This window comes from Lepidochelys kempii, chromosome 6, assembly GCF_965140285.1.
Source record: "Lepidochelys kempii isolate rLepKem1 chromosome 6, rLepKem1.hap1, whole genome shotgun sequence".
NCBI classification, from domain to species: domain Eukaryota; kingdom Metazoa; phylum Chordata; order Testudines; family Cheloniidae; genus Lepidochelys; species Lepidochelys kempii.
In genome coordinates, this window is record NC_136385.1 from 4,910,024 (window position 1) to 4,970,971 (window position 60,948).

At 51.7% G+C, this 60,948-nt stretch overlaps 3 protein-coding genes across 10 annotated transcripts; all 3 read left to right on the plus strand.

The window, feature by feature from the left end:
* The first annotated feature begins 2,558 nt into the window (after positions 1-2,558).
* Positions 2,559-9,543, plus strand: LOC140912350 (sulfotransferase 1C2). The gene is made up of 8 exons (XM_073346602.2): positions 2,559-2,786; positions 4,083-4,352; positions 5,640-5,765; positions 5,835-5,932; positions 6,169-6,295; positions 6,747-6,841; positions 7,213-7,393; positions 8,024-9,543. The coding sequence occupies exons 2-8, from the start codon at positions 4,184-4,186 to the stop codon at positions 8,134-8,136; spliced, it is 909 nt and encodes a 302-aa protein (XP_073202703.1). The 5' UTR covers positions 2,559-2,786; positions 4,083-4,183; the 3' UTR covers positions 8,137-9,543.
* Positions 9,544-22,456: 12,913 nt separating this feature from the next.
* On the plus strand, positions 22,457-36,863 carry FUS (FUS RNA binding protein). 4 transcript variants are annotated; one of them, XM_073346573.2, is made up of 15 exons: positions 22,458-22,554; positions 23,869-23,893; positions 24,903-25,057; positions 26,007-26,148; positions 26,575-26,774; positions 27,232-27,430; positions 29,044-29,078; positions 30,561-30,593; positions 30,920-31,029; positions 32,006-32,135; positions 33,497-33,598; positions 34,212-34,350; positions 34,445-34,586; positions 34,677-34,827; positions 35,470-36,863. In XM_073346573.2, the coding sequence occupies exons 1-15, from the start codon at positions 22,542-22,544 to the stop codon at positions 35,604-35,606; spliced, it is 1,713 nt and encodes a 570-aa protein (XP_073202674.2). In that variant the 5' UTR covers positions 22,458-22,541; the 3' UTR covers positions 35,607-36,863. The 4 variants fall into 4 exon arrangements, with proteins under 4 accessions (XP_073202677.2, XP_073202678.2, XP_073202674.2 ...); XM_073346574.2 differs by having other exon boundaries at positions 22,459-22,554; positions 34,445-34,533; positions 35,470-35,699; XM_073346576.2 differs by lacking the exons at positions 30,920-31,029; positions 32,006-32,135 and having other exon boundaries at positions 22,457-22,554.
* A 13,501-nt stretch (positions 36,864-50,364) lies between these two features.
* LOC140912348 (prostasin) lies at positions 50,365-60,415 on the plus strand. 5 transcript variants are annotated; one of them, XM_073346596.2, is made up of 7 exons: positions 50,365-50,499; positions 55,808-55,834; positions 56,831-56,993; positions 57,478-57,749; positions 58,136-58,302; positions 58,588-58,981; positions 59,486-59,574. In XM_073346596.2, the coding sequence occupies exons 1-6, from the start codon at positions 50,451-50,453 to the stop codon at positions 58,963-58,965; spliced, it is 1,056 nt and encodes a 351-aa protein (XP_073202697.1). In that variant the 5' UTR covers positions 50,365-50,450; the 3' UTR covers positions 58,966-58,981; positions 59,486-59,574. The 5 variants fall into 5 exon arrangements, with proteins under 5 accessions (XP_073202697.1, XP_073202695.1, XP_073202699.1 ...); XM_073346594.2 differs by having other exon boundaries at positions 50,366-50,499; positions 58,588-59,576; XM_073346598.2 differs by lacking the exon at positions 58,588-58,981 and having other exon boundaries at positions 50,369-50,499; positions 59,486-60,415.
* The last annotated feature ends 533 nt before the right edge of the window (positions 60,416-60,948 follow it).

Genomic DNA, 60,948 nt, shown 5'->3' on the forward strand with positions numbered 1-60,948 from the left:
GGACTGGCTGGTTTAGGGGATCAGGGAATGGGATGCGGGCCTTTGCTTTCTCAGAACAACAGCTCTGATCCAGTCCCAGGGCAGGGGGACTGGCTGGCTCACGGGGCAGGGAATGGGACACAGGAGCTTTCTTCTCAGCCAAAGTGGAAAGAAGATCCAGGACCCCTGGATCGCAATCTTCCACTGTAACCATTAAACCACAGTCCCCCCGAGAGCTTGGAATAGAACCCAGGAGTCCTGTATTCTAGCCCTCCCCCCCGCCCCCTCTCTAACCCACTAGACTCCACCTCCCTCCCAGAGCCAGGGATAGAACCAGGAGTCCTAGCTCCCAGCCCCAACCCAATGGGCCCCACTACCCTCCCAGAGCCAGGGATAGAACCCACAAGTCTTGACTCTCATCCCCCCCGATGTAACCCCCTAGACGCCGCTCTCCTCCCAGAGCCAGGGCTAGAACCAGGAGTCTAATGTCCATTCCCCTGTCTTCTAACCACTAGCTCACCCAACTAGCTCAGCCTCCTGTGTGCTGTTACCACGGGGCTACCAAGACGTCAGGCACCTTATAAATATCACAGGGACACCTACATGTCAGGTTTTCATCAGACGGTAGCACTCAGAGGATGTATCTACACCAGCTTTTCCCTGCAAACTAGACCCGGCGCTAGCAATCCTCAGCGCTTTCCCTGTCCCGTCCTCTAGAACGGCTGCTGTGAGCCTTGCCTGTTTTAGAGCTCCCTCCATGGCTACCGGCAAGGCCACGGGGTCTTCCTCCAGCACAGCACAAAGATGTTACTAACCACTGGAACAAACTTCCAAAGGAAGTGGTGGATTCTTCAGTTCCAGAGCAGTTGCCTTTCTGGAAGAAGTTCTAGTCAAACACAAGTTATTGGGCTCACTCCAGAGGGAACTGGATTACATTCTCTGGCCTGTGCCACACAGAAGATCAGAATAGATGGACAGGTGCGGAGAAGGGCTACTAGCAGGGCGCATCCACTAGGCAAACGAGGCGGCCGCCTGGGCCACCAAGTGGTTGGGGGCGGCCAAAAGCGCGCTCCGGGGAGGCGGTGGAGCGGAGGTGAGCTGGGGCAGGAGGGCCCGGGGAGGGCCGCCTGCAGCAAGTAATAGGCTGGGGATGGCGCGCAGGGGAACCGCTCCCCGCCCCAGCTCACCTCTGCTCTGCCTCCTCCCCTGAGCATCGCCCATTCTGCTTCTCTCCCTCCCAGCTTGCGGTGCCAATCAGGAGGCGGGAGGCGGGAGAAGCGGAACTGCGGCGGCGTGCTCGGGGAGGAGGCGGCGCAGAGGTGAGCTGGGGTGGGGAGCTGCCGCATGGCTCCCCAGGCCGAGGGAGGGGGAGCGAGGAGCTGCCGCACAGCTCCCCAGGCCGAGGGGAGAGAGGGAGGGCCAGGAAGCTGCTGCACGGCTCCCAGGTCCGAGGAGGGCGGGCGCAAGCTGGAAGTTTCACCTAGAGTGCGAAACATCCTTGCACCGGCCCTGGCTACTAGGATGGTCAGGAGAATGGAGATGAAGGCTGGAGGAGCTTGGCTTGTTTAGCCCAGGTAAATGAAGGCCAAGAGGGGATCTGTTTGCTCTCTATAAATACCTCCAGGGGCAAGCCGGCAGAGAGAGAAAAGAGCTCCTGAAGCAAAGAGCAGTGTTGGAAATCCCAGGAGAATTGGGCTGCAAGCAGCGCCACCTCTTGCTTCCATCAGGATCCTCCCACCCTTACTTCAGTAAGCATTTGCTTATTGTGCGAGAAAGGGCTGATAGCAATAGCTGGGCTAAGTTGGAACGAAGAAGCATCTGGCAAAGATGTAGGAAGGGGAAACTACCCCCTAACCTTGCTCTAGCAGAAGCCTAGCTTCTCTAGCTAGCCAGGAGAAAAGCTGGCCCTGGCTCTTTCATCTCACTCATTTCTCTTTGGTTTCGGTGTCACCATAAAACAAGCACTGGTGTCCTGTGTCCCATCAGGAACTTCCTGAATTCCTTTAGGAAATGCCATCTAGGGTTCAGAGCAGGGGGGCTGGGAACAACCAGGACTCCTGGGTTCTATCCCCAGCTCTGGGAGGGGAATGGGGTCTAGTGGGTTAGAGCTGGAGGGTGGGGGTTAGCCAGGACTCCTGGGTTCTATCCCCAGCTCTGGGAAGGGAGCAGGGTTTAGTGGGTTAGCGCTGGGGGAATGGGAGCCAGGACTCCTGGGTTCTATCCCCAGCTCTTGGAGGGGAGTGGGGTCTAGTGGGTTAAAGCTGTGTGGGGAGGCTGGGCATTCAGAATATCTGGAGACTAGTCCTAGCTCACAGAGGAATTGGAGTCACAGTTCCTCCCAGAGTTGAGAACAGACCACAGGAGTCTTGATTTCCAAACCCCACTCTGATCCACTAGACCCCTCTCCCCTGCTTTAGCTAAATAAACCACCCTGCCTCTGTACGTCTGATCTGGGCTCTTTGACTCTTCCCGGCTTCGAGAAGGCCCATTCCATTCACACTAGCGCTTCCTGCGGGTGGAGGGACCACACCAGGGTTTCAAAGAACAGCGGCAGGACACTGCAGCAAATGGGGTGAGGAACAGAAACTGCTGAGTCATGGGAAACTGACCAACTTGGATTAAAAATGCCTCCTGCTAAGAGCCGCGCCCTGGCTTTGCCTAGCTGATCTAGAAGGAAACTTTGCTCCCCAGCAGGAGAAAGTTCAGTGTTCAGATTAAGCAGCTTTATAGACCCCGTGTGACCATTTCGGTCACCCATCGGGGGTGTGAAGGAGGCTGGATCAGCTTGTCAAGACAACAGGCGGAAGGTAAAAAGCTGGGGAGGTGTAGGAGGGAATCTTGTCTCAGAGCCACTAAAAAGCCAACAGCAAAATCCATACTTAAGGTTCTAACTTTTATGGCATAACAGGGGCCTTAGTTTTAAAGGTGTTATTGCAAGAGATGAACTGATCGCTCCCAGAGTTTGGTGATAATTGCGTACAGATTGGGATTCTCTGGTTACTACAGTTCAGCTGGGATCAATCAAATGAGCAAAATAAAAGACAGTTTAAGGCATGAGTGTAACCTGAGAAATGAGTGAGTCTGTTGAAGTCAGGACACCTGGGGTCTCTCTTTGCCACTGACTTGCTGGGCAAATTCTCTTTGTGAATTTCTCCCCTGGCTGGGCTGGATCGAATGGAGTTGGACGTCTCTGGGCCTTTACGCCCACATCTGCAAAACAGAGGCTTATTAATGAAATTATACACCGTATCTATGCTGTTTATATGCTCCGATTATCCTAGTAGCTGAGCACCTCACAATCTTTAATGTATTCACACTCAAACACCTCTGTGGGGCAGGGCAGGGCTATTATACCCATTTTACGGATGGGAAACTGAGGCACCAAGGGTACAGCTACACTGCAAAATAAACCCACAGGAGCAAGTCTCCAAGTCTGGATCTATATACACAGGCTCAAGCTACAGGGCTAAAAACAGCCATACACGCATTCCTTCTCTGGCTCTCAGTTGCACCCCCTTTGCTAGGCTCCAGAACCCTGGTGGGAATGTCTACATGGCTCTTTTTAGCCCCGTAGCACAGGCCCAAGTCTGTAGGCCCATGCTCTGAGACTCCCTGCTCTGTGTGTTTTTCTGCTGGGTAGGCATACCCAGACAGACTAAGTGATTTGCCCAAGGTGACACAGGAAATCTGGCAGTTGAACAAGGTCTGCTGAGGCAAAGGCTGCTGCCCTACCCACAGATCCACCTGTCCTCAACACTTCCTTGAAATGTACAAATGAAATAACTGTTTATTTTCAAACGCCAGCTTTCGGCTCAATTGTTTTGCTCTCTGATTGTGCGTATCAGTGTCCTGTCTTGATGCTTTAACGGCGGTTTTACTCAGTTAGCTTGGTGGAGTCAAGATCTGAGCCAGACTCGAATCCGACGCCTGCATCGCACACAGGTTGTTCTTTTTTCTTAACTCAGTTCAGACTGAAGGCCTGTTACTGCTGATGGGAGAAGGGGAGACCCCTTCTTATCTCTCTGATCCCCGGCTCGCTTTACAGGGTTGGTATCTAGGCACAGATTAAATGGAAGACAAATACTCTCTTGTTACTTTTTCAGCATCTCAGCCGGGACACTGGTGGGTGTTTAACAGTTGCTGTGCCTCACCCCAGAGGTGGCTGCATTTCAGTGCTGGGTGATCATCCAGTCTGCGATACACTATGTCCAAAGAACAGACTAAAGCGCTCACACCGGAAAAAGAGGGACGTCCAGAACTGGGCCAAGTGGAGGGGATTCTGCTCTCCCAAGCCACCTGTAATGAATGGCAGCGGATCCAGGGTTTCCAAGCCAGGCCCGACGATCTGCTCATCTGCACCTACCCCAAAGCAGGTGGGTGTTTGCTGAGGGGAAGGCTATAGAGAAAGTTAGGAGCCCTGAGACGGCAATGTACGCCCATTCCTGTGGCCGGGAGCATCATTAAAGGGCTTCTTCCGCTGTGGTGGGGAAGATTCAACAGGCTGCTCAAAGAAGAGCCTTGGAGGTGGTAGACGGCTGGTCAGGTATCATGCAGAGGAGTTTCCGGGTGGGCTACCTCTTAGATGGGAGATGCAGGGAAAATCCCCGGGTGCTGCAGGAAATAGCATTGGTGACTCAGTAGCAACCTAATACCCTAGTGTGGCACTAGGGGGCACCATGTGGCAGGGGATGGGGGGCTCAGTAGGGGACGCTCTCCCCTCACGCTGGCCCCAGCGTGGCATTAGGGGGCGCTGGGCTGCAGGAAGCGGGATGGCTGGGGTACTCTGGTCTTTAAATCAGTACGAAAACAACCTGACCAACATGGCACCTGGGGGCTGTGGGAGATGATGTCTTGGAGAAGATACACGGAGAATAATACATCCTTACCCCTTTTGGACCTGAGGGAACAGGGAATATTTAGGGTCCTGAGGGTTCTTTTGGTTAGAAAGAGAAACTGAGATTGGAATTGGTATTTCTTTGATGCAATTCTGTTTATTTACAAGGAATATAGAGAGTCCTCTGACCTGAACACAGCAGGGATCAAACCACAGGGGACTGGTTCTTTGCTTACAGTTCCAAGACTCTTTTCCAGCCAACCCTCCACCCAAAAGCTCTCGCTTGCTTAGCTTTGTTTCAGGGTCATGTTACCAGGGCTTTTTTGGCTGTCTCTGGGGCTTGATTGCTGCTGGCTTCTCTTAGACACACAGCTGCAACCAAGTGAGTCGCTCCCCAGCCTCCTGGATTTCCATTCAATCCAGTCTTTGAGCAGTGGCTTTCATTATCCGTCCCCTGGGTGGCTTTTTCCTTTGTTTTGGCTATCACTTAGCAAAAGAGCATTTAGTTGCTCCCTCATACAGGCTGAATGGAATATCCCTAGTTCTTATATAGCATTTTCTGTCATCACATCTCAAAGCACTTTGCACAGGAGGTTGGCATCAGTATCCTAATTTAAAGAGGGGGAAACTGAGGCACGGAGTGGGAACGTGACTTCTCCAAGCTCCCCCAGCTGGCGAGAGCCGGGACTAGAACCCAGGTCTCCCAACTCTGGTGTTTTATCCACTAGGCCTTGGTGTCTCAAGGCAGCCAGTAACCCCAATCTCCATAACAATATGGGCACAGCGGGTTTGGCTGGAAAAAACACTCCACTCACCTCCTTTCTAGGCACAACCTGGATCCAGGAGATAGTAGACATGATCCAGCAGGACGGGGACTTGGAGAAGTGCAAGCGCGCCCCTGTCCACAGCCGGCACCCCTTCATCGAGTGGGCTCGTCCGCCCCAACCCTCAGGTAGGTGCTGCTGGGGTGGGTGGGGTTGGTTCTTCATGCACAACATCTGAACCTCACTCCCACTTGCAGGTGTGGAACAAGCCGAAGCCATGCCCCAGCCACGGACCCTGAAAACCCACCTCCCCACCAAACTCTTGCCTCCATCTTTCTGGGAACAGCAGTGTAAGGTAATCCTTCCTCTAAGTGCCATGGCAGCCACTGCGCCCCACCCCAGAGGTGGCTGCACTTCAGTGCTAGGTGAGTGATCCCTGTGCAGGGCTGCTGTGTGGGTATTTCACAGCTGGGAACAGAGGTGTAAGGTAACCCCCGCCTCCCAAGCTTGAGCTTAGAGACCCCCCTTGCCCTGCAGCAATGACCCATAGCAAACCCCTCTCCCTCTGTCGTTCTTGCCCCGTCTACCCAGTTCCTGTATGTGGCTCGTAATGCCAAGGACTGCATGGTCTCCTACTACCATTTCCAGAGAATGAGCAAGGTGGTGCCTGACCCAGGCCCCTGGCACGAGTATTTTGAGAGGTTCATGGCGGGCAAAGGTGAGTTCAGCCCAGCTCCTTGGCTTGACATCCAGAACTTCCTCTTCCTGTTGTCCACCCTGGGGGGAGCGCCCCTGCTGGGAGTCACCCCACCCCCTCAGCCCTGGGGTCCCCCCTAGAGTATCCCACCCTGGGGAGAGCACTCCCTGCTGGCGAGAGCCCATGTACCCTTAGCTATGGGGTCCCCACTTAAGCTCCCAGCCTGGGCAAAGCACCTCCTGCTGGGGAGACACCCCACCCACACGGTCCCAACCCTGGGGTCCCCTCCCAGTGACTCCAATCCTGGGGAGATTGTCCCCTGCTGGGGAGACCCCATCTCTACGCTCTCATCTCTGGGATCCCCCTAGTGCCCCTGTGGTCTCGGAGAGCAGCCCCTGCTGGGGAGCCCCCCGCATTGCTCCACAGCCCCACCTGTGCTCACAGGGCCATCTCCCTGCTCTCTCCACTGCAGTGGGCTGGGGTCCGTGGCATGAGCACGTGAAGGGCTGGTGGAAAGCGAAGGACAAGCACCATGTGCTCTTCCTCTTCTACGAGGACATGAAGAAGGTGAGCGGCTCTGTGGGGAGGCTTCGGGGGGGCTGACCTGCAAGCCCCATAGGAGCTTTGAAACTGCAGCATCGGGGACTCTGCATGGGAAGGGAGGAGAAATGAACCCTTCCCAGCTTGTGTCTTTCAGGGGAACAGCAGATGGGATTCCAGTGCTATGAACTTCTCTGCAGCAGTGCCCTGCTCTAAATTCTAGGGCTGTGAGCTTCCCCACAGCTGTGTCCTGATTCAAGCTCAATTAACTTCCAGACAGTAGTGCCATCGACTGGCAGGGCCTCTAGTGCTGTGAGCTTCCTCGCAGCAGTGTCCTGTCAGTGCCTAGCAGGGACCCTAGTGCTGTGAGCTTCCTCAGAGCAATGCCTTCCCCACAGGACCCAAAGCGTGAGATCCAGAAGGTGGCCCGGTTTCTGGGGAAGAACCTGGACCAGGCGCTTCTGGAGAAGATCGTCTATCACACGTCATTTGACGTCATGAAGGACAATCCCATGGCTAACCGCTCTGGCGTCCCTCTGTCCATCATGGACCAGTCCATCTCCCCGTTCATGCGTAAAGGTAACCCGGTCCTTAGACCTGCCCCTGGGATGGGTTCCAGGGCACCCCCTGCTGGTGATGGATGTGTGACACCCCCTCCCCCGAAAGTAACACACTTCCGAGACAGGCGGTACACACCCTGTTCTTGCCTGGACCTGGGTTGGCTGTTAAGCTTCAGAAGGGCATTTAAAAAGGGGATTTGTGGTTTGGGTACCTCATGCTCCCATTCTCCTATATGAGTCACACTTCCTGGCTGGACAACAACTCCCATGAGACACCACAGTCTGCCCCTCCTCTTGAATGCATCCTGGGACTCTGGGCCATGGTGCATCATGGGATATGTAGTCTGGTTAGGAAGCCTGGGAGTCCAGCGTCCAAAGTTCTAGCCCTAGGTCTAGTCAGGACTCCTGGGTTCTCGCCTCAGCTCTTCCACCAACTCACTTCAGAAGGGCATTGAAATGTCGATAGAGGTTTGGGGCCTTGCCCTGCTTGGCTCACAGCCGTGCTCAGCAAGGCCTTGAGAGCTGTGAGCTTCCCCAGAACAGTGCCTTGGCAGCTGTGTTAGGCCTGGGGCAGATGCTGGCTGTGTCTAAAGTCCAAGCCCTTCCCCTCACACGGCGACTCCTGTCTCTGCATCTCTGTTGTCTGCAGGGTCTGTCGGGGACTGGAAGAACCACTTCACCGTGGCGCAGAATGAGCGCTTTGATGAGGACTATGAGGAGAAGATGACTGGGACCAATCTGACCTTCTGCATGGAGCTCTGAGGACCCTGCCTCTGAGCCTGGCAGGATCCACCCAGCCTGCTGCAGCCACCCCTGCAGGCCCCTGCATCTCTACCAGTCTCTTCCAAGGTGATGGACTTTCTGTCACGGACCATTCCCAGGCTCAGCCAAGCCCCAGGGCTTTTCTGTGGGGCAGCGGTGAGGGTTCTTCCATTGTATAACCCTGCCCTCTCTGTCCCATTTTCATCTCTTCTTCCCTTCCCATTCCCACCTACTGCTCCTTCCCTCCTCCTCACCCACCATGGCCCATCTTTACAACTGGCTGGAAAATGGGAGCTATTTCCTCCCATCACAAATGCTAATTTTTTTTGGCAAAAACCTGAATCCACACAATTTTAATTTCGAAATGCTGCCTCATGGGAGTTGTGGTTTGGGTACCTCATGCTCCCGTTCTCCTATATGGGTCACACTTCCTGGCTGGACTACATCTCCCATGAGAGACCACAGTCCTCCCCTCTTCTTGACTGCATCATGGGAATTCTGGGCCATGGTGCATCATGGGATGTGTAGTCTGGTTAGGTAATCTGGGAGTCCAGATTCCTAGGCTCTATCCATAGGTCTGGGAGGGGAGTGGGGTCTAGTGGGTTAGTGCACTGGTGGGCTGGGAGTCAGGATGCCTGGGTTCTATCCTCAGATCTTCCAACAACTCCAGAATTCTTTTTGATGATCAGGTGTTGAGATTAATTTGTTGATCTGACTTTGATTTGGCAATTGTCATTAATGCTGGTTCCCCGCCCCCCCCAAAAAAAAATCTTGACTGAAGACTTTTCCATCAATGGTGTATGGATCCAAATTGAAAGGTTTTGTTATCAGCTAAGCTTTTGACAGAAAAAAATCTCAACACAATTCTGAATCAAAATGGAGTATTTTGTTTTGACTTGCTTGTTTTGAATCAACTTATATTGTGAAAGATTAATTGTTGTGCTAACTTGATCATTTATCACTGAGTTATCAAAACATTCTGATCAGGTGGTGGGCAGGCTTCTGAATCAAAAATTTTCTTTTGAAATTTCCTTTCCATGAAAGCTGCAACTGCTCATCTGGATTGGCAACAAAATTCAGTAATAATAATTTAACTTTGGTCGGGCGGGGGTGCGGTTTGAAGTGGCTTTAATAAAATTCATAAAAAGGTACCGAGACACGCCCCATCCAGTAAGCAATCTGGGTCTGGGTGAATATCCTTGAAGGTCAGGGTGAATATCAGCTGATCAACCTAAAAACCTGACCTTCCCCTCTCAGTTAGTCTCTGTGTCTTACATAAGACAAATAATGGACAATGAGTGGACTGCAAAGCTTAGCCTATGGGTGACAATAAGTGATCTGAGTACACGTGATTTATTTTTTGCTATCAAGTGTGAAATTAATAAAATATGAATGGTCTTAGTTTAATCTCATTCTAGTTCTGTTTATGCTCACAATCTGCTGTTGGACAAATCCTAGGTAAAAACAGATGGTTTTCAGATTAACACCACCTCCCTTCTCCCTACAAGGTATTCTTGGACTCCTTCAGGTTCATCTTCACAGGCGGCCTACTAATGGCTCACTCATTTGGGGCTGAGGCACAGCTGACAGCGGAGTGGGGAACGTCGGTAGATAAAAGCCTCACAAAAACACGGCACAGGGATGGCTTGCGCCGGGCTGAGATGCAGCCACCTCTGGTGTGGGGCATCTCAGTTCTTTGGGGATAAAATCTAGAAGTCCTGGCTCCCAGCCCCCTGCTGTAACCAGCTAGACCCTGCTCCCCTGCTAGAGCTGGGAATGGAGGCCAGGAGTCTTGGCTTCCAGCCTCCTCTTCCTTTAGCTACAGGACCACAATGCTGCTCTGTACGTCTCATTATACTGCCAGCATTTTCATTGCTAAGGACATTTGCATTCTTAGCATGTCCCCATACCCCTCCTCGTGGCCCATGCCATCTCTTTCTGTGTGTGCAGTGGTGGATTAACCACTGGGCCAACGGGGCTTGTGCCCAGGAGCCCTGGCTAATTTGGGGAACCCCTGGAAAAATGGGCACCCCCATGCCCCAACCCCACTTCCCAGCAGGAGCGCCGAGCAGGCAGGGGAAGCCCCCACACCAGCTCCCCAGGAGTGCTGTGCATGGGGGCAGGATAGGGCAAGTCCCTGCACCCTGACTCCATTTCCCCCTGCAGAAGTGCTGGCGAGGGGGCTGGGGGCACTTGCTCTGGCCCAATGCCCCACAAACTCCTAATCCACCTCTGCTATGTGCCACACTGTCAGCATCATCTCTGTGTTTGGAATAGAACCCAGGAGTCCTGACTCTCAGCAGCCCCCACCCCTAATCACTAGACTCCACTGCCCTTCCAGAGGCAGGGATAGAACCCAGAAGTCCTGAGGCCCAGTCCCTGCTCTAACCATCACTCCCCTCCCAGTGCTGGTAATAAAACCCAGGAGTCCTGGCTCCCATGCTAAACAGGCTCGAGGTGTGAGATCTTTAAGTCTGGCTTTGCTGTTCAAGGGCCTTCTTAGAGTCTACTTTAAGGAGACAGGGCCCTGCTTGTGAATTTGCCTGGGGGTGTGTTTTATGCATCTTCAAATACAAAGTCTTGCTCGAAATCCTTTCATTAAAGAAAGGAGGCTAGGAAAGGACCAGCTGACCTGGTGCTGCGGCATTCAGAAACCTGGCTCTTAAGTAACCAGGATAGAAACACAGGGCCAAATTCATAGAGTTTCTTGCCAGAAGGGACCAGTAGATTAGATCATATTCCAGTGTAATACGGTTTCACACACAAGGCACTCCTGTCTTGAGCCCAATAACTTGTGTTAGACCAAAGCATCTTTCAAAAAGACATCCAGGCTGATTTTGAAAATTTCTAAAGATGGAGAATCCACTGCTGACCTGGGGAGTTTGTTCCTGGGGTTAATCACCTTCACTGTTAAAAATTGGTGCCTTCTTTCTGACTGGAACTTCGTCTGGCTCTAACTTCCAGCCCTTGGTTCTCCTTCCACCTTTCTCCACTAGTTTAAAAGGGCCGTGGATACTTGGGATATTTGCCCCACAAAGGTCCTTGTACACCAGCCTCAAGTCACCTCTCGAACTTTTTGATCAACTAAACAAACCGAGTCTCTCACTCTCAGACATTTTCTCCAGCCTGCCAATCTTTTTTTTTTTTTATCTCTTCTCTGCACAGTCTCCAGTTTCTCAACCTCCTTCATAAAAATGTGTGCGCCAGAACTGGACCCAGCATCTGTGTCACCAATGTGGTGCAGAGAGGTTAAATGGCCCCTCTACAGATTCCCAGCTGGTGGATATCAGCAGAACTCCCTTGCCTTCAGTGGCACGACAATGATTAACGCCGGCAGACAGTCTGTCCACTCTGTGATAACCAAGTTACCCCGGCCCTGATTCTCTGCCGCCTTGCACCTTGTGCATTGGGTTTACAATGGCTCCAGTGGCTCCATGGAGCCAGGCCCATGCTCAGAAGTGCCCCAGGCTGCTCTGCTTGCACTGTGCCCCGAGACTCGGCTGGCTCCCCCTGCCCACCACTTGCTCCTCTCTGCCCCCTAGCCAGATCCCAGTGCACTTCCAGCTCTGGGCAGTCTTTGCTTCCCACCACCTGTGGGGCCCCCCGTCTCCCTGGAGCTGAGCTGCCTGTGACTGGTGCAGAAGCCTGGCCGGTTTCAGCCAGGTGTGGGGGAAGAAGAGGACAGCGCGGGGAGCTTGGCTGGGCCTGTCCAGGCAAGTGCGTCTTGAGGGAGCCCGGCCGGGGCAGGCCCTGACCTGGCTGATCACACCACTCCCAAGGGACCGGAGCGATTCCTGGCCCCGGGACCAGCCCTGGCTGCGCTGCTGGCTCAGCCTGGCAGATACAGTAGGATTACCATATCTGAACATTCAGAAAAGAGGACACTCCATGGAGGGGCATTTGCTCGCACCCCCCCCAGCCCTGCCCCAACTCCACCCCTTCCCCCACCCTCATTCCAACCCCTTCCCCAAAGTCCCCACCCCAACTCCGCCCTGTCACGGAGTCCCTGGGCGATGCTCTGGAACTGCTCCCCATGAAGCCAGTCAGGACTCTGGGGTAGTCGCCTTTCTGTGAGCAGCCTGTCTTCAGGACACACAGCTCACACAGCTTCCACCTTCCTGGGTCTGACCTCGGAGCATTCAGCATCCTCTGCCCCTCCGTGCGCTTCCCCCCAGTGAGTCCACTCAGGTGGGGCTCCTGGGGAAGCCAGAGGGTCCTGCACCCCAACTTCGCAGTCAGACGGGACTCTCAGCCAGCCAGTAAAACAGAAGGTTTATTAGACGACAGGAACATGGTCTAAAACAGAGCTTGCAGGTGCAGAGAACGGGACCCCTCAGCTGGGTCCATTCTGGGGGGCAGTGAGCCAGACAACCACGTCTGCACTTCACTCCATGTCCCAGCCAGCCCCAAACTGAAACTCCCTCCAGCCCCTCCTCCTCTGGGCTTTGTTCCTTTCCCGGGCCAGGTGGTCACCTGATTCCTTTGTTCTCCAACCCTTTAGCTCTCACCTTGCAGGGGGGAAGGGCCCAGGCCATCAGTTGCCAGGAAACAGGGTGTTGGCCGCTCTCTGTGTCCAGACTCCTGCACACACTGGCCCTCTAGGGCTCTGCAATGATCATACACCCTTACCCCACCACCTAGATACTTAAGAACTGCCTAGGGGAAACTGAGGCACCCCCACACTATTCAGAGGAAACATTAAGAAGAGTCCCACTTCGTCACACGCCCCCTCCCTGCCCCATTGGACCCTTTCCCCAAATCCCCGCCCTGGCCCCGCCTCCTCCCCTGAGCACGCTGCATTCCCCCCCACCCCCCTCTGTCCCAGCCATGCGAAACAGCTAGGGGGAAAAGCGGGCACTCTCGAGTGATCAACATTCACTCTCTTTCTTAAATGATCAACTCTTCTTTGGGGAAAAATAATAAATGGCAAAATCCCGGACATTTTTAGATATTTAAAAATTCCTCCTGGATGGCAATTTAAGAACCAAAAAGCCAGACATGTCTGGGAAAATATGGATGTATGAAGAAAAGGAGTACTTGTGGCACCTTAGAGACTAACCAATTTATTTGAGCATGAGCTTTGCATCTGATGAAGTGAGCTGTAGCTCACGAAAGCTCATGCTCAAATAAATTGGTTAGTCTCTAAGGTGCCACAAGTCCTCCTTTTCTTTTTGCGAATACAGACTAACACGGCTGTTACTCTAAAACCTATGGACGTATGGTAACCCTAACATACAGTCTCCTCTCAGCAGGGCCAGTGAGTGCAGCTGGGAGGCAGGGTGTAGGGGAGTGGGTCTCTTGGGGATCTGGGGTGGGGGGTGCTGGGCTGTGAGGGGGCACTAGGGAGTGGGGGGGGGTTCTGTGGGGGGTGCTGGGCAGTTGTGGTGGGGCTGTGGGCCGGGGGGCGCTGGGCAGGAGTGGTGTTGTGCAGGGTGCTGTGTATTTGTGTGAAAGGGGCTGGGGGGACGCTGGGCATAGTGGGTCCAGGGTGGCTCTGGCCATAGGGAGTTAGGAGGGTCTTGGGTGAGGGGGCTGTGTGGCACGGCATGGGCCCACCCCCCGAGGGGAAGGGTCACGCTGTCAGTACAGGGCCCAGCAGACCACTGTGTGGCTGGCAACTGCCGGCTTGTAAATAGTGCCCTTGCACTGGGCTGGGCGGAGCGGGGCCGCCCCTGCTATGCCATGCCCCATTGCCCCTGGCTGGCCCCTTGCTCTGGGGACTGACTTTCCTACGCCATGGTCCACTGCCTGCATGGGGGCCCACAAAAGGTTAATCCGGCCCTGACCTTGTGTTGCCATTTAAATCATATACTTGGTAGTGTGGCCCTAGTGGATGCTGGCATCCCGTTTTCTGCCTGGGGCACACAACAGTTAATCGTCTGATGATTGGAATGCTAGGCCTTGTCTACATGGCCACTTTACACTGCTGAAACTTTCTCGCTCAGGAGTGTGAAAAAACACACACACCCCCACGGCGATGCAAGTTTCAGCGCTCTAAAGTGGCCATGTAAATAGGGCACCAGCGCTGGTAGCTACACCCCTCGGGGGAGTGGGTTTTTTACAGCCCTGACCACACAGCCACGTTAACATGCTGCCACAGCAATGCTTTAACGTTGGTAGCGAAGACATACCCTAAGTCTCACTAAAGTTGTTGGGCTCAATATAGGGGTATTTATTTGGGTGTAATTGAATGGCCTGTGAAATACATATTAGCTGATCTAATGGACTCTTCTAGGCTTAAACTTTGGGCAACTGGGGCTTAAAGAGAAACACCATATACTGAAAAAAGAAAAGGAGGACTTGTGTCACCGTAGAGACTAACCAATTTATTTGAGCATAAGCTTTTGTGAGCTACAGCTCACTTCATCGGATGCACGAAAGCTTCTGCTCAAATAAATTGGTTAGTCTCTAAGGTGCCACAAGTCCTCCTTTTCTTTTTGCAAATACAGACTAACACGGCTGCTACTCGGAAACCATACACTGAGAGAGATGTATGCAGTGTTTGGATCTGAAACGGCTTTTCATTGATGAAATATAAAAGTGAGGCTGTCCCTTTAAAAAAATAGAGAGTGAAATGCAATTGATTCCTGTAATAAAAAAAGGTAGCACTAAAACCAAGATTGCCCTAGGTGACAGCTCAGAGGAAAACAACAAGGTTTTCAATTTCCCATTCTATGGGTGTGTACAGGTGATCCGTATCTGGCTCTGTGTGTTGGCTTGGTGATCTGTCTTTGGGCTGGAGGTTTTTCATTATATGTGTGTATGCATGTGATGTGGGTGTATCTATACGACCATGGGTGAGGGGGAATATTTAGGGTTGGCCGTTTTTGCTGGGCTAATAGACAGGGCACTGGAGTGAGACTCAGGACTCCTGGGTTCTGTTTCTATCTCAGCTGCTGGGTGCCCCAGGTAAGTCATTTCCCCTCCCCGTGCCTCAGTTTCCCCATCTGTACAATGCTACTTATCTCCTTTGCAAAGCTCTTTTGGGACAAATGGATATAAACTGGCCACCAGGAAATTTAGACTAGAAATTAGACAAAGGTTTCTAACTATCAAAGGAGTGAAGTTTTGGAACAGCCTTCCAAGGGAAGCAGTGGGGGCAAAAGATCTATCTGGCTTTAAGATTAAACTTGATACGTTTATGGAGGAGATGGTATGATGGGATAACATGGTTTTGGTAATTAAATATTCATGGTTAATAGGGCCAATGGCCTGTGATGGGATATTAGATGGGGTGGGATCTGAGTTACCCAGGAAAGAATTTTCTGTAGTATCTGGTGATGAATCTTGCCCATATGCTCAAGGTTTAGCTCATCGCCATATTTGGGGTCAGGAAGGAATTTTCCTCCAGGGCATATTGGAAGAGGCCCTGGAGGTTTTTCGCCTTCCTCTGTAGCATGGGGCACGGGTCACTTGCTGGAGGATTCTCTGCACCTTGAAGTCTTTAAACTACGATTTGAGGACTTCAATAGCACAGATATAGGTGTGAGGTTTTTTCAGGAGTGGTGGGTGAAATTCTGTGGCCTGCGTTGTGCAGGAGGTCAGACTAGATGATCATAATGGTCCCTTCTGACCTAAATATCTATGAATCAACTGATGAGAAGCTCTACAGAAGCTCTTGTGTGTGGGCCTGTGTGAATTTGTGTGGGATTGGATGTGGGTCTGTGTGTATTTGTGCGGGGCTGGATGTTTCTGATGACGCATATGTGGGTCTGTGCAGATCTCTCTGTGTGTGGATCACTGTTCCCTCTAAGCTGTGCACGTGTGCATGTGCACACAGATCCTAAACCCCGCGCACCTGGCGAAACACCGCACGCACAAAAATTTGCACAGAAGCACGACAATTTGCACAGAAGAAATTTTTTTGCGCACACGGCCTGTCAAAAATTAGAGGGAACACTGGTGTGGACCTTTAGAGCTCTGCGCACGCCTGCACTCTGTGGTAGGGATCCGTGTGAACCCGTCCTGCACTGAGCCAGTGACCTACTTTCCACGGTTGCCTTGCCAACGCCCAGCAAGGCCATTCATAAATGGGGTATGGGCCTCTGAGCCGGATTGAACCGGTTTCAGTGACACAGACAGGAAAGCCTTGTATTCGGGAAGAAACCATTCTGCAGAGACGAGGGGGATGGCAGAGAGGAGAATCGAGTTTCTTCCTGAATCCTGATCCAAGACACCGACCAAACCTTTCCTATTCTATATAGGTTCTTATACCCCGCTCATCACTGCAGTATCTGACCCTCTGACACAGACCATCCAAGACACAGAATCCAGCCCTACATTTTGTTAATGGGCTTTTTTTCATTTGCAAATTCAGCTCACCTCCCCACGCTCCTTTTTTTAATCAGTCGACTTGCATTCATGTTTTGTCCTGAGGAGGAGAAACTCTGCACCTGGCAATAATTCCATGCCACTGAATGGCCTGTGATCCTGAGGGGTTTTAAAAGAAAGGCTGCTTTAAAAAAAACAAAAACCTACAGTAACAGTTGTGAATCAGATACTCTGGTGATGGGTACAACAGAATTATTATTATTTGTTTCAGAGTAACAGCCGTGTTAGTCTGTATTCGCAAAAAGAAAAGGAGTATTATTTGTGTTATCACAGCATCTAGGGGCTCTACACCCAAATGTTGCCCCAGGCAAGGAGTGTCTCTGCCCCCCTTCCCCATCTGTGAAACTTTTTAATATCTTATTTTTTATTTCATATGTAGCCCATTTCACGACTTCGATGCACAATTTGCACGCATGATTTATCCCTGTCATATAAGATGATACATTTGCACGCTATAGGATCTGTGTTTATTCATGCCATATATAAGCAAATAAAGAAAAGTGTTCCCTCTAAGCTTATAGAAACTTTTTAATTTTAAGAATAACTGAAATGTACTAACATCCAGAAATTGAACGGTCATCAAACATGATGTGTTAAGCATGGCAAAAGACGTAACAGTACTTCTTTTATATTAGTGCATAGATAAGGGTTCAATAGATATCTCTGGCATCTTTTTAAATATGTCCTCTATTAGTTGCTATTTACTCTTCAAGTCTTAAAACACACTTACACAATAAAACAAAAAGAAAAGGAGTACTTGTGGCACCTTAGAGACTAACCAATTTATTAGAGCATAAGCTTTCGTGAGCTACAGCTCACTTCATCAGATGCATATAAACAAGGTTCACAATATAGCAGCCGGGCTCTCACTTTAATTCGTTCTTCTATCTCACTGACTGCCTGGTGACGCCCTGCCCCGTATATACCCGTGAGGGCATGGCTGACAGCACTCTAGGAGGTTTAAGGAAAATGTAGTTCTCAGAAAGTCTGGAAGGTTCCACGAGGTTCTACAAAGGTCCAGAACATTCTAGGAGGTCTGTGGAAAATGAATCCACGTACGGACCACCTGAAACCTGTTACTTCAAACATTCTACCTTCCCTTTTGTCACTAACAACAAAAACAGCACCCCGAGCCTGGCACTCCCCAAACCCGGCACCTCAGGCGGTTGCCTGGGATGCCTGCCCCTAAATCCAGCCCTGGGCCATAGTCATGAACTGTATTGGGCCTAAGGTCCTTGGCATGGCCAGGCGCTGTATAAACACAGAACAAAACATAAGAATGGCCATACTGGATCAGACCAAAGGTTCAGCTAGCCCAGTATCCTGTCTTCTGACAGTGGCCAATGCTAGCTGCCCCAGAGGGAATGAACAGAACAAGGAATCATCAAATGATCCATCCCCTGTCGCTCATTCCCAGCTTCTGGCAAACAGAGGCTAGGGATACCATCTCTGTCCATCCTGGCTAATAGCCATTGATGAACCTATCCTCCATGAACTTATCTAGTTCTTTTTTGAACCCTGTTATAGTCTTGGCTTTCACAACATCCTCTGACAAGGAGTTCCACAGGTTCACTGTGCACTGTGTGAAAAAATACTTCCTTTTGTTTGTTTTAAACGGTGGTCCCTACCCCAAAACATTTACAATCTAAGTATAAGATGAGAGACAACAAATGGATCTAGGTAGAAGAAGGAGTACAAAGAAACAATGAAACAGTTGTGGTCAGCACTCCAGCAGCGTAGTCCTGTTTAAAATAGAATGGAGCGAAAATCTAGTTTAGATGGTTGACAGTCAGACTGGGCTAGATTCCCCTGCTCACACCAGTTTTATCCTGGTGCAACACCAGGGGTGTTGCTCCTGATTTACACTGACATAAATGGGCTCAGAATTAGGCCTTTACTCTGATTAAGCTCCTACTCAGTTCCAGTTCTGTGTTTTTAAAACCCGACATTTTATTGTTACTGAAAAGACGATTTGAATGAGAGAGAGGTTTGTTCAGAGACTGTAAGAATATAAGAACGGACAGACTGGGTCAGCCCAATGGTCCATCTAGCCCAGTGTTCTGTCTTCTGACGGTGGATGGTGCCAGCTGCTTCAAAGGGAATGAACAGAACAGGTAAATGTCTTGCACTGCATTAAAAGAAGGACATGCTTTAAAAACTGCCTTCACATCAATGCAGAAAAGCACATCTCTGTCCAGCCTTGGCTTGTCCAAATTCTTGTTTCCCCAAGGATCCGGAGGCTTTGCATACAGAAAGGGGCTTTTTGAGCTATCATGGCGTTCATGAGCTTCTTTAAACCCAATGACTGATGTCTCACCACACTGTGCAAATGATTGATCATGCTGATTAATTAGCCTAGTAACCGATTAATTAATTAGAGAGACAAGGTGAGTGAGGACCAACTTCTGTTGGTGAGAGAGACAAGCTCCTGATCCTAACAAAGTTCTTCTTCAGGTCTGGGAGAATGAGTTAATTGTCTAAATAACTGCTTTGAACCAGTAAAGGGTCTGGTACTAGCTCCTCTAGGTCAGGCCCTCAGGGTATTTAGGTACCTAATTCCTGCTGAGTTCTGGGCCAAAGTCCCCACTGCCGCCCAATCTGTGCAAATGGGGGTGACAGATATTGCAACCACATGCAGTGTCTTTGGGGGCCATGTTGTATTAAGTTCATGGTTTATGTCTCACTGTGGGTCAGGGACTGTATGTGACTCCAGTAGGACACAGCTCCTTCAGGAACAGTGGGATGTGATGCAGGTGAGTTATTTAGGCTGTAAATACCTAAGAATACCCTAAGAATAAAGGTGTGTTGCCTTGGGAGTCTGGTTGATGACCATCACATACTGTTGTAGCCCCTGGAGAAAAGCTAATCTCAAGTGTTAGACCCCAGTCCTGGCCGAGGACTCAGTCACGCTAAGGGTTGTACAAACACAGAAGAGATGACTCCTAACAGCTTTCGTTCCTATATACCAATCCCTGCTGAGCCAGCCAGATGGGGAACCAGGGTCCTAAGAGGGAAAGACTCTTCATCTTCCTTCAACAACGTGCTCTGGGGCCAGATCAGAACAGGAGAGGAAAGGCTGTTTTTTAGGATGTGTTATGTTATGGTTCTCTTAAAATAGGGAAAAATCTGACTCCGTTCTCCCCCACCCAAGGACTGATGTCCTTCCTGCAGCAAATGGAATTACATTCTAAGGCCGCACTAAACTGGGATGATCCTAAAAAAGGAGGATTCTGCCACCCTGCAAGCCACCCAATCTGTTGCCCTGTAGGACATTGGAGTTAACTGGACCTAAATCACATGGGCAATAATGTGCAAAGTCTTGGGTGACTTCTTAAGACTCATAGCTGCGGGTAACCTTATGCTCTCAGATTCTCCTTGGGACAAGAATTGCTTATGAGAGTTCAGGACCTGCCCCTCTCCCAGGGATGGCTTAGTGGAAGAGCTATCAGATTTGAAATACCCAGAAATCCTGCAAACAGCTCTTTATTTTACCAAGATCTTGTCTCCTCCAGCAAAGGTCCCATGATGCTTTTTTCAGAAGAGCAGGGGTTTGCCCTTAGCTCAGCAGGCCAACAGTGGTGGTGGTGTATGTGGCTTGACCACCAGGCTCCACCCCAGAGATGGCTGCACTTTGGCGGAGAAAAGCATAACAAGAACCAAGTGGGTGGAACTGAAGCCAGACAAATTCCAATGAGAAATAACAAGGTGCTAACTTTTAACAATGAGGGTAATTAATCACTGGAACAAACTCCACAAGGGAAGCGTTGGATTCTCCATCTTTTCATGGCTTCAGATCAAGACTAGATGCCTTTCTGGACAAAAAGAAAAGGAGTACTTGTGGCACCTTAGAGACTAACCAATTTATTTGAGCATAAGCTTTCGTGAGCTATAGCTCACTTCATCGGATGCATCGGTGATGTGGAAGGTCAGGCGATTGTTACACCAGGGGAGAAGAGGGAACAAGGGCAAGTCATGGGTCTTGAAAAGGGATCAGGGAGTCAGATGCAGAGAAGAAACTTCTGTATATTATCCTTTCTATTGCAGTAGCACTTAAGCTCATTGTACTAGAAAAAAGTGACTAGAAAAGTGCTATTTACCCTTTCACACAATACAAAAACCAGGGGTCACCCAAAGAACTTAACAGGCAGCAGACGTCGTTCAAAGATGAGGAAGTACTTTTTCAAAAAAGTGCTGGATAAATGGAGGATAGGTCCAAATAGCTATTAGCCAAGATGGTCAGGGACACAACTCCATGCTCAGGGCGACCCTAGAACTCTGACTGCCAGAGGCTGGGAGTGGAAGAAAGAGGTGAATCACTCTAAAATTAACCTGTTTTGTACACTTCCTCTGAAGCTCTGGGTACAGGCCATTGTCGGGAGACAGGATACTGGGCAAGACGGACCATGGTCTGATCCAGTATGGAAGCTCTTATGTTCTTATATTAGGCACCAGACAAGCCCAGAACAAAGACAGTTCCTGCTCCAAAGAGCTTGCAATCTAATTTATGACGCACTCTTCAGAGATCTTTTTAATCCTTTTAAACACCCCTCCCCCCAATCAGTGCTGAAATCCAGCTGTTCTAAATTCTGGGCAATCTCTATATTGAGCAATCTGAAGTGGTTAAAATCTCCCTGTCTTTGGAATTGCTCTGGCCTGATTCCACCATTAAAATCAACTCTTACTTTTATTAGCATTAATTCTTTCCTGGTTTGTTATCGGAGGGTGGCTCATTAATAAACGTCCCCACAGAACATCATAGCATGGAAGTACTTCTAGGATTTGAGAAGAAGGTGCAGTAAACAACTGAACTGTTGTTATAAATATTTAGATATGTGGAACTTTGCAAGCCAGGGAATAAAGGTCAGCCTGGGTTCCCACTAAGCTTTATTAAGCAATTGAACTGGCTTGCCATCTGAAATCAAGAGCAAGACTGGAAATGTGAACGCACTGTATGCCAACACATGATTAATCCAGATTAAAACAGCTTTTGGAAATACCATAAACAAAAATGCACAGGATGATTCAGATCCTGGAGAAACAAACACAGATCCACACATAGATTTAGACACAAACATGTACCTATCCATCTATATAAACCCATGTACTCAGTCCTGCATATACACACACATACCGTAGCTCTTATCTAGTGCTTTTTGTCTGTCGATCTATAAGCGCTTTACAGAGAAGTTAATTCCTGGTTTAATTAGGGAAACTGAGGCACGCCAAGGGGCAGTGACTTGCCCAAGATCACGCAGCAGTCCAGTGGCCTAGAACCCAGGAGTCCTGAGTATTGGTCCAGTGCTTTAGCCACTACTCCACACTGCCCTAAAAGCAACACAACTGGACAAATCCACCGTCTTCAACCGACTCAATGAGCTCTTATTGGTATAACAAGTGTTGCCTGCACACAGACCCACAAACCTCTCTCTCTCTGTCACACACACACCCCCCTGCACACAGACCCACAATGCTCTCTCCCCCCCACGCCGCACAAAGAGCTCTCTCCCCCTCTCTCTCACACAGACCCCCATCTCACCCCACAGGCCCACACTGCCCCAAGCACAGACCCTGCACACAGACCTCTCCCTCGCACGCGTCCCGCCACACACAAAGAGACCCCCCAAAAGCCCATCCCCCACGCCCAGAAAACACACACACACGAAAACTGCTTCCCCCCCCCCCACCCGCCACTTTGGTTCCTTCCACCCTGCCCCATGACCTCATTCCTCCTCCCCCGGGTGGCCTGTGCCATTCCCTCCCGAGGGGGGGGGAATGCAGAACAGGGGCTTTTTGTGCACAGCGAAAAGCCCCCCCCCTCCCCCCATGGACAACAACGCGCCCGGCTGCGGGGCGGCCCCGGAGGGGGGGGGGGAGATCCCGCAGCCGCAGCCCCGCGCTGGGGCCGCGCCATCCTCCCCCGGCTGCCGGGGAGTTGGTTCAGGCCGGCGGCAGGGGGTGGGGGAGGGGAGAGTATATGAGGCGCCGGGTGGGGGCGGGACGCTCAGTCCGGCGGCGGCGGCGGCGGCAGCGCGTGGAGGGGACTCGGGGCAGCGGCAGCAGCAGCAGCAGCAGCGATGGCGTCCAACGGTGAGGCGCGGAAGGCTCCGCGGAGCGGGGGGCGGCGGGTTATAGGCTGGGCAAGGGCCGCGCCAGACCCCCCCCCCCCGCGCACCTTGGGGGGCTCGGGGCGGGAGCCACCCCCCCCCCCCGTGCGGCGGCGGCGGCCGGGGGGCAAAAGGGGCTGAGGGTGCAGCGCAGTCGGCCCCCCCGGGGGGCGGGGTAAATTACCCCGCGGTAACGGCTCCCGGGCGGGGCGAACGCCGCGTGTCCGTCCGTCCGTCCCCTGCCGAGGGGCTGGGAAGGGGCGTGGGTCGCTCTCGCCATGAGAGCAACCCCCCCCCCTCCCCCCGATGCTGGCGCGGTGGGAGGCCCAGTGCATTATGGGAAAGGGGTGGGTCCCCAGCTCCTCTCCTTGTGGCTGCCGTTTCGTACCTTCTCCGTCCTCGACGCTTTGGGGGCCCGGCCAGCGCCGCCGGTTCTCTTCCCCCCCCCCCAGTTTTTTTTTTAAACTGCGCCACCAAAGCCCTTGGCCGCCATTTTGTGCGGGGGGGGGGGGGTAACCGCTTCCCTTCTGCGCGCGTGAGGCCACGGCGCCTGCGCGCCGGAGGCGGGAGGAGGCGCGCGCGTCGGGTGGCCGGTCAGGGCGCGCGTGGTGGCGGAGAAGAGGAAGGGCGTCGCGCGGAGTAACGCATGCTCGGTTGTGACGATCCGGTGTCTGCGCGCGTCTCTAGGAAAGTGAGGGTGCGCATGCGCGGCAGAGGGGGAGGGTGTCCCTGGGCACGCGTGCCCGAGTTGGCGCATGCGTGCTCCCTCTTTTTTTTTTGCCGCAGTCTTTCATCCGGGGACTTTCTCGCTCCGCCTCTCTTGATCGCGTTTGGCGCGCGGCGCGGGTTCATTGGACCTTAACTGCCCAATCAACCGTCTCTTCCCCCTCCTTGGCCTTTAAAGGGGCCGCCCAGCGCAGTGTGTGAGCCCCAACTAACCCCCAGTGCCCCCCCCCGGGGTAAATGCTCCCTGATAGCTCCCCTACGGGGTAAAGGCCCCCCCCCTGCCACCCACAGCTGGCTGGGGTGTAAATACACCACCCCCGTCATTTCTGCCTCAGTGCTGTGCTACCCACATCAGGGTGAATCCTGGTGATCCATTCCCACTGCACTTGGGGGGGTTGGGTCGGGGCAGTCCTGCACACACGCAAGGACTGGGGGCTGTAGCAGCCCCCCCTTCCCATCCATGTCAATCTCCCACTCTCCCCTCCTCCCCCCCCCTTATGTCCTCACGGGAGCTGGGCGTTGGTTTGGGATCAGGGCTTTGGTGTCTAATTTGTTCCTTTTCCTCTTGCAGATTACAGCCAGCCGGCCACCCAAAGGTAAACGTCCCCGCTTTTCTATTAAAGTGGGGCAGTATAGATTGGTGTTAGTATCTGGTGCGAAGGACGGGAGAGTTAGATACCCCTGCCCAGCTGTCAGTCTGGGCTCTGCAAAAGGGGGATAATGCTGGCTCATATCACTGGAACACTGGGAGGATTCATCCCAGGAATCTTTTCCCTTCATCCCGCTTTCATTGGTGTCTTACATCAGTGGTACCATCAAGCCCTGGATCAGAGCCATGGGCCTGCATAGCCCAATAACCCAACCCCTCCCTTATGCCCCGGATTAGACCCAGGGGCCTATCTAGCCTGGTATCCATTCTCGTTCCCTGTGGCCTGGATCGGATCAGTACACCTATCGACCCCAGTTCCTGTTTTTCAACGGTGGCTGGCATTAGCTGGTTTAGAGAAGTCCCCCCAATAACGCCCCACTACAGCGGAGTTAAGTAATAACCTGACCATAAAGGGAGCTTCCCTAGACCCCCTTGATTTATAAGCTCTTTGGGGCGGGGACTCTGTATCTAGCACAATATTGCAAAGGGTCATGACTGAGACTGCTAGTTGCCCCATTAGGACTTGAAGCTTTTATATCCCTGCAGGGTACTCTTAAACTCTGGATATTTTTATTGTCCTTAGGAATGTCCAGTTCAGTCACATGCTTTAGGCCCTAACCTGTCATTTTGGATTTTGAGGGTTAATCACTTAATATTTCAAACATGGCAAAAAGCTCTTCTCTACCTGTTGCCCTGTAGGTCAATTGACAAACCCCATCAGTCCCTGCTGTTAAATTCATTGATTTGTGGCTGCTCAGGGCATTCAGGGCTCCTGACTTGTTGTGATTGCTCCCAAATTGCACCACATACGGTGCCATGATGTGTCATGGCAATTTCCCTAGGTATATGGGACCTTTGAAAAACTCTCTAAACTGTTGCAGCCTTAACTGTGGAGCCTTGCTCCCTCTTATCTGGAATATTTAATCTGAAGGGTGTGTCTGATCATTCTCCCTCAGCTATGGGGCCTACCCAGCACCACCGGGACAGGGATACTCTCAGCAAACCAGCCAGCCCTACAGCCAGCAAAGCTACAGCGGTTATGGCCAGTCTGCAGACACCTCAGCATATGGACAAAACAGTTACAGTTCTTCCTATGGCCAGAGCCAAAGCTGTAAGTGCCAGAGTCTCTTGATCCAGCTGCATGGTGCATTCTGGGAGATTTTCTCAACTCAGACTAAAGTGAAGCAGGTTTTCACTGCCAGCAAGTCCAATCACTTTGAGTGCTAAGCATTATTTATCGTGTGACACAAAACCAAGTATTTGCCCTTCAGTCTGCTCTCCAGATGGCCAGTCCATCAAGTAATCAGTTTGTTAATGCAGCTATATTGCTGGTTCAGTCCCTACCCCAGCAACTGTTATAAACCCAGTATAACCTTTCTCTGGTAATTGCCTCGAGGATGTGTACGCTCTTTAGCCCCGGATATCCAGGGTAGTTACTCTGTTGCCAGCTTCCTGAACAGGTCATAGTAGCGCCTTTGTAACACTTTTCACCCCAGCTGCATAGTACAAAATCTGGCTCTTCTGTATCACCTTCCATCCAGCATGGGGGAGACAGTGAGTCTCTGCATCACCTGGTGTATGTACAGGTTAGGAATTGCCTAAAATTTGCTGCACTACTTGGCTTCCTCCCCTAAGCTGTGAATTGTGCATCTGTTAACCAGCTGCTGTATCGCATCCCCAGAGGTACCTGCATTTCAGGGCTGATGGAGGGATTCCCCATACATAGTGGTTTAGGGTGTTAATGCTTATTTCTTACCTAGTGCTTTAGATCAGTAAATCTTGTGTCATTGTCCTGGTCTTACAAATGGGGAAACTGAGGCACAGGGCAGCAAAGAGGCTGCCCAAGGGCACCCAGCAGGCTGGTGGCAGAGCTGGGAATAGAACTTCTCTCCTCAGTCATGATCCAGTACTTGATGCACTAAGCAACACTGCCTTCCCAAAGCAGCTGTGGAGACATGAAGTGTTGATATGTTGGTGCCTCTCAGTTGTTTCAGTGCAGCTCAGGTATAAAAGGGACCCAGCTTCACCATGTTTTAAGGAGCTCTTAACTTTTTTACTAGCTGGCTACAGCACTCAGTCAACACCCCCAGCTTACGGAACAACAGGATATGGCAGCAGCCAGACCTCTCAGACATCTTATGGGCAACCCTCATCCTATCCTAGCTACTCCCAGCCACCGGCAGCCAGCTCAACAACGGGAAGGTACGGCTAAAGAGTCTTAGTCTTCCCATAGATCTCCCTACATGTGTCCCTTCTCCCCTTTCTAGCACCCTGTGTCTGGATCTTAAAGCACTTTGCAGATGCTTCTACATTTAACATCACAACACCTACTGTGAAGTTTTAATCTCATTTTACAGATTGTGGGGGAGGGGACTTGGGCAGAGTCGCAGTCAGTGGCAGAACACCCAGGAGTCTCAGCTCCCCCTTCCCCCTGCTCTAACCCACTAGACCCCACCCCCCTGCTGTAACCTATGAGACTCCCCTCCCAGAGCTGGGGAGAGAACCCAAGACTCAGTCTGGTGCTCTATATGTTGGACCTGGCTATCTCCCTGATCAAGCCAAATACCTGGTGGGTTGAAAAGAGGCTTGATGTGTACGTAAAGGGCAGTGATCTTTTCTAATCCGTAGTTATGGAAGCAGCTCCCAAAGCACAAGCTATGGCCAGCCCCCAAGTGGAGGCTACAGCCAGCAATCCAGCTACAGCAGCCAACCGCAGAGCTCCTATGGGCAGCAGCCTTCTTACAACCCTCCACAAAGCTACGGTCAGCAGAGCCAGTACAGCAGCAGTAGCAGCAGCGGAGGAGGCGGTGGCGGGGGCAGCAGTGGATGTGAGTTGATCTTAATTGTGCTCTGTGTGTCAGGGTTGAAAGCTGGGGAAACTTGGTGTAAGGGGAATCCAAATTTGTGCAGCCTGATAGTGAGCAGTAGTCACTACAGTCCTCAAAGGAGGATTACATGTGTCTGTCTTAAAGCTGATACGTTACCCTTTTTTAAGGGCTATTCATGCAGGCATCTTACTTTTAACCCCATGAGTTTATTTCCTCTCCTCCCCAGCCTGCAGGCTTGGATATTGAGAGACTGTTGCAAGGTTATGCAGCAAGTTGGTGGCAGCTCTGGAGATGCAACCTAGGAATATGAACTCCCAATGCTGCTCTAACCCATTAGACCCTACTTCCCTTCCAGAGCTGTGGATAAACCCAGGAGTCCTGATTCCAGTGCCCCTGCTCTGACCACTGAAATTGTCCTCCTTGTGTAACTTTGAGCCCATGTTCTTCTTCTCCCCAGCCAGCAGCTATGGCCAGGACCAGTCATCCATGAGTGGTGGTGGTGGTGGTGGCGGCGGCAGTGGTGGCTACGGTAGCCAGGATCAGAGCAGCTACGGAGGTGGCCAGCAAGACCGTGGTGGCAGGGGCAGAGGAGGATATGGTCGGGGTGGCTTTGACCGTGGTGGAAGAGGCAGCCGTGGCGGTCGTGGAGGCATGGGGTAGGTGTCTAGATGCTTGTGGTGGGAGAGGGAGTGGGTTGAAATGTTACTGTCTCTAGCACTGTCTGAAATTAACATGTTGGGGAGGGTGTGTTGCCTTATGTAGAAGTTCTTCCTGGATGCATGGGTGGAATGCCATGTCCTCATACTGCATGTGTTAAGGGAGTTGCAATGTTTTATGGGGGGTGGAGATTGAATGGCTATAAAAGCTTTTCTTGTATGTATGGGGCAGAGTCCCACTACTGTCTACCTTAAGAACCAGTGTAGGTTCATATCTACAGTAGACAATTTATGCATGGGGGTAAAATACCCCACTGGTGGTTACTATCAGAGTTGTGTGTCTGACATCAAACATGTGTCTTAACATATGAAATGCACAATGAAAGTTCAGCAAGCACTTGGAATTCATATGCTACCCTGTCTAGGTATATACTGAAGGTTTATAAATATCGCTATTCAAAGGGCGTATAAATCTCTCTACATCAAGGGTTTATTTGCAATTTATCTGGTGCTATAATCTGTTCACCAAAGCACCTGGGTCATCTTGGTAAGAAACAAGGGATGTAAGTCTCCTCAGTCAGAGGAGAAGTTGTGTCTTCTTCCCAACCTGGTTGCTTACAACCTGTGTTGCAAACTTGGTTAACTCTGTGGTCCATCCACACACTGGAGATTTTCCATGGGTTAAAGGATGTATTTGGGCACCCAATTAGCAGCTTCAGCAGCTGTGATCACATTTATATATGACTTGCTTTTGGTTTATCTCACTATATAAACACAGAAAAGCAGTGTCTTAAACTGCCCTGGTGTAACAATCCTCCCTCAGCAGAGGGTTGCTCAGTGGTCTATTAAAAAGAAACGACAGGTTGAGAAACAGTTGTTAAATAATACTGATTGTGAACTCTGTTGATCTGAAGTTTAAATTGTGTTTTTTAGAAAGGTGAGTATTAGGTTGGGGGGGAAATCAAAGTATTGATGTTACTTGTTATCTGCTGTTAACACTACATGTTATCTGTTAACAAACTCTGCGTTTTATGTGCTACAGGTATGAAAGTCAATGAACTTTATCAATTCTCCACCTTCCACATGTTAGCTAAGGGTGAGGAAGGGAGAGAGCTTATGTTAGGTCCAGGCTTAGTGGTCAATCAGTTTATTATGCTATGCTAGGGAACTTGGGTTAGCTTTCAAAGCAAATATTCTACGTATCAATGTTTAGGTGGTATCAACACCAGGGCGGGGGGAATACACTGTACAAATAAGTTGTAACATGCGGTTCGTGGATTCGTACGCACGCTAGGACTGCATCGAGGAGTCAGCATTGTCTCGAGTGTACATCACGACGGCTGAAGTAATAGGAGAAGGTTGGAAGCCAAAGTTGCACTTGTGTTAGATTTGTCCATTCCAATTTTACAAGACAAAAAGGGTGTATTTAAATAAATAAATAAATAAAAAGCCTAAATATGCTGAGGGACAGAACAAGGTTGAAAGGAGCATTCTTTAGGCTTTCAGGAAGAACTGGAAAAAACAAGTGTTGGTCAGGATTTTAAGATCTGGTAGTTTTAGTGAACCTTTTAGCCATGGAAAAAGCTTCATTATCTTCTAACTTATCTCCTCAGCGGTGGTGAGCGTGGTGGCTTCAATAAGTTTGGTGGTAAGTCCAAAGAGTTCAAAACTTGAACCAAAAAAAGTATATATATATTTTCCAGAGACTTGTCTTTCATATGCAGAACCTTTATGCGTTAGGAAAAGCCACCATTTATCAGATATAACCTATGGGAGCACCCTCTGCAGCCCTCTATACCAAATGAGTTCTTGAGATACATATGGTGTCACTTATTTCTACATCCACTGGGCTTCTGCTTTGACCAAAGTTCTTGGTGCCAATACATCTTGGTTGAATGTTTTGCAACAAGACACACACAAAAAAGTGTGCTTTGGGGAATGAAAACAAAAGTGCTACTTCCTAGAAGTGTCTGGTCTGTGTGTGGTTCCTTTTTTAAAAAAACAAAACACACAAGAAGCTTTAAGTGCTGGTGATTTTTTTGGAGTTAAAATGTGGTGATGGAATTGCATGCAATCCTGAGGATAATGATGCAAAGAGTTTACGTACCTTTTTATGGTTACTGGTAAAGAAAATGGGGGACGTCCCCAAAAACTGGAATGAATTTTTGGTCTTGTGTAAACTTCCCTTTGACTACATCACATGGTTTTGTAAGCTTATACCTTAAGAAAGATGGTTTATATTTAAGCTTATATCTTAAGAAGAAAAAAGGTATTTTTGCACTCAAACATACCAAACAAAATGTATCTGAACACTTCCAGGAGAGTTCCCATGGGTTTGCTGAAAAGGGTTTGGCATGAATGATCTCTTGACCAGGTCAATTTAGTTTTAAGAGACCAGTGTTGGGCATATGCTTTTAGGTTCATTAAGATAATTATTGATCTGATCTGGGTGTGATTAAAGGTATAATGGGTGAAATGTCTAAATATAGCAAAAATACTAATATATAAATGGTTTGTATAGGTAAATAATGGTTTAAGTGAAACAAAGCTATATTTATGCAAGGTTAGTTCACTGTAAATGTGTGGCATGGGCTAAAGCCACTATATCGCTGCATAAATCTTAAAGCTTTTAAGTGTGTGGTTATATACTGTGACGCTAACCAGGGTAGCAAGTGGTATGATGCTACAACCTGATGTTACGGAAGGATGTGAATGACAAAGGTGTATAAAAACATGTGGACAAAGATCTCCTTGGGTAGCAGCTCCTTAAATTGTATACGCAAAGGTCTCAATTTAAACAGACCTCAGAAGGTGATGCTAAGCAGAATTAAACATGTGTTAGGAGGGCTTTTGTAGTTGACCTTCCACGTAGAGTTGGAAAGAGGCGTTTTCTGTGTGCAGTATGACATCTGAAAAAGGAGTTGTCACTGGTTTTGCAGCACTGTCTTCGAAGTACCTTAAGTTCTCTGACTTCACAGAATTTTTGCCTTTGGCTAAAGTAAATGTAGGCTCAACATTCAGAGCACATGTACCAACACTGGCCTGCTGTCTTTAATATGTTTAGTATGTGTGGGAGAGGAGTCTGTTTCCACCAACTAACTAGATCTCTCCTTATTTTCATGTGCAAAAGGGCCCCGGGACCAAGGACCGCGCCATGATCCTGGTAGGTGACTGTTCCCAAATAAGTGTGGGTTCACAGTATCAATTACCTCTTGTGTTGTGGGAGTATTTTGTGTTAAATTAGATCAACTTCAGATCATCTCCCTAAGACATAAGCATCATACCCATTTCACAAAAAGAAAAGCTAATTTAGAGCAGCTTAAACTGAAAGTATGCATGAAATTCTCGTGTAGCCGGAGTACCTACTAAGGTGTGGTCTTGTTAAAGAAGCTGTTACACAGCTATTGCTGTAGCATCTACAGCAGGATAATTTTTTCTCAATCTTTGATCCTTGGGTATGAAACTGAGTGACACTCGCTTACTTTGCAGCTTCTGAACAGGATAACTCTGACAACAACACCATTTTCGTCCAGGGACTCGGTGAAAATGTCACCATCGAGTCGGTCGCTGACTACTTCAAGCAAATAGGAATCATTAAGGTACCAGCACAGGGAACTCAATAGTCTGGGTTAGCAAGAACAGCATGGCAAAACAGCACTTCTCTTGTCCCTCTGCGTCTTGCCCTTAACGTACAATCCAAGCACTCTTACTGTGGAGGGAGTTTGGTCTACTAGCTGAGAATGAGTCAGGACTCCTGTATTTCTGGTTCAGGGAAGGGGGATATTGTGGGATAGGGCAGGTGAGATGAGGGCTCAGCACTCCTGCATTAGACTCCCGGTTTTATCACTATAGAACTGGGATATATGCTTCTAATGAGCAAGGTTTAGTTTGTTAAAAAGCTTTGAACGATGGAAGGTACTCAATAAGCAGTATACAGATATTACTAGTACCCTAGACTTGTGCTGTGCCAGTGTGGATCTGACTGATAAAAAGGCAGTCCCTGCTGTGACCATCTTGCAATCCTTGTGACTAAGGCTATGTTTGTCATGGAAGTCAGGAATCCGTGACTTCCCGAGACCTCCCTATTCCATTCTCTACTGCAGCCCCAGGGGCCGAGGGACTGGAGCTGGCAGCCAGCGGGGCCTTAGGAGGGTTCCAGCAACAGCCTCATGTGGCTCCCTACAAGGTCCAGTGACAGGTCACAGCCTCCTGAGGGGACCCTCCTCAGGGTTCTAGCGAGGGCAACTGCCTCATGTGGAGGGAGGGGAACAGGGATGCCTAGGGCGAGCGGGTGTCCTGTTTTCTCTTCGGAAATTGTTTATTGCTTGTGACCTATCCATGACTTTTTTACTAAAAATAACCATGACACAATTTTAGCCTTACTCATGACTTATTGTTGATGGTTTTCAGAGATCCTTTATATGCCAATTTCTCAAATAGTCCCTAGTCTAAAGCAATAGAATATTTCCTTCCATTTTTCAGTCCACCCAATAAGGGAGGTGAACAGGGTGGCCTTCAGCTGTAGGTTACTCCAGAAGCTAAGATCATGAGATGTACCCCTTGTTTGTGTTTCAGACAAACAAGAAAACTGGGCAGCCCATGATTAACCTGTACACAGACCGTGAGACCGGGAAGCTAAAGGGGGAAGCCACAGTGTCTTTTGATGATCCCCCATCTGCCAAGGCAGCTATCGATTGGTTTGATGGTAAGTTGCTTCCATCCAGCTGGGCCAAGGAGCTCCTGAAGAAGCAGCATAAATGGTGGAGCTGGGAGCCAGGACTCCTGGGTTCTGTCCCTGGTTCTGGGATGAGAGTGAGATCTACTCTACTGGATTAGAACAGGGAAGGAGGAGTTCTAATTTTAGTAGTGATCTGTTGCTCAGTCACTTCCCTTCTGAACCTTAGATTTTTCTCTTTGTGAAATGGGGATGATACTTATGTCTTGCATAATACTTGGCTACTGTAGCATCTGATGCTGCAGTCATTTGAGTCAAGGGCAGGGCTTCAGTTAACTTCAGCATGAGTAGGATTCATTCTTCATGCCATGTCTTAAGGCTTGTCTACATTTGGAAATTAATTCAAATTTAAAAGTGGGAAGTGAATTTTAAATGCAGTAGTGGTTCTGGAATAGCTCCATGTGTGGAAAAGCCCTTGGCTGTAGTGCCCTGCTTTGATTCAGAGACACAGGGGTTAAAGCGCTGCTGGTCAGGAATCCTGCTGGTTTGTTTCTCTAGTGGGAAAACAAGTTGCCTTGAAATGAGGTTTTGTTTTTTTTTCCTGTGGGAAGATTTCAGTTCTGCTGGAATTTCGTTTTCCATTGGGGAAAATCCATTTTTAGTTGGGAGGACATTCACCTGCATCAATATGGCAATCACAGTCCTGGGAGTTGCAGTTCAGGTCCTCCTCAGCCCATTCTTGGGCTAGGCTTCCTGGCTGGACGACATCTCCCACAATGCACTGTGGTCTCAAACTAACAAAACACAGCCACAAGAGTTGTGCATTGGAGATGTATCTTTAGCAATTCTAAGCCCAGAAGAGGGACCACTGTGATCTAGTCTGACACCAGGCTAGAGAGCTTCCCCCAAAATAATTCCTGGAGCATGTAGGAAAAACATCCAATCTTGATTTAAAAATGGTCAGTTATGGAAAATCCACCGCAACTCTGGGTAAAGTGTTCCAACCGTTAATTACTCTCACTGTTAAATGTACACCTTATTTCCACGAGGCATCTGAACTGCAGCTCCCTAAAGCGTGCCTGCTGGGACAGATAGTCAAGCCAAGCAGAAACTTCATATTCCTATCTAGCAACATCAAACTGGTTATTTGACTGGTTATTTGAATCAGAACTTCCCAAACTTAAAAAATTGATCCTAAGTTTTCATCCCAAAATGGGACAAATCAAATCCAAATTTCCATCCCAGGATAGGAATTACTTCAAAAAAAAAAAAAAAAAAAAAAAAATTCAACCAGCTGTGGGTTAAAGTGGGGTGGGAACATTCCTCCAAAGCCAATCATAAAGCTCTGTATGAGGTGAAATTGACATGTCTGGTTTCTTTCCTCCAATTAGGAAAGGAATTTTCTGGCAACCCCATCAAAGTCTCCTTCGCTACCCGGAGGGCGGACTTCAACCGTGGCGGTGGAAATGGACGGGGTGGCAGAGGCCGTGGAGGTATTTAGAAATGTTTGCTCCTGATGGGGATGGGTGCTCCACCCCAACAGGAGAGTGATCTGTTTTTCAGGATCTGGATACTACCAACCAAGTCTAACAGCCATTATAGAGACTGAGCTAAGGCCTAGCCATATAGACTTGTGTTAAGAGCCTCCTTCCCTATCACATGAGCTTGTCTGTGGGTTATAGGTACACAATACACCTATGGGTCAGCCATGATTTTTGTATCCATTTTTCATCTGTGGCATAATCTTATCTGTGTCAGTGCACGCTGGGAAAATCTGCCTCAGCATGTGAGTGACCAGATGTAACAAAACATTTGTGGCAGTGCATTCTGGGATACCCACTGTCCAGGCAGCTCTGCAGCAAGGGAAGCACAGTTAAGGTGTGTGGCTGAGAGTGAAATAAGTCGTGATCTGGTTATAGGAAGTTAACCAGAGGCTGCTAGCAAGAGACGACTGCTGAATCCAACTCTCAGGTGCTGTTGTGGTTGAGCTTGGGGAGTGGCCCGCACAAAGGATCAGCGCTCTGCGGGTTGTGGATGCAGATAAACATGTCCCTTTCAGTGAGGCGGACCCCTTTGATACCTCTCTCTTTCCCCCTCCTTATGTAGGGCCCATGGGTCGTGGTGGATTTGGTGGCGGAGGTGGAGGAGGCAGTGGTAACAGTGGCTCCAGTGGAGGTAACAGAGGTGGCTTCCCCAGTGGAGGCGGTGGCCAGCAGCGCGCAGGGGACTGGAAGTGCCCTAACCCGTAAGTAGAGGCTCTGGCAAGTGGGGGAACCAAGGGTTAAAACTCTTGGGTTTACCTGACACTAATGCCTCTCCTCAAATACTGCATCTTCCAGGACCTGTGAGAACATGAATTTCTCATGGCGTAATGAGTGCAACCAGTGCAAGGCACCAAAGCCCGATGGGCCCGGAGGACCACACATGGGTAACTTACACCATTCTTTCTCCTGCCCACCAGCAGGGGGCAGGCCTCCATGGGTGGGTGCGATTGTGTATGCTCCGAATGATATTGCCTCGGCGGTATTCTTGGCACCAGTCTCACTCCTGTGCGTGTTTTTCCCTCTGCAGGAGGAGGATTTGGGGAAGAGCGCCGCGGAGGCAGAGGTGGTTATGACCGTGGCGGCTTCCGAGGAGGCCGAGGTGGTGATCGGGGTGGCTTCCGAGGAGGCAGAGGCGGAGATCGGGGCGGTGGATTTGGGCCAGGAAAGATGGATAACAGGTAAGCAGATTGGCACAGAAAGGGCATGATGTGATCATCTGTCATGGGTTTTACTCCTGGTTCTGTACAGCTGCAAGTGTGACTCACGGTCTGCAAAAACCTGCCTACTGGTGACGATCTCAACCCAGTCAGCTAATCCAAAAGATAGTTGGGGGCGTGGCTTGATCAGTCTACAGGCACACAATTCTGTGGTTGGCAGCTGAAGCCAGACAAGTTCAGACCCGGGGTTATTTGTTTAAATTGTGAAAGTAACTAACCATTGGCTCAACTTACAAGGGTGGTTCTGATGGATTCTCTGTCACTTGGGTCTTTAAATCAAGCCTGGTGCCTCTCAAATGTCATCTGTAGCTCTGCCACACATCATGGGCTGGATGCCAGCATCGCTGGGTGAGATTCTGGCCTGTGTTGTACTGGATGGTCAGATGAGAGGATCATAATGCCCAATTCATCTTATGTTAAGGTCAGAAGGGATCAAGTCACTTCTCCTCTTGTAAAATGTGGATAATGCCACAACATCTAAAACAGTTATTGACTTGTTTCTGTTTAGAAGCATCACTCAGCTGCTTGTGGGTGAAGCTTAAAATACTTCCTTTATTCTGGCCCACGCCAGTCAGTCCTAATCCTTCCCCTTTCTCTCCACAGGGGTGACCACAGACAAGACCGCCGTGAGAGACCCTATTAAGACTGTGTACAAATTCCCAGACCATGTGACTTACACTTTTTTATTTTGTATGTCAGACTTTGTGCTGCAGACTGTAAAGCTCGTTCCATTTGTGTAAAACTTTGTATTGCCCTCTCAATTTTACCTTTTTTTTTTCTTCCCCCTGTATCTGGAAGAATCCCCTACATTAAAAAAAAAACCCATTGTTTTAGTTGCCGTGTGTAGCTTTCTTGGGGCCAGGGCTTCAATAAAGGCAACTTCAGTTTATACCAGAAAGCTGGGGTCACTGTACTGGAATGCCCCAATGCTAGCCATGGGTGTTTTAATATACATAAATACATTATGCTATGAACAGTATTACCATGTAATTGAGCAGACGTATGCAGAGAGAGGCATCATGAGCTGTGGTTTAAATGCCAAATTCTTGATTTACCCTTGTGCATTAACATTTGAGTTTTCATCTTTACCTGAAGCACCATCCTCCAGCATAGGAGTGTTCAGCTTAGTAGGGACATTGTCAATGTGTGAGCCCTCTGATCAGTGTCTACATGGAAAGTTTGCTTGCTGAGGTTTTTGGGGGGGCGCAGGGAATGGATGGTAAACAACTTGTTTCTGGGTTTTTGTGCTACCCCATGGAAAGTGTGGTAGCTGCAGAATTAGAGAGCTATATTCTCTAAAGATCTGATACAAATAAGATGTGTATATACATCTTCATGCAAACTACAGGGATATCCATTGACGCACAACCTTGAATGTGTTAGACACAGATATGTAAAAGTACCACCTCATGCACCAAATGTCTATTTTGTTCATGCATAATTAGTAGAACTATTAAATTCCAATAGATACTCAAATTATGTACACATCTATGCAATCCTATTGCAGACTAGAGAGTTGCACAGGTGAAACTGACCAAAGTTGTTAGTTTGCAAAATGTTACTCCTTGGCCTAAGGGACAAGAGAATTTTTTTTTTTTCCTTGTTAGGGTGAATTTGGAGCTAGTCTGTGGTGATGAGCCACACAACTAGGTGAACAAAAAGCATCCCTGTTTTTCTAGAATCGGAGTTTGTAAGCTAAACCCACCCAAGCAAGGATGTGACCAGCAGTAGTTAAAGCTTATCCAGGGTGTTGCTCATACAATCACAGACAGCATTGTTGTCCACCTGCACAAAAATGGGAGCATGGGTAAAAAGGTGGACACACATCTGTGTCTGGGACTGGTAAACTTCTCCCGGGGAAGTGCTGTTGTAGAAAACTTCAAGGGAGCAAATTTTCTAGGTCAATATTTCTTATGGTTGGAGCTGCAGTGTGTATGAATGTAATAAACTTTAACTTAAACATGCTGAATAAAAAACAACCACAGGTTATAAATGTGTATCACTGTTCATATGTTTCTTGATTTCAGTTAGGAGCTGCATGGCTTTTTAAGCAAGGCAATAGTTCCTTGTGCTCAGCTGTAAGAAACCGCAAAATGAAACGTGTCGGATGTAGGGAGATGTTGCATGATTTTTAAAATCACAGCTCTGGGCTGTGAAATAACTGCAAAGGGATGGTGTAAAGGAAGAGCTTTACTTCATGAACATGTAAAAAAATTTCAATGAACTTTAGGGGTTGTAGGAAGTAAGGAGACCATGAAACTTGAGGCAGGAGGTCTCTTTCCAAACTTCATTATACTAACATCTGCCTGTATGGAACCACTGCGGCTGTTCTCACAGGAACAGGATGGATTGTTTTGGGAGTCTGGTCCTATTGCAAAAGCTTTACATAGCCCAGTCGGTGCTGCTGGCAGGAATATCGTTCCAGGGTGAAAGCATCATCTGATTTGCAGTGGAATCCAACTTGAAAAATATTTGCAGGTGCAATCTGAGTTGAAGTGTAGGCCAGAGTCCCAGGTAGCAACAAAAGTCATTGTGGAACGGAGTTGCTCTTGTTGAAATTAGAGTGCATGTGAGCTGAGAGTATTGCAATACACCAGTTGTGGCTGTGTTACTGGCCCTAAACCACTTGTGATAGAGGATCGAGAGTGGTCTCTTTCTAGACTGATGCCATGGTGTGATTGATGGGGGGAGCTCAGCAGTAGTGGCTAGATGCGTCTGTGATGGGGAATGCATATAAAGTTCTACGTAGACCATTTACTGTCATACGAACAACTTCTCTTTTTGGAGGGGGATGTTTGCCTCTAACCTTTTGAACCCTAAATAATTTTTAGGTGACAAATCTGTGGAAGTGTCCTGATCGAGGTTTATAAATTTGTTTCAAAAATCCAACTATGTGTAAACAGTAATAATTCATCAAGACCAGCTGGCCTTCATCCAGGAGTTTTGAAGGCACTCAAATATGGAATTGCAGCACCGCTAACTGGGGTATGTAACGCGCTACCAGCAAACTGGAGGATAGCCAATACAATGTTTTTGTTTGAATGCTTGCACATGTCCCTTCCACTGTGTGCCCCAGGCTCAGTTGCTGGAAATGTCCCTCGGTGGTACTAGTGGGGTTGGGTGTGGCACCCCTGGGTGCTGTGTGAGCAGAGCACCATTATAAAGAGCCCAGCTGGTGCCATGGCTCCTCAGTTCCTTCTTACTGCCCCCGACTACCAAATTTATGGCAGTGACCGCTCTCCTTGCTCGGCCAAGCTGGTCTTCGTTTTTCATTTCTTCATATTGTGTATAGTTTAGTTGGCGCTTCTCCATCAACGGAGTTCTGTCCGCTGCCTTTGCTGAGGCATGCCTCACTCACAGGGCTTCAAGGCCCTGTGTCTCCTGCAACAAGGCTCTGCCTTTGGGCAACCTGCACTGGAGTTGCCTAAACTGCTTGGGTAAGGCTCACATGGACAATCCCTGTCAGATCGGCCATGAGTTGAAACCTACAAAGGACAGGGAGGCCAGGTTAAAGTGCCTATTGACGGAGGTAGCGCTCAGACCTTCTCTGAGCTGAGATGGTCGGACTTGGCACCAAATACCTCACCGTCAGGGCAGAGCACTCCTCCCGCTGTATGGGAGTCCTGGCATTGTGTGCCATGGCTGATGCCGAGAAAGATGCTAATGGCCAGGGAGGGATGCTGTCCAACTTTGAAGAAGGTTAGACGGGCAGTAGAGCTGAGTGCAACCACTATTAGGCCACTCTTCTGCTTCAGCATTGCAGGCTGGCACACCTTGACTACAGCCCATTCTCAGGCACTGTTGAGTCTGGTCCCAAATGAGCCATCTGCCCTGGAGGGACAGCGGGGCACCAGGGTCATCCACTCCAGAGATGTTTCCTGCAGCCAGAGACCTGCTGGCACTTCTTGTGGCACCGTTGCTGGCAGTACAAGTCAGCGGTGCCAGTGAACAGGAGGGAACATATCCCCAGTTGCCATCCAGTTCTGGCCCCCCGCTACCATCTAGAGGACCTGGTGTGGTGCAAGCCTCCCGGCTCTGCTCTCTGGCACCGGTAGGAACCACACCCCCATGGTCCCTGGAGAAAAGCTCATCTGATTCAGAGGATGGGTCATACTTCTCTTGTTCAAGGAGTCACCCTCGTTATCCCTCCCGTCATCCTTACCCCGCCATGTGCCCCGAGTGCTGGGCCTAGCAGTCAATGGCTTATGCTAATGCAATGGCCCTTTTGGAACCCATGGGGGTTTTCCCCTGATGCCAGGGCCCCATCTGAGATGCTTTTACTCAGTGGCCCCTGAGAGAAGGGCACCTCTGTCCCACCGGGCAGCGCCCGACCTGGACTCTGGAACAGAGCCCAGTTCTGAGCTTCAGGACCCGCATCTGTGGAATCCCACTGGTGCAGAATGAGAGGAGGGTGGTGCAGGCCACCTCCTCCTCCCTGGACAAGGCAGTGACCGGGCCGCACATGTCGCTTCAACACAATGATAAGGTCCAACAGGAGCTACTGAAGACGGTGACCTCAAACTTAGGCTTGCAGTCAAAGAGGTAGTGAAAGAATCCTCTCACGGCCTGGTCAACATCCTGGCCGCAGTGGGCCCATCTAAAATGGCTCTATCTCTCAATGAGGCCATTATGGACTCTGTGAAAGCCCTATGGCAAACTTCCGCCTCCCTTCCCCCCAACATCAAAAAGAGCCAAGAGGAAGCACCTGGTGCCTGCCCAAGATTATGAGTACTCTCAGCCCGCCCCACTCTCCAGGTCCCTGGTGGTCTCTGCGGCCAATGAAAGGGAGGGGCAGGGCCTATGAGAGCGACTCTCATAGCAAAAGACCCCAAGAAACTGGGCCTTTTCAGTAGAAAGGTTTATTCGACTGGGGGACTACAGCTCAGGCTCACCAACCAGCAGGGGTTGCTGGGCAGATACGACTTCAACATGTGGGACTCCATGTGGAAGTTCAGAGATTGGCTTCCCCAAGAGTCCAGGCAGGTGTTCTCCTCACTGGTGGAGGAGGGGAAGGCCATAGCCAGGACCTCCTTGCTGGCAGCCCTGGATGTGGCGGACTCGGCTACCAGGTCCATGGCCTCCTCAGGGGCCGTACCTAGGAGATCACAGGTACAGTCTCCCGGTGGAGGTCCAGCAATTGGTTTCTTACTGCTGCAAGTGCCCATTACGCAGACAAAGCGACACCGCCTCCCCGACATTGCATAGAGCCACGGTCGATGTAGTTTGACACATTGCTAGTGTAGACACTGCATAAGTTATGTTGACTCAAACTGTCCTCCAGCAGCTCTCCCACAAGGCCCCACGCTGACCGCTCTGGTCACCACTGTGAACTCCACTGGCTGAAAGCCCCTCCTTCCCCTTTAAAGCCCTGGGAAGTTTTAAAATTCCTTTTCCAGGTTACCTGGCTTGGTGAGCACACCAGCAGCTCTCTGTTGTTTAGTGCAACCGCCCAGCTGACCATGTCTGGAGCCCCTGTAGCCAGCGTGGTCCTGCCCAGAGCAGACAGGAGGTATTGGATCTCCCAGGCCTGTGGGGAGAAGTGGCTACGCAGGCCCAGCTCCAAACCAGCTGTAGAAATGTTGACATCTATGAGCAGATTGCTCAGGGGATGCAGGAGAAGGGGTACGACAGGGACCAGCAGCAGTGCTGCATGAAGCCAAGGAGCTGTGGCAGGCAGACCAGAAGGCCGGGGAAGCCATTGAGTGATCTGCGTGCCGAGCCGGTGACCTGCCACTTTCCCAAAGAGCTGCACGCCATCCTCGGTAGAGACCCCACCACTGCCCCTAACAGCACGGCAGATACCTCTGCAGAACCGAGTCACAAGCCCCTGCTGTGAACGGCGAGGAGGAGGTGGTGGATAAGAAATGGGGGATGGGCAACTGGGGATCCAGCTGTGCAGCCAGCCCCAGCACCTGGTTTTGACACCTCTGCAATCCAGCCAGTGGAGCACAGGCGAGCCTCACGCAGGGAACGGAACTTGGGGTAAGTGTGTAGATTAATTTTCCATTATTGGGATGCCCCTTCCCCCGGTAAAGGAACAGGACACAATCTTTTGACTTTTCATTCATTTTACTTGTGCTAGACAAGGTTGTGGTCCAGGGCTGCTGTCTGCTTTTCCTTCGTCTCCAGAGTTAGGCGTGAGGGCGTGCGGAGCAGTTTGCTTACGTACACAGGGATGACCCTGGAACCGTCCTGAGAGATTGCACTGGATCTTCCATGGAGGTACTCTGCAACCCTCGGCCCCACGTTTCCGCGGAAGGCTGCCTTATTTCTTCCTCCATGGTAGGAGACTTTCCAACGCCAGGCCGCGATAACTTCAGCAGGCACCATTGCACCACACGGACTAGCAGCATACAGGCCTGGGCAGAATCAGCTGTACGCTCTCTGCCTCTGTTACCCTCAGGAGCGAGAGATCAGCTCAAGTCACCGTCGCCTGTCGAAAACGGTGCCAGTGTTCGATGCCAGTGCCCTACGCTACTAGAACCATGCACATGAGCAATTCCTGCCTCATTTCCCCTGCTGCCATGGCTGGTGCAGTGACCGGCGCCATGCACAAATAATCCCACACAGGAATGAGAATGTAGTGCGGACAGGGGAACAAGGGGAGTGAGTTCAGCATCTTAAGTTTCACTTTCTGTAGCGCGTGCGCTGGGTGTGACGTTGCAGCCTTCTGGGTCTCCCCCTCCACGCCAGATGAGGAGGAGAAAGAAGGGGACTTGGGGTGATGTGTTCCAGGAGATCCAGCAAACCAGTGCGGCATCAGACCATGAGCAGCCTGGAGGATGAACCGTGTGGACAGGAGAAAGGCCCAGGAGTCCCAGCAGGAAAAGGAGAGGGAGATGCACCAGGACATAATAGGGCCTCTCTGGCAGCAAACACAGATGCTGCAGACTCTGGTGGACCTGCCGATTCAACAATCCTGGGCTTGCCTCCCTCTGCAGCCCACTGAGACCTCAAGATCAGGACCTCCCTATTCCTAATCAGTCGACCCCAGGGACTATTAAAGACAGTCACAGCTTCACATACATGGGCCTGTGAAAGCCACGGTGGTTGAATGGATAGCTGAAATGGACCTGAATGTTCTTTCCCAGCATAAGTTCTGTCCTCTTGTTAAGTGTGGTTATATACTGGGACGCTAACTAGGGTAGCAAGTGGTATGATGCTACAACCTGATGTTACTGAAGGATGTGAATGACAAAGGTGTATAAAAATGTGTTTTATTAAGTTTTTAATGTATTTGTTTTAAAATTGCATGTTTGGTGGTGGTTGGGGTGTTTTGGGGTTTTTTTGCACTAATTTTGTTAAAATAAAATTCTGTTACTTGGAACATCTTCATTAGTGCAACACATATGCTACTGAGTGCTCAGCCATTCTGAAGGCGACCAATTACCTATAAGTGGATGTCACACAACTCACACGAACAAGACTGATAGTTGTAATGACAGTGTTATATCTCTGCACATACAGCAATCACCATGTGACTCCTACCAGGCCACAGAAGAGCAGGGCCAGGTAGAGCATGTTACAACAAACACCATACTGCCCTGGCTCACTGTTTAAAATGGTTTTTCAAAGCCTCCCTGAGCAGTATAGCTCTGTATTGAGCTATTCCAATAGCCCTTGTATCTGGCTGTTCAAATTCAGCAGACGGCTGCTCCACCTCCGACCCAGTGGAAGTGTTTCCCTCTTTCCTTCACGTACGTTATGTGGGACATAGCAGACAGCTATAACCACTAGGATATTTTTCTTACTGAGGTCCAATCTTGTGCGTAAACAATGCCAGCGACCCTTCAAACAACCAAAAGCATATTCAACTGTCATTCTGTACCTACTGAACCGGTAGTTGAATCATTCCTTGCTGCTGTTGACGTGGTCCCTGTATGGCCAGGGAATCAAGGGGTTGGCTGTGTCCCCCAGGGTCACGATTGGCCTGTCCACATTCTCAATGGTAATCTACTGATTGGGAATGAAAGTCCCTACCTGCCGCTTTCAGAATAATCCTGTGAGTTTAAAGATGTGAGCGTCCTGCACCTTTTCTGACCAGCCCACACTGATGTCACTGAAGCATCCCTGGGGATCCACCAAAGGAGGCGATTAATGGCCCGGCACACTTGCCCTACAACGGCCCCTGCAGTGGATTTCCTGACTCCAGATTGATTCCTGACCAGCCAGTAGCAATCCAGCACTGCAAGTTTCCACCATTCAATCGCCACACACTTCTCCTCTGTCAGTACAGGTCTCATTGTGGGGTCGCTGCTCTGGAGGGCAGCTATGCACACGGATCCAGGAATGTGGCCTTGCACATCTGAAATTTCTGCAGCCACTGCCAGTCATCCCAAGCCCACACTGTGATGCAATCCCACCACCCAGTGTTTGTTTCTCAGGCCCAGAACCAGTGCTCCACCATCTGCAGCCGCTCTGGGAATGCCACCAACCACCTTAAATTGGTTGTCCCTACGTCCCACAGCAAACCGTCTTCCAAGGAATCGTCATGTTCCCCACTAGTTCAGTTCTTCCTGTGGCTCCGCAGATACACCAGGATCATGCACCCTGTGCTTGCAACACCCGTGAGAATAGTGCCGAGCTCCAGGTTTCTGTCAGAGTTGGTGGACAAGCACTCCTGGTGAGTACGCGCACCACCGACACCAGGAGCCAGGTGCGGGGACAGTGTGCCGACGTACCTGAGTCGACATAAGTTTTTAGTGGAGACGTGGCCTAAATTTCCGAGTGCCAGAAGCTGGGACTGGACGACAGGGGATGGATCACTCTACATTGCCCTGTTCTGTTTATTCCCTCTGAAGCATCTGGCACTGGCCACTGTCAGAAGACAAGATACTGGGCTAGATGGATCATTGGTCTGACCCAGTGTGGCCATTCTTATGGATGATGGTTGCAAATAGGCTGTTCCATGGAATGAGGAGGGTGCATGGAGGGATTGGAGAGGGAGGAGCTTGAGTAGTGGCAAAGGCTGTGTGAGTTGGGAGCGGGGAGCCCAGGACTGGGTAGCATGGGGGCGCTGGGATTGAGGAGCACTGGCAGATTTTGCAGGGGAAGGGGGTAGCTGAGGGCTGGGATAGTAGGTTGTTGCTTGCTAAGCCCCTGTTCCACCCCACTGTACTCCACTGGGCTGGAGATAGAACCCAGGAGTCCTGACTGACAGCCCCCTCCCACGTCAGTTTTTGACATTTACTCCTGAGCTACTATCTCTCTCTCTCTCTCCCACACACTCCCCCACCGGGACCTTGTTTTTTCTCCCCTCCCCTTCCCTGCCGATGGGAGGCTTTGGCCTGCCAGGGTGGAGGAGCCTGGCTCCAGGTGGGCATCAATAGCTCCAGCTGCTTCTAGCCAGCCGGAGGAGCGGCTCAGGAAGTTGGGTGCACTTCATAAATGGGAGCTAAGGCAGTGGAGCAGGGGGAAACCTCACATCCCTCTGCTGAACTGCCTGGAGGGGTGTCACCCATCTCTGAGTGCCCGTTGATCACTCCTTCCCCCTGCTGCCACCGTTCTTCCCTGCCTTAACCTCCCCTTATCCCTTACAGCAATGCTGACTTTTAAATAACCACCATTAGGTTTCAGAGTTAACATAATTTGTCTAAATGGGACAATTTGCTGCCTCTCACTCATGGCTTCACATTTCTGCTCAGGCTGCACTAATACACCTGGAACACTCCTCTTCACCCCTCTCCACACACACACTGCCCGCCTACCCTGTCCCTGAACCCACCTGCCTCTGAGTTGTAGTCCTGGTTGGTTTCAGGCTGTGTCAGTTGCGAGCAGAGGCCTTGGAGTTGGATTTTATTTTAGGAAGCACCACCTGGTGCCTTAGTCTCTGCCCTTACTTACAAGGAGTAAAGTGTTATTCAGCTTGAAACTTTAAAGCTCATCATTAGTTTTCAAAGTTAACAATGCTATTCAGATGAGCTGGGGTGGTTCACACCTGGTAGATAATTGGCTCAGGCTCTCTGCAGACTCAGGCAGCCACTGCTACAATGGTTACGTTTTCCATTTGGAGGGCGGGAGACATAATTTTGTAACAAAGGAAAGCTGAGATTCTGGAGCACAATTCCGCAGGGCTGTGACTTACCCACGTACACAGAGGGACCTGCTTGTAGGACAAATGAAGAAGGCCAGCGACATGCTTTAAGTGACCAATATACTCAAGGGCCAGCAGGGGGCAGCATGACAGAAAAGATGGATGGGAGGGTGCTGTGTGCTTCTAGGCTGTCTCATACTCACAGGCCAGAAGCGACCATCATGATCTAGTCTGTTCTCCTGCACACTGCAGGCCACAGAACCTTACCCCCCACCCCTGCTCAGTCCCGCTCCTAAGCTCTGAAGTCCTCAAATCATGGTTTAAAGACTTCAAATTACAAAGAATTCACCATTTGCACGAGTTTAAAACTGCAGTGGAAGGCGAAAACCCCCAGAGTCTCTGGCCATCTGACCTGGGGGGGGGATAATTTTTTTGGCTGCGTGTCTGGATGGCTCAAGGAAATGGGATGTTGAGATATGGAGGCACTGTTTTCCACTCCCTGTTCTTGTGTTATGTCTGTTTTTAACTCCTCGTCCTCAACAGGGACCTGGGCCTTTCTCCTCTAGGGGGCACCAGCTTCAATCCAGATCCAAGGCCCCACGGGGCCTTGCCCGTCTAAGCCGCTAAATCTAAGGTGACTCCATATTTTCAACGTGCTTCTGTCTGAAATGTGCTCAGCGCCCGGTGAGCTGTCCCCATGCGGCGCAGCTGTTCCCCAGATGTCTCACCCCAGAGGCAACTGCATGTCTGGTCCTCTAAGCCACCAGCCTCGTTAACCCTTCAATTATTGGCAGGGAGGATGCTCTGCCCTGGGGTAATCACAAGCTTCCTGCTGTTGGGGAATCCACGCCCAGCAACTGACCAAGGACTCACCCGGATATAGCCTGGCTGTTTATGTAGCCACATGATGTGGGCAGATACTAGTTAGCTACCTGCACGTCAACCCTGGCAGCTGGGACACCAGCTCATTCCTCAGCTGTCCCCTGGTGACTAAGGGCCAAGTCACGGGAATGTGATGCAGTGCAGGTGACTGGAGGCCGGGTATGAATGGGACAGGAGGACTGGGGACCAGGTCAGAGAGCTGTCGGCTTGCCCAGCACAGGAGTTGCCCAGCCCCACAGGCAGCTGCATCTGAGTGCCTGGTGAGCCATCCCGGTGTGGTGTTGCAGGGCAGCCGTTATCCAGTTGTCCCTCCCCAGAGGCAGCTGCATCTCTGCGTAGGGTGACCCATCCCTGTATGGCAGTCTTCGCTGCAACACTCTGGTAGCAAAGGGCCAGTTCCCTGTACATAGGCTGCCCCTGGGGTGGAGGCGGGAATGAATACATTGGCTTGGTGTGTGCGTCTGGGGGAGCCAGTCCTGGTGCTGCCACCCCCTCCTGCCGGTGATGGTGAGCAGTTACACCATGGGAGGGGGTGGGTGCCATGGGTCATGGGGAGAGTGTCACTGGGGCATTGCTACCCTGCTGGGGTGGGTGTCAGTTCCCAGCAGGGCTGAGATAGGGCAGCTGCTCCTTTTGGGGTGGGTGGGGGGTGTATATCTGTCCCTGCTTCCCTCTAGTGGCTGTGCGGGGAGGAGGGTCCACTGCCCCCTACTGCACTGGCTGGGCATATTTGTGTTTATATTCACTACTGCCCCCTACCCGACTGCAATGTCCATGCCATGCCAGTGCTGTGTGTGTTCTTTCTCTTCTCTGGCTTTCCCGAAAGGGCTATTTGCTCTGAGGCCAATAAATGAATCAAGCTATAAAGATGAATTAAAAAGGAAATTCTTCGAAAAGGCAGGGCCTTGCCTCCGATACCAATGATAAGAGGTAGCAGGAAGATTAGAAAATGTACAGAACTGGAAGTAGAACCCAGGAATCCTGGTTCCCAGCCTCCCCTGCTTTAATCCACTAGATCCCACTCCCCTGCTAGGGCCAGGGCCAGAACCCAGGAATCCTGGTTCCCAGCCTCCCCTGCTTTAATCCACTAGATCCCACTCCCCTGCTAGGACCAGGGCTAGAACCCAGGAATCCTGGTTCCCAGCCTCCCCTGCTTTAATCCACTAGATCCCACTCCCCTGCTAGGGCCAGGGCTAGAACCCAGGAATCCTGGTTCCCAGCCTCCCCTGCTTTAATCCACTAGATCCCACTCCCCTGCTAGGGCCAGGGCTAGAACCCAGGAATCCCGGTTCCCAGCCTCCCCTGCTTTAATCCACTAGATCCCACTCCCCTTCTAGGGCCAGGGCTAGAACCCAGGAATCCTGGTTCCCAGCCTCCCCTGCTTTAATCCACTAGATCCCACTCCCCTGCTAGGGCCAGGGCTAGAACCCAGGAATCCTGTACCTTTAGCTCCCCCTGCACTACCTCGCTCCCCTTCCAGAAACCCCAGCCCTGCTCCTCTAACCCACTAGATCCCACCCCCCTCCCTGAGCTGGGGATAACACCCAGGAATCCTGACTCCCAGCCCCACCCTGATCCACCCCACTAGACCTCACTCCCCTCCGAGGCCTAAGGCTGGGGACAGAACCCAGGCATCCTGACTCCACTCTGCGCTGGCCGTGCGAGCTTGTCCAGGGGTGCCCTCTTCAGCCCCCAACCCCAAATCCGTGATCAGTTTTTCCAGCCCATAAACTCCAGCCACCGAAACTCAGAGAGGCCGGGATCTGGGGCCCTGTGTGCGTGTGCCCAGCCATTGTGTGTCACCTGTCCGTGAGAAGCGCTGCAGGAACCTGTGTGCATTCATTCCCTGGCAACTATTCATACCCCCATCCCCCTTAGATAATGTCACATTCTTCACAGATCACTGCTTGATAAAAGCCACTGGAGTGCATTCCTGCCTCACTTATCAAGGGCAGCTAAACCGGCTCCAATGACGCTAACTAGTTACCTATTCACCTGTTCCAGACTTTATGCTTGGAGGCAGATAAGAACAGAGACTTCAACCTAGGGACAGCGGTCCAATAAGGCCCCAGAGTGGGGGAAGACATTAGCAGCTGGCTTTGCAGGGTGGGGAACGGGACATAGGGCCTTTCCCCTCCAGGGGGCCCTGGCTCCAATCCAGTCCTAGGCTGGTGGGACTGGCTGGCTTAGGGAGACAGGGAATGGGAGATGTGGCTTTTTCCCTCTAGGGAGAATGGGCTCTGATCCAGCCCCAGTGTGGAGGGCTTGGCTGGGCCAGAGGTAGGATTGTTAATTTATTCCTGGAGGTTTCATCACATGACAGAATCTTTCATGAAAGATTAATCTTGGATTCCTGGAGACACCAGGACAATCCTGAAGGGTTGGCAACCCTGCCAGGGTTGGTTGTTGGGGGTAGGGAAAGGATACGGGGCCTTGTCACATATCCCCCCAGCTTTCCTAAAAGTGAAAAGCTCATATCTAGTTCCCACATACCCCTGAGTCCAGTTAGTTGAGTTGAATGGTGTTCCTCTCAGGCGAAGGCGATTTTAACAGCTCATTTAACGACACATTTGCTTGGCTTTCCCCTTACCGATCTGTGCTTTTGCCTTGTGGGCTTTCAAATTGGCTGGATGCCCTGGAAAACCACAAACACACTCACCACACCCTTGCTGACCTAGGATAAACCCACCCAGCTCATCACACTAGCAGACTGTTTTGGTCTAGAGGAGAAATGTCACCGCAATGGGGTTGCCCCTAATGGTTGCAGTCGCCAGCAAAGTTGCAGTTGCCAAAAGGAGTAGGTGCAATAGATACTGTCAAACTCTAGGGGGAGCCAGGCGGAGGCCCCCAGCCTGCTGCCCGCAGCACAGCGCCCCCAAGCGCCACCTGGGAGCTGTGGGGCCAGCCCTGACCTCATAGCTTCATTCACTCCCTGTCCCAGTGTTAAGGTCATTCACACGCTCCAGCCCAAAGGAAGTGGGGTGTGGGGGAGGGTCTGAAGGATCCCCCTCCCCATGGATCAGGGCTTTCATCCCGAGGGCAGGTGTGAAAAGAGCCAACCCACCCCCTGTTGAGCCCAATTAGCACCTTCCCTCCCTGCGCCCAGCCCAGGGGCCCTGGGAAAGGAAGTGCACACATCGCATACACACTGACACCAGCAGCTCCTCCCCCGTCCCCCCACAGCATTCACACACACACACACATCCCATTCACACACTCCCATTCATACGTACACACTGCATTCACACACACGTCCAATTCATACACACACTGCATTCATATCACACACTGCATTCACACGCACACGTCCAATTCATACACACACACACTGCATTCACACACACCTCATTCACACACACACACATCCAATTTCACACGCACACACTGCATTCATACACAAACACACATACATCCCATTCATACACACGCACTGCATTCAGACACACACTGCATTCACACATATCCCATTCACTCACACCATTCATACACACACACTGCATTCAGACACACACAAATCCAGTTCATACACACACACTGCATTGACACATACCCACTCATATATACACATTGCATTCAAACACACACACATCCAATTCATACACACACACACACACACAGATATCCCATTCATACATACTTCATTCAGCCTCCATTCATACATACACACTGCATTCACACACACCCACACTGCATTCACACACACCTCATTCACACATACACACATCCAATTTCACACGCACACACTGCATTCATACACACACATACATCCCATTCATACACACGCACTGCATTCAGACACACACTGCATTCACACATATCCCATTCACTCACACCATTCATACACACACACTGCATTCAGACACACCTCATTCACACATACACACATCCAATTTCACACGCACACACTGCATTCATACACACACATACATCCCATTCATACACACGCACTGCATTCAGACACACACTGCATTCACACATATCCCATTCACTCACACCATTCATACACACACACTGCATTCAGACACACACAAATCCAGTTCATACACACACACTGCATTGACACATACCCACTCATATATACACATTGCATTCAAACACACACACATCCAATTCATACACACACACACACACAGATATCCCATTCATACATACTTCATTCAGCCTCCATTCATACATACACACTGCATTCACAAACACACACACCATTCATGCATACACAGTGCATTCACCCCCCCCCATTCATCCACACCCCCATTCATCCATACACCCCTCAGTCACACACGCATCCCGTTCATACATACATGCTACATTCCACACCCGATTCGCCCGCCCACCCAGCTTCCCCCACTCCCTCCCCAGCACAGTGCGAAGGGCCCAGCGCCCCAGGCAGCCTGGCAGGGCTGTGGAAGGGGGATGGAGGGCCTGGCTGGCCTGTCAGTAGTGACCCTGCCCGTGCAGCGGGGCCCCAGCCCTGGGGTGCTGATGAGGTGAGCGGGACATGGCTCACGTGCATCAAGGCAGGAAACAATTTTTCCCTTCCGGCCCAGGAGAGTGAGTCAGCCTCACATTAATGGATCGTGAAAACAGAGCCAGGAATGTCCCGGGACTCACCGAGAGACCCTACCATAACAGAGGCGTCTGATGGGAGTCCCCACAATAACAAGGTGGCATGTGCAATGGAAGGAGAGACCCTACAACTACTGAGCAATGTGTGCAAGGTACTGAGAGGCCCTACAAATATCAAGGCAGTGTGTGCCCTGCAAGGGGAGACCCTACAATAACAGGGGGGTGGGGTGGGGGTGTGCAATGGGATGAGACCCTACAACAAGCGAGCAATATGTGCAGTGTAAGAGAAGACCCTACAATCATAGAATCTCAGGGTGGGAAGGGACCTCAGGAGGTCACCTAGTCCAACCCCCTGCTCAAAGCAGGACCCATCCCCGATTTTTGCCCCAGATCCCTAAATGGCCCCCTCGGGGATCGAACTCACAACCCTGGGTTTAGCAGCCCAATGCTCAAACCGCTGAGCTCTCCCTAACAGAGCAGGGCAAGGAGAGACCCTACAATAACAAGCATGTGCAGTGCAATGGAAAGAGAAACCCTACAACGGAGCCATGTGTGCAGTGTAAGAGGAGACCCTACAATAACAGCGGGAGGGGGCGGTGACCGAGCGGCCGGAGCTGGGCCGGCGGGGCCGGGGGCGGGCCCGGGCGGGAGGTGGATCCCTGAGCGGCAGGTTGGGCCGCTTCCCTGGCACCGGGCGCCGTGAAAAGGGGAGGGAGCGAGCGCCGCGTCCCAGTGTCCCCGCCCGGGTGGAGACCGCGCACCTGCCCGCCGCTCAGCTCCGCCAGCGGGACCCCTCGCCGCCCGCCCGGGAGATGGGGGCGCCCCTGGGGGCGCTGCTCTGCCTCCTCCTCAGCCTGGGTGAGTGCGGGCGGGGCCGCTCGACCCCTGTCCTCCCCCCCCCTTCTGCCTCTCCCCAACCCCCCCTTCTCTGGTTCCCCAACCCCCCCCCTTCTGCCTCTCCCCAAACCCCTCTTCTCTGGTTCCCCAACCCCCCCTTCTGCCTCTCCCCAACCCCCCCTTCTCTGGTTCCCCAACCCCCCCCTTCTGCCTCTCCCCAAACCCCTCTTCTCTGGTTCCCCCTCTTCTCTGGTTCCCCAAACCCCCCCCTTCTGCCTCTCCCCAAACCCCCCTTCTCTGGTCCCCAAACCCCCCCCCTTCTGCCTCTCCCCAAACCCCTCTTCTCTGGTTCCCCAACCCCCCCTTCTGCCTCTCCCCAACCCCCCCTTCTCTGGTTCCCCAACCCCCCCCTTCTGCCTCTCCCCAAACCCCTCTTCTCTGGTTCCCCCTCTTCTCTGGTTCCCCAAACCCCTCTTCTCTGGTTCCCCCTCTTCTCTGGTTCCCCAAACCCCCCCCTTCTGCCTCTCCCCAAACCCCCCTTCTCTGGTTCCCCAAACCCCCCCCCTTCTGCCTCTCCCCAAACCCCTCTTCTCTGGTTCCCCAAACCCCCCCCCTTCTGCCTCTCCCCAAACCCCTCTTCTCTGGTTCCCCAAACCCCCCCCCTTCTGCCTCTCCCCAAACCCCCCTTTTCTGGTTCCCCAACCCCCCCCCTTCTGCCTCTCCCCAAACCCCCCTTCTCTGGTTCCCCAACCCCCCCCTTCTGCCTCTCCCCAAACCCCCCTTCTCTGGTTCCCCAAACCCCCCCCCCTTCTGCCTCTCCCCAAACCCCCCTTCTCTGGTTCCCCAACCCCCCCCCTTCTGCCTCTCCCCAAACCCCTCTTCTCTGGTTCCCCAACCCCCCCCCTTCTGCCTCTCCCCAAACCCCTCTTCTCTGGTTCCCCCTCTTCTCTGGTTCCCCAACCCCCCCCCTTCTGCCTCTCCCCAAACCCCTCTTCTCTGGTTCCCCAACCCCCCCCCCCTTCTGCCTCTCCCCAAACCCCCCTTCTCTGGTTCCCCAAACCCCCCCCCTTCTGCCTCTCCCCAAACCCCCCTTCTCTGGTTCCCCAAACCCCCCCCCCTTCTGCCTCTCCCCAAACCCCCCTTCTCTGGTTCCCCAAACCCCCCCCTTCTGCCTCTCCCCAAACCCCCCTTCTCTGGTTCCCCAAACCCCTCCCCTTCTGCCTCTCCCCAAACCCCTCTTCTCTGGTTCCCCAAACCCCCCCCTTCTGCCTCCCCAAACCCCTCTTCTCTGGTTCCCCAAACCCCCCCCTTCTGCCTCTCCCCAAACCCCTCTTCTCTGGTTCCCCAACCCCCCCCCTTCTGCCTCTCCCCAAACCCCCCCTTCTGCCTCTCCCCAAACCCCTCTTCTCTGGTTCCCCAACCCCCCCCCCCCTTCTGCCTCTCCCCAAACCCCTCTTCTCTGGTTCCCCAAACCCCCCCCCCTTCTGCCTCTCCCCAAACCCCCCCTTCTGCCTCTCCCCAAACCCCCCCTTCTGCCTCTCCCCAAACCCCCCCTTCTCTGGTTCCCCAACCCCCCCCCTTCTGCCTCTCCCCAAACCCCCCCTTCTCTGGTTCCCCAACCCCCCCCCGCCCTTCTGCCTCTCCCCAAACCCCCCTTCTCTGGTTCCCCAACCCCCCCCCGCCCTTCTGCCTCTCCCCAAACCCCCCTTCTCTGGTTCCCCAACCCCCCCCCGCCCTTCTGCCTCTCCCCAAACCCCCTCTTCTCTGGTTCCCCAAACCCCTCTTCTGCCTCTCTCCAAATCTCTTTCTCCCCCCTCCCCTCTTTCCTTTGCTCCTTCCTTCTCCGAGTCCCTCTGTCCCGGTCGCCCAGCTCAAGGTCCCAGGTCCTCCGCCCTGCACGGCGCTGCGGGGCTGGGACCTGGGCGGGACTGGGTCTCAGGGCGCCCTTTGGTGCCCCAGGGCCATAGATGCTGGAACTAGGGGTGCTGGTTGTGCTGCCGCACCCCCTGGCTTCAAGTGGTTCCCATTATATACAGAGTTCAATGGCGCTCAGCACCCCCACTATGCAAATTGTTCTGGGGAGGAGCGCAACATGGGGCTGAAAATCACCTGTGTGTGGGGCGGGGGGGGTTATGGGTGAGTGGGTCTGTGTGATCCTGTATGTGGGGTGGGTGTTGTTGTGGGTGTCTGTGTGATGCCCGCGTGGTGTGTTCCAATGTGTGATGCCTGGGTTGTGTTACAGGTGTGGTATGCGCTGTGTGTGTGTGTCCGGTGACATTTGTGTACTGTTACAGGGGTGGGTGGGTGGGTGTGTCACGCAGTGGGTATGCGCATTTCTGCAGGATGTGTGGGCCTTGTGTGGTGGGTGGGTGTGATGCGAGTGAAAAGCACCTGCCAGTTGATTGGTTTGAGGATTTGTACATTCCTGCAGGGCAGGTTTCCCTGGTCTGAGTTATCCAGGTTTTTATGTGTATGTGTGGGGGGGGAATGGTTAATCCTGATTTAGGAAACGGTTTTGTCGGGCTGGAAAGGTTTGCATGAAATCAGAAGCCAGCAGGGCTCCTGGGGTCTGTTCCCAGCTCTTTTGGAGGAAGTGAACTCTAACGGTTAGAGCAGGAGGGACTAGCAGTCAGGACTCCTGGGTTCTATTCCCAGCACGGGGAGGGGAGTGGGGCCTAGTGGGTTGGAGCAGAGGGATATGGATGAAAGGCCCCATTGCCAGACCTCCTGAGCCTGCCAGTCCCCTTTGTCTCCTTGTACAAACAGTATTTGGGAGACTGTGAAACTCCCTAAGGTTCACCTGAAACTCCCTGTAATCAGACACTGTGTGAAAGGCCCTGAAACCCAAGGCACACCAGCAAATGGCCCATCAGCCCCTGCATTGTGTGAGTGTCTGTGGTCAGCTTGGGTGGCACCTGGGCTGTAAACTACAAACATGAACATCTGACCTCCCCCTCCAACCCCCCAGCAGGCTATGTCTACTCCTAGTTCTGAATGCAGCAAGCAATAGGGCTCTGGGTGGCCAGGAACAGGGAATGGGCCACCGGGCCTTGCCCCGCTAGGGGGCAGTGACTCTGATCCAGCCACAGGGTGGGGGCAAAAAGAAAAGGAGGACTTGTGGCACCTTAGAGACTAACCAATTTATTTGAGCATAAGCTTTCGTGAGCTACAGCTAACTTCATCGGGTGCATACTGTGGCTGGCTGAGTCTTGGGGGCAGGGGATGGGACAGGAGGCCTTTCTTCTCTAGGGGGTGCTGGCTCAGATCTGGCCCCAGGGAGGGGGAACTGGCTGGCTCGGGACAGGGAGCAGGGAATAGGAGATGTTCCCATGGCTGAGGTATGTGAGCAAAGGTCTGTGTGAGCCTGGCCCCCGTCCTAGGGTTACACAGAGAATCCAGCCTTCTGATTTGCCCCCATGCCCAGTGCAAGGCTGTGGCTCCCTGGGGTAACGGCACAGAACCTAGTGGAGGTACAGCCTGTGGGTTGGGTTGGGTCATGTCTAATGTTGTCCCAGGGCTGAGCCAGGCTCCCACTGCCCCTGCCAGTGTCTCTGAAGCTGGCTCAGGTTCCTCTAGCAGAAGAAGTAACCTGTCCTGCAGGTCTGGCTCTATATTTAGCCTCTCTGCACAGGCTGGAGGAATGTTGGGCGGACAGACAGCCACAAATACCTATTGGTCCATGACTGGGTCCCAGGCTAATGCAGGTCACTTGAGGTGATATTAAATCCGAAGCACCCTCTCTGTGGGGAGCGAAGAAGATGGGTGTATGTGGCCCATCGAGCCCCTGGCTGAGGCTGGCTCTTGTGGCCTGCTGGGAACTGGGCTGAGACCTGTCAAATTCGCTTCACCGAATGGGACATCGGGTTGGGTGGTTTTAGGGCAATACTGGTCCAAGCAGGGTAAAGGCCCCGTGTCCCATTCCCCACTGCCTTGAGGCAGTCAGTTGCTCTGCCCTGGGGCTGGATAGGAGCCAGCGCCCCGTAGAGGGAAAAGTCCCTGTGTCCCGTTCCCCTGAGTCAGGCAGAGCCTTGAGAAGTGAAACTGACAACTTGCCTACTCGCGGAAGAATCTGGAATGACGCTGGCAGACCAGGGCCCTTCCTCTGAACAGGGAGCAGTTCCTGGGAAAGGAGGTGGCACGGGCTGGGAGACAGAGACAAGGCCAAAGGGAATAACCCTGCCAGGCTGCAGTGACGCGGCTGTATCACGTGGACAGCTCGGAGAAACCCAGGGGCCTTGGTTTTCCCGGCTCAGAAGATGGCGCTCTTCCCTCCGTCTGCTAGGACTCCAGCATTCTAGCCCTGGTTCTGGGAAGGGAGAGGTATCTAGTGGGTTAGAGCAGGGTGGGCTTGGAGTCCGGACTCCTAGGTTCTACCCTCGGCTCTGGGAGGGGAGTGAAATTTAGCAGGAAGAGCTTAGCTATGACTTGATTGCTATATATCTTTATTATTGCCTACTGTGTGGGCCCTATCCCGGAAATCTGACCATCTATTCCCCCATCAGAAATGGAGATGCCCCTTTCCCAATTATCCCTGAGATGCTTCGTTTCAGTGGCCCTGGGGCTGATGCATGTTGTCCTGGGATGCATTCCTGATGGTGCCTCTTTTTTTCCTCCTCTGAACAGGTGTACAGGAGACCTCCGGACAATCAGGTAAAGATCTGGCTGGGAACGCGTCCCGTACGGACAGCTGGTCGCTTTTCTCCTCCAGATCGTTTTCCCACAACCCGCCCTTCAGTCATGTCTTCAGCCAGTGTCATTTTCCTCGGTGGTTATTTGTGTGGCCATGTGTCAGCATCTCTAGGGGATATTTGTGTTCAGTATAACCAGCCCCCATAGTGATGGGAGGAGGATCTGAGCCCACCATCTCCTGCGTTTAAGGCATGAGCTGCTACCAGTGAAGCTAAGGGAGCAGCTCCCTTGACTTGCAGCTATTGTAGGCTCATTAACCTCATATGTGAGCCAGCCGCTAGCGGGAATGATGGTGCCCCCCAGAGGGGAAAGGGAATGAACATCTATCCTCCCTTAGGGGTCAGGTCTACATTAAAAAGTGAGGTCCACCCAGCTACCTCCACCAGGGACGTGAAAAATCCACACCCCGAGCGACATAGTTAAACTGACCCAACCCCTGGTATAGACAGCACTGCGTCGACAGAAGGATTCTTTCATTGACCTAGCTGCTGCCTTTTGGGGAGGTGGATTAAGTACAGCGATGGGAGAGACTCTCCCATTGGTCTAGGTAGCGTCTACACCACTGTAGCCTTTCAAGTGTAGACAAGCCCTTCGTCTGGGTTACATCTGTGTTGGGAAGTTGTGGTGAAGAGGGTCTCCAAACTTTTTTGATGGCAAAAATTGAGTTTTCAACAAAACTTTTTTTTTTTTCTTCAAAAAAGTCTGTTCTCGACAGAAAATGTAGAGGTGTTTGTGGACAAGCTGAGCAACCAAAACCCCAAAACAAACAAAAATATGTTTGGGGCTGAAACGTGGGCTTCGCAGGTTCTGTTCCCAGCTGGGAGTGGGGTCTAGTGGGATGGAGCAGGGAGTCAGGACTCCTGAGTTCTAGCCCCAGTTTTTAGAGAGGAGTGGGACCTAGTGGTTAGACTAAGGGGCTGTTTCTGGTTCATTCACTGCTGCTCTGCTCCCCTGCAGGAACATGTGGATCTGTTTCCATGGGCCGGATTGTGGGGGGCACAGATGCGCAGGCCGGGCAGTGGCCTTGGCAGGTCAGCCTGAATTTTCAGAGTGTTCATGTGTGTGGCGGCTCCCTCATTTCCCCCCAGTGGGTGATCACCGCAGCACACTGCTTCCCACCGTAAGTACAGGGCACGGAGGGGGTCATCTGGGCTGGGCCAGGCTCTGAGTGTTACCGGGGTCAGGGGGGCTAGTAAGGAGGAGCCTGTATCTTCCATCCATTTCTGACCCTACATCTGTTTGACTGGGTTTCTATGGACAGACTCCCAGCTGCCCCCACTCTCCTACCAGAACCAGAGTTAGAATCCAGGAGTCCTGACTCCCAACCCCCGCATCTCTAAGCACCTAGACTCCCCTCCCAGAACGAGGATAGAATCAGAACCCAGGAGTCCTGATTCCCATATCCGTCCCACTCGACCCCACTCCCAATGTGTGTGTGTACCTCTACCCTCCACAACATAGAATCTGCCCCCGCATGGCATGTTTCCTTGCCCCTACACTGCTGCTATCTAAGGGAGATTCCCCATTAGTTGAAGCTTTCTGCAGCCTGAGGTGCTGGCTTCTCTCCTTGCTGAAGACCTATGTCTCTCTCCCCTACCTTGCAGGGAAAACCCCATCGCCAACTATGAGGTGACGCTCGGAGCCTTCCAGCTGTCCAACCTCCTGGCTGACATCGTGGTGGTTGGGGTGGAGCAGGCCATCAAGAACCCCGACTACACAGATGAGGGCTCCGGCGGGGACCTTGCGCTGGTGAAATTGAAAACGCCCGTATCCTACACGCGTAGCATTCGCCCCATCTGCCTGCCGTCCGCTTCCGTCAGCTTCCCTAGCGGCATGACCTGCACTGTGACTGGCTGGGGGAATGTGCTTACTTCTGGTGAGTGAAGGGTTAACACAGCCACCTCTGGGGCGAGGCAGCTGGGTAATGATGTCGCACCTGGGGATGCAGCTGTGTCTGGGGTGGGGCAGCTGGATAACAGCGGCCAACAATTTTGGAGAGGAAGTGCAGGTGAATTGTGTGTTCAGTTGACACTGCAGGGAGGATTCTAGGGCCCGACCAGCTCCCTGAACCTCGCTCTGGGATCTGGACTCACATCACTCCCCGCTCCCCACTAAGCCTGGCTTAGAGCCTGGACTGCTGTGGAGTGAGTCTCTTGGCCCATTCCCCACACCACAGCGCCCCCTGGTGGCTCCCTTTCCCCCCACCTGAGTGAGGAGTCAGCTGCCCACCCGGACTTGGCTGATTTCTTTCCCCCCATGCAGTCAGCCTGCCCAGTCCCAAAACCCTGCAGCAGCTGGAGGTGCCCCTGATTGGGCTGGAGACCTGCCGCTGCCTCTACAAGATCAACGCCAACCCAGCGGATCCCCACGTGATCCAGGACGACATGATGTGTGCGGGCTACGCCGAGGGCAAGAAGGACGCCTGCCAGGTGAGCGGGGTGCTGGGGGTCCATCTGTCCATGGCACTAAGGGTGGGGCTACTGGGAGTCAGCGCTGGGTACTATGAGCACTGGCCCAATGACTGGGCCGTAGATTTCCTATCTCTTCTGGGCTTAGGTGCCACTCCTTGACCTTTAACCTCAAGGCCCCCACCCCCACTCTGCCAGGCTCCACCCACCATGGCTAAGCTTTGTCGTAACCAGCCAGTTGTATCCCACTTCACCCACCAATCCCCCTCCTAATGCCATTTCCCTCTCCCCACCCTGTTCTTCCAGGGTGACTCCGGGGGACCCCTGTCCTGCCGTGTGGGCAGTGCCTGGCTGTTAGCTGGGGTGGTGAGCTGGGGGGACGCGTGCGGGTCCCCCAACCGGCCTGGCATCTACACCCGCACCTCGGCCCACACAGCCTGGATTAAACAGATCATCCCGGCGGTGGAGATGAGCGACGTGCGCGTGAATCAGGAGCCAGTCTCGGAAGAGGGGCTGTGCCCCAACACCACCAGTCGGCCTGGCCCCTATGATGGCATCCAGCCCCATCCTGACTGGCCCCGGCCAATCTCCCCCAACAAGCCACTGGACCACGCTACCTCCCACGTCCTCGCTTCCAGCCTGCTGTTCTTCTGTCTGCTACTTCATGTACTCCCTGCCCTATAGCGCCCCTACTCTCAAGGTCAGCTCAGCATGAGACTCCACCCCTGATGGCAGTCCAGGGGCATCCTGCCCCCCTCCCAAACTGAGCAGGATGGTCCCAAGATTTCAAAGACTTGGTTTCCCGCCCCATCCCCTTATTGTCCCCGTTTGTGTCCTGTGTTGTGCTGCTCTGTCACGACCAGGGCACCGAGCTGGCAGCAGCCCTGTTCACGGCAACGTCATTTCTGCCTCCGGTCCTGCAGACCCCTTAAGTTTTGGCCAACAGGGTCCTGCAAACCTCTCCCAAGCCTCGCTCTGGGATCGAGGCTCACGCCAGCCCCTGAGCCTCGCTCTGGCATCCGGGGTCACGCAACGCCTCCAGCCTCGCTCTGACCCCCCCCAGGGCCCCACTCTGGGAGAATCAGGGCCCTAGCAGTAGGCAGCTCCCCGACCCCTGTTCCCAGGCCTGGTTCTGTCACCACGACACTGCCTAGGGCAGCCTAACAAGCTCCCAATCTCCCTCTTCCCACCCTGATTTTTCCAGGGCGACTCCGGGGGACCCCTCTCCTGCAAAGTGGGTAGTGTCTGGCTGCTAGCCGGAGTGGTGAGCTGGGGGGATGCATGTGGGGCTGCCAACCGGCCCGGCGTCTATACCCGCGCCTCAGCCCATGCTGCCTGGATCAAGGAGACCATCCCAGAAGTGGAGCTGAGCGACGTGAGGGTGGATCTGGAGCCAGTCTCTGAGGAAGGGCTGTGCTCCAGGGCAGCTGCTCATCTCCTGGCCCCCTGGCTGCTCTGCTGGGCCTTTCTGAGCCTGGTCCAGGCTGGGTAACCCCACCCTCGCCAACTCCCAAGTGTAGAGATGCAAGGGGGGGAGGGGAACTTGGGGGCACGGGATCCGCCACTGTTGTCATACTGACTTGGTGGCAGATACCCCAGTAGAACTGGATTTTGCCCCTACTTCCCCTCCCCACAAAGCTATTTTCAATGTACCTGCCCTGGCAGCCCTTTGCCTGTGGTTGTCCCCAAAGGATTCTGGGAGGAGGCAGATTGGCCCCAGAAGAGGGGTGCTCTGGGAAACGTTCCCCTCGTCCTTACACCTGTGTCACGCAGAAACAGCCGGGTTTCAGTCCTGGCGTGAGTCAAGCCCGCTGGGCTCTAATGTGACACGTCTGGCAGGACACTCTCGGCTCCTTAACGTCAGCCGAACCCCCAGGGCTGGGCCAGGTGGCACCAGCAGAGCTGGTTTTTCCACCTCTGGAGAGTCACTGAGTGAGGGCAGGTTCTAAAGGGATCGGAGTTCATCACACGCGTGAGCAAGGGACTGTTAGCACATGGGACTGTCTGCCTGTCTTTTATCTGGGGCATAAGGCCAGACCTCCTGCTTGTTCTAAATCGGGTGGGGTATGGAAGGGCTGTTTGACTCCAGATGAAGTGTTTAATAAAGAGGGTATTAGCCCTGTATTATGGGAAAGGCTCTGTTGTTTTTTTAAAAAAAGGGTTTTGTGCTGTTCTAACCACTAAACCCTGCTCTCCTCCCAGAGCCGGGCCTAGAACCCTGGCATCCAAAGTGAACAGAATGCTGGGAATAATTAAGAAAGGGACAGATAATAGGACAGAAAATATCATGTTGCCTCTATATAAATCCATGGTAGGCCCACATCTTGAATACTGTGTGCAGATGTGGTCGCCCCATCTCAAAAAAGATATACTGGAATTGGAAAAGGTTCAGAAAAGGGCAACAAAAATGATGAGGGGTATGGAACAGCTTCCCTTTGAGGAGAGATTAATAAGACTGGGACTTTTCAGCTTGGAAAAGAGGCAGCTAAGGAGAGATATGATTGAGGTCTATAAAATCATGACTGGTGTAGAGAAAGTAGATGAGGAAGTGCTTGTTACTACTTCTCATAACACAAGAACTAGGGATCACCAAATGAAATGAATAGGCAGCCGGTTTAAAACAAATAAAAGGAAGTATTTCTTCACACAACTCACAGTCAACCTGTG

Bases quoted from the DNA above. Each gene is read 5' to 3' on its own strand.
- LOC140912350 (XM_073346602.2), top strand. From the start codon at position 4,184: ATGTCCAAAGAACAGACTAAAGCGCTCACACCGGAAAAAGAGGGACGT. The intron at 4,353-5,639 runs GTGGGTGTTTGC...CCTCCTTTCTAG, and splicing joins CTGCACCTACCCCAAAGCAG to GCACAACCTGGATCCAGGAG. The intron at 5,933-6,168 runs GTAATCCTTCCT...CCGTCTACCCAG, and splicing joins TCTGGGAACAGCAGTGTAAG to TTCCTGTATGTGGCTCGTAA.
- FUS (XM_073346573.2), top strand. The intron at 29,079-30,560 runs GTAAGTCCAAAG...CATGTGCAAAAG, and splicing joins TGGCTTCAATAAGTTTGGTG to GGCCCCGGGACCAAGGACCG. The intron at 33,599-34,211 runs GTATTTAGAAAT...CTCCTTATGTAG, and splicing joins GGGTGGCAGAGGCCGTGGAG to GGCCCATGGGTCGTGGTGGA.
- LOC140912348 (XM_073346596.2), top strand. From the start codon at position 50,451: ATGTGCAATGGAAGGAGAGACCCTACAACTACTGAGCAATGTGTGCAA. The intron at 55,835-56,830 runs GTAAAGATCTGG...GCTCCCCTGCAG, and splicing joins GGAGACCTCCGGACAATCAG to GAACATGTGGATCTGTTTCC. The intron at 57,750-58,135 runs GTGAGTGAAGGG...CCCCCCATGCAG, and splicing joins GGGGAATGTGCTTACTTCTG to TCAGCCTGCCCAGTCCCAAA.